Raw genomic sequence first — 72089 nt, 5'->3', positions numbered from 1 at the left:
ATATACACACACACACACACACACACACACACACACACACACACACACACACACACCAATTCTTAGATACTCTCACACTTTAGAAGTGTGACACTGTGAGAATCTAAGAATGCTACATAAGGCTACCTATGTGACATTGACAAGAAAAGCTTACAAACTGTAAATGTATATCAATTCTATAGGGAAATCTAGGCTCACTTATTGGGTGGTCCAGGTCCTTGATGATGAAGACAATTTTACTCCTCAACAACAGATAACATTTTCATAGTCAATGGGTTACAGAAATGGATGAGCCAGACTCGATATTCTAAGGTAAACTTCATTGTGCCACTGGATTAAACTAAACACCACACTTTTTTTTCACTTTTGCTATGGGGTAAGATAAAAAATATGTATATGAAAATACAAAAAGTAATGTAATGCAGAAACCAGCTTCACTGTGTTCTGTTTTGTAGATGATTTGAGATTCATTCTGAATGGAGGTAGACACTGAGTGTCTTCAAAGAACAATCAAGGCAGAGAAAGTATGCCATCTGAGCCATGGTTTGGTTTGGTTTGAAGAGCAGCGGTAGTGTTTAGTTAATCTGGGATTATTACAAAAAAGAAAAAATAAGAGTGGGCAAAAAGAAAATTTTCTATATAATAATTTTGCATGGGCACACATTAATATTTATTTAGATTTATTTAGGGTAATATCTAAGATTTAGAGTAGATCTATATCAGGTGTGCATTCAGTAGAAACCAACTTTCCAAAAAGTTTTATCATTTCATAATCCTGCTAAACTCAGTCCACTGATTGGTGGATTGGTCTCAACCCTAATAGCTCAGAATTTTCTTTTGTAGAGGAAAAAAGTGTTGTTGGATAATATGACCATATTGCTTCCACCTGGTTAAAAATAACTGGAATGGAATATCTACTAACTGTTTTAGATGCTGAAGATACCCTTAGATGTTCCTACCACACCTCTTAAGCTTACTCATTTAGTAGCAATGGATGCCCAGGCCTATATATGACTTTGCATCCTTTCATCACAATTTACTGAAGTTTGGCCACTGTGAATATTTGCATGAGAATCAGAGCTTCCAGATGTAGCATGGATGCTTGTGGATACTTTGTCATTCATGGTGGTTTGGGTTAAAATAATTTTAAAAGCACTTCTGCTTTTGACCACCTCTACTTTCTTATGGACCCAGATAGTGGTGACATCCTTAGCTACAGAGCTGTTGTTAGCGAACAATGTTCTAATGGCAGTGATGGAGAACACAAGGAATGATGGGACAGTCTCAGCATATGCCACCAGCTTATTTACTTGATTTAAAACCAATGATATGAAACACTGCTGTGCCGCCAAAGTGTCTTATCTCTTTCAAGGTGCTTCAAGTCCCCGAGGACAAAAGCAAGCAGATGGAATTTTTCAGGCTGCAAGCTCAGGAGAGCTAAGCTGGAAGGATGCACTTTGTCCTTGACATGCAGAATCTGTCACTTTTAATTCTCCAACTTGTTTACTTTTATACTACACAAGAACTGGGGCTTGTTTGTAGCGGCATTGATTAAGTTGTCATTGATTTTTAAGATAGGAAATAGAACTTTCAAATTTCCCACATGAATTAAAATAAGTCAGATATTAACATCAGGATAAAGCCTTCACCGTCACAATATCTGAAAAGGCTCAAAAAGAGCATGTAAAGTCTAGATGTCAATACATGCACTCAGGTATCAATTTTATAATTTAATTTAAGTACACATATTGACACGGTTATAGCACAAAGAAAAGCTAGTTTATTTGTGCTTATAATGTTTATGTGCATTCAAGTCTTATGTTCTACTCCTCAGCAGTATTCAGTGGTATATTTTTTAATAATATTTTATTTTTTAAATATATGAATGTTTAACATGCAAAACAATTTTAACAAAATCCCTCAGAAAATAGTGCCTGATCTCTCTCAGCACAAACTCAACCATATAATTCCTTGGGGAAGAAACTACCCTATAAATGTAGGATGAGGATCAGTGATTTGGCTTCTTCCCCAGTGGTTCTCCTCTTTCTCCTACACTAAATTTATATCTGTCCTCATCTAAGCTAGCACACACAGATAACAAGATGGAAGTTTTGAGCAGAGGTAGTCTGTGTGGATCAGAAGTTCATTATATTTGCCCTATTTGATAATGCTTCCATGTTATTTCCTAAGTCCCCAGATCTTGGTTACACATGAGGACTTTTAGCTTTCTGTAGAGAATTATACCAAGACCAAAAGTTACAGGACAGTTACTGAAGGTTGTAATCTTTATCCTTGATTAACAGGTGATCAGACTATTTCCAAATGAGGTTAGACATTATCTGTATTAGGATGGATATAAAGGGTGTGTGTGTTGTGTTGTGTTAAAATATTTGTGTTGTTTGCGATGTTGTTTGTGTGTCCGTCCTTTCCTTCTAAGTTTCATGTCAGGTGTTAAACTCAGGTCATCAGGCTTTCAAAGAAAAATGTTTTACCCACCGAGTACAGGGCCACTTTGGAATCATCAATAGTTTTTAAATGCTACCTTGCAAACACTCTGACTATTTAAAGTCTTGGCATCATTGTATATAGCATAGACATGTAAAACTACAACCTATAATCAGTGGAATTGTCTACTTAAACAAAGATTTTATCCATGCAGTACAAAGGTTGTCATGTTTGCTTCACTACATGTTGAATACAGGTTTTGAGATATGAAACTGTTTCTTTGTTTATGCGTTATCCACACTATTTTCAAATGATGATGATAAAGCTAATAGGTAGGATGGAAATCATTGCATAGACAACAGAAAGATTTATTCTTTCATCTAGTACAGAAAATGTTTGCTATTCTTTGACACCACATTTCAAGATGATCAGATTATTTTTTAGATGTATAATGGAAGGTATTCTATTTGTCTGCATTCATATTCTATGCTGTACCTTTAATGTATAATCATCTAGTTTAGGGGATGGTTTTCTCATACATAGAGATGATTCTCCCATTAAGTGTCTAAAATAAATAATAAATGATTCCACATATTTGAAAATTCATTCCATGACATTGAATTTGCCTATGGTTTTACAGGAATCATGCACATTAACTATAGCACTGCGAGGCCACTGATCATACCCCACTATTTGTGATATCTCTGAGGCTTATGGGGACTACATAACTTTCTAAAAGGTCACACAGACTTGCAGCTTAGTTAGTTTAATGTCAAAGTTCTAGCCCTTTACCTGAGTGCTATATAATATATATTTACATGTTTTGAAAACCTAAGAAGATAGAATGTTCATCCAAACATATCCATATTTTCTTACTCTTCTGGTAAAGTAAGAAATCTCATGTCTGCATAAATGAAAATAAGGCAAATTCATTGAATTTTTTCTTTGTCAAATAAATCCTGATAGTTCACCTATTACAAAACATTCTGGTGAGTGTTAAGGGTAAAGAAGGGCTGAAAGGCAGGATGTGCAACTTCACCAACTTATTATAGGAAGCAAAGGAAAGAAAGAAAATAATGACAACTCAAAGTGAGGCCATGATTTCATTTGGAGAAAGGTCCAGGTCTATGGGTACAGACGCTTGTAGCAATGTAAAAAGTTTGCTCTACAATTCCTAAATACACACACTTTTGTTTCAGTCAGGTTAATCCAGGACAGAACATGTAAAATATCTGCTAACACTACATGATACTGTATAAGTAAGTGCTAAATTGTGTGGAACAGCATAAAATTGTAAGAGCCATCAAGAATAAAAGGAAATGAACGGAGTGTGGTGAAGTCGTGGAAGGGGTGGCAAGAAAGTTGAAAGGCCAAAAAAAAGCTGCACTTGGTGAGGAGGGCAGAAGGAAACACTACACCTTCTTACGTTCTGTGCATTTCTGGGGCAGGATCCAAAAGTTCAACATCTCTAAAAAGTGTGATTTCAATATAAACACAGCTAAGTATAATAGACAAGAAAGTCCAACTGGAGCAAAGACATTGATAGGATTTCTAAGTGTGGTGATATGTATAACTCAGAAGTACGGAGGTCAAGGCAGGAAAAACTGAGTTCCATCTTAGTCTGAGCTACATATGGAGATCATACTTCAAAGGAACACACACACACACACACACACACACACACACACACACACACACACGAAGCACATACACACAGAGCCCACAGACATATAGACAGCATTCATGTAGATAGTTTTGGGAAAATATTGGAAAAAATAAATGCAGAGTGGAAAAAGTTGGCAGTGATCTGTGGAGAGCACAGTCACACAATCACAATTGTGCTGTCAACAGCTAATCATTTTTAGTGTTGGCCCTATAGGATCATGATAGTTCTGGAAAAACCCCAATTGAAACCATGTTTATACCCTGTAGCCTGATGCATTAAATGCTTGTCATGAAGCTGTTGAGAATAAACCTACTATAAATCTATAACATAGAATTGTAACAAATTTGTGGCACTTGATAGTAATAGCGCCTATCCTTCTAATTTAGGTATCTTTTATGTTTTTATCATTTTTTAAAATGTATTCCTGCTTATGAAAATAGTTTCCTATAAAAGGTCATAGCAAATAAATGAGACATCAACTTCCAGTAACTCCTGCCTATCTAAAGCCACATAGAGTGATGAACTTTAACCCTCATTGGCTCAAGTTTGCTCTTAGATATTTGCTAAGGGATTAATGACACAAATTTCAGAGTGAATTCTCTTCATTAAATAGTGCATTACTATATGACAGAGCCTAAGGTTTGGAAAAAAGTTAAGAAAAGGCCACATCTATTTTAATAAATGACTCATTATTCCAACATAATTGGAAACTTTCATGGAACTTACATCATATTGAAATTGAGAGCCTGGAGTTCATATATTAAGGTAAATTACACCAATTTGTTATTTAATAAAAAAATAGACATTCTTGCCATGGATTTGACATAGAGAAAATAAAAACACCTATGGTTCATCAATACCTCCATCACTCCCAATCTAATGGTAACAGTAAGATATAAATGAAATTACCATATAAATAACTGCATCTTTAATGGCTCGTTAAGAACTCCAAATCACAATCTTGGATTTAAGAGAGACTATCATAAAGAAGGCTGCAACATGCTTGAAAGAGGTTAAGAAAGATTCATCTCATGCAATAATATTTGAAAGGAAGGTAAAAAGGTGACATGAAGAAGAATGTAGTTAGAAAAAAAGGTAGGTAGAGAACAGAATATTCAAGACTTGAATATGAACTTTATTTACATTGTGTAGATATACCTGAAATAGTTAGAAATCTCAGTTTTGTAATCCTGAGGTAAAATTTCAAATTTAACAACTAAGAACACAGTATTTTTCCTTGTTATTCCACTGCAAAATCAGAAGACTTGAAGTAAATAGGAGACATAATTTGTAAATGTTAGCTCACATTTTAATGCATGTTTGCTTGACTGAAAACATGAACTTTTTTCTTAGTACTTGAAGACAAAGAAGAAAGTTAGCATAGAGTCTGTGTCATGGTGTGCAGTGGAATTGAGATAAAACTGAATACTGTTTATTTGTCCTAAATTCCATCCACTGGGAATGAAAAGTAATGAATAGTATTATCCTGTGATAAATCTTGAATAATTTAATGCAAATGTAGTATACAAGATGTACACAATGATGCAACAGTAGCATACAAGTTTTGGGGGTGACTTCAGATTTGAATTAGCACCTGCTCCACAGACATGTCCTGTAACCCTAGACAGAAGCCCCAAATTCAGGAGGTCATAGACTCTAAGCAATTACCTATTATTGCATTTCCATAGATACATGTTGACAAACTTCTTTCTATATATGTATACTGATACTCACATATTAGTGCTGCTGTTTGGTTTGAGCAGAGGTGTATTCATCTTCTGTAGGTAGCAGTTAATGCAAGAACTCATAGCTAGTTATGTTCTGAGACTAAAGAGATGCTGAGTGTGCACACATAAATGGGACCATATGTAACAATCCTCCAAAGCTAAGAAAATATCTTGCATAAGGAGGTAGAAAGAAGGTAAGATCTGGAATGTGGAGTGGGGAGTATTGTGAAATGCTATCTTCATGCATTGCATGGCTATTGTACTTATGAGATCATAGCAGCTATGGTTATCTGTGCAAATTATGAAGCATATCAAGGCCATAAAGTCAGTTAATATTCCACTGAACAGCACTAACTAAACTCAGTATAAGGAAAAAAAACATGGAGAGATTATGAAAGTAGATAGGGTTGTGTGTGTGTGTGTGTGTGTGTGTGTGTGTGTGTGTGTTTTTATGTGTGTGTTTGTGTTTGTGTGTGTGTGTGAGATTCTGGAGCAGAATGTGTATATGAAGACACATTTTATATATGTATGAAAACTCAAAGACATGTATTACAGATATGCTAAAAATCAAAATAAAATACTATCTTCAATATGCATTAATGTAGAGCTTACATTAAAATCTTCTCATTCCTTTTTCCTTTAAAAATTTTCATCTTTATAGACTTGGTCATTTTTGCCAGTGTTTTAAATACTAATTTTTATGATTGCAACAGTAGTTGAAATTACTTTCATTCAAAATTTGTGTTTTGGTTTCTTCTTTTATACTTACAGGTCACGATTTTAACATCTATCTTGAATTTAAACATCTTCCTCTATCAACTTTAAAAGCAAATATGTACTGATACAAATTTTGCCCAGGATACATCCCAGCATTTATATGATTCATAGTCAGAAAAATGATACATACAGTCCTTGTAGGTAGACTATGAAAATCCACATCATATTCTAAATAAAAATTAGTTGAGAAAAGAGCTTAAGAAAGACTGTGGTATGGGGTGTTTGGTATGAATTGTTTTATAACTAAAAGAACCACTTCAGTTTGATTTGGAATTGAAATTGAAAAAGACAATATAGCTGACAACAATATATGTGTTGTCATTACTTGAGGCCAGATTTTGCAGCTCAAATTTTTTATACTGTGCTGTATATTCTCTCTGATCTTATTTTAGCACTATGATCAAATTCACCAAAATAAATATGTAAAAGAGTATGGTAGCATTAGTTTGTCATGGCTTTTACTTTAAATATTAACTAGTAATGAGGGGCTGAAAACCAGGGCATTGCCAGGAGGGTTAAAGTCATGACAGGGGGGCCCACAGGAACAGCTGACCTGAGCTCATGGGAGCTCTTGGACTCTTCACCAATAGTTAGGGAGTCTGCATAGAGTTAGCCTAGACCCTCTGAATGTGTATGAAAATTGTGTATTTGATCTGTTCATGGAGTTCCTAGCAGTGGGATCAGGACATGTCCATGGTACTTGAGCTGACTATTAGGAACTTATTCCTGATGCTTGGTTGCCTCCCCAACCCTTGATGCAAGGGAGAAGCTTGATCCTGCCTCAAATTGATGAGCCATACTTTGTTAATACACTTAGGAAGTCTAACCTTTTCTGAATGGAGGAAGAATGGGTTGGGAGAGGGCTAGGTGGGATGTGGCAGGTGGGAATTGGAGGACAGAAGAAAGGCAAAACTTGGTTTGTAAAAATAAATGAAAAATATTAACTAATAAAAAAAAAGAAAACCAGGTCATCAGTGAGAGATTTAGGAGCTACAATAATACATATTCTCTGGTGTCTTGCCGTGTTCAGTCTTCTGTTTCTTATTTTCAGTAGAGTGTACTAGGGAACTTTAGTATTTAATTCCAGTCACCAGGCCTTGTTTTCTTGCTTTTATGTGAGGTTTAAAGTGCAAAATGAGTTAAAATCATAGGCTTGACTACTAGTGCAATAATGACATAAATGGCATGGGAGTAAACAACCACTTTCTGATTAGATGTGAAGCTTGCTCTACAAGATGAAACAAATGTTGGGAACCTTTAGTGAGACAAGGACCTACGGCTATCAATGTCATAGATCTGCAGAGAGAACCTACTAGTATTACGCTGCTGAATGGGCATAGCTCTAAATCTACTCATAATAACTCTTATTAGACCCATAGATTAAGGAATCTCTCCACCCTCATTAGAAAAGCTTCTATTTGCATTAGATGATAATCAATACACAGACCCACTCTGGCTAAGGCACAGAAAACAAGAGACTGGAGATGCCCAGCCCTAAACATTATATTTATGCTTCTCTCTTCTCCAAAGCCTAGGGGATCATTTTGGAAAAAGGGTCAGGGAAAGTGTAAAACCAAGAAGTGATAGATGACAGCAAGGAAATGGTGTCTTTTTTATAAAGAAATACAGCTGCATATATCAACTCAGAGGTTGTGACACCATGCATAAGATCTGTGCAAGCCTAAACTAAACCAAATCCCAGCAGGAACAGGAAGTTCCATCTTAGCTCAAAAGCTATTGGCAATTCTTAGCCTCTAGGAAAAGGAAAAGTATTTTTCTCTAAAAGTATTGCCCTCAGTAAGTCACTCAGTCATGCTCCAGTAGAAAGCCACACACTCAAGAACATTGGGCCACATGAGCTGGCCTTTTGAAGGTAAAGAAAAAGACACAAAGTTGGGCAGAAAGGGAAGGGTCATGGATCTGAGAAAAGTTAGAGAAGAGAGGGTAAATATGATTAAAACATGTAAAAAATGCTCAACAAACTATTCAAAAATAATAGAAAGACACATGTGTACTTGAACCTAGAAGTGATTTATACTGAATTTTAACCAATATTAATTTATATGAAATAATGGTGATTTCAGACCTTTTGTATTGTATACAAATATTGTGTAGAAGTATGAAGGTAACCCCCCCCCCTTTTTTCAAATTTATCACCTTCTTATAAAGAGAATTACTTACCTGCAATCTAGTTTCCTGGAGAGTGCAATTAAGAGATAGTGAGAGTTAGGTTGATTTAGGAAAGTAAATTAAGGCCATTATGTGTGTGCTTAATTGATAAGTTAAGGCATCAGGGAATGACAGAGAACTGAATGAGGAATGAAGGATTTGTATGTGTTCACCTTAAACTTGAATTTGGTTTAGAATTTGTAAAAGGACACTGGATATCAATGTTTTAGTACACAATGTACAAAGGACACCAATAGAAAATATAACATTATGCAAAAGTACTTTCTTTGGTGAAATGGGAGGACCTGGCTGGCCTGAAACATGCTATGTAGACCAGACTGGCATCAAACTCATAGAAATATGTGTTCCTCTTCCTCCCAACTTCTAGGATTAAGGGTGTTATTTTTGACCTCCAAAACATTTTGTTGGTATATTCTAAAATATGGGTTACTTTCTTCTTTGTGGTACATTATATATATAGGTCTGATGTGCAGGTGGCTCCACTGAATATTACTCTCTGACCAGCAATTGTTTACTGCTTATATAAAATGAGAAGGGGACTCCTGAGTCCTGTAATTTTTTGAACTTTCTGAGTCTTGTGAGTTTCCTGAGCCCTATCAATTACATTTGCTTCCTATGTATCTCCCTCTGCTCTCTAGGAGGGAACAACACTCCTACAAAGTAACTCACATGTTTGTGAGTTACACTAGTAAAACCACTGATTCAGATGGTTAGATTGGTTCTCATCACTGTTTTATTTGGTATAACTGTCATTGTATTCATATCTCCCTGAGAAAAGTGATACAACAGGGACATTGGATAACAATTTTTATACTGATAATGAATATCACCCTTCTATAACTGCGAGGTTCTAAGATGAGTTCAGACATGTAGTATGAAGAAAGAGAAGAAGAAAGCCTAAATGAATAAAAATTCAACCATCCGTTATCACTTTAGCACTGTACAGATCACCACAAAGAAAAAACTATGATGATCGCAGTTGAATTGTTCACACCAACAAATGATAGTTACAATTACACATTTTGATCTGTTCCTCCAAGTATAATATTACTAGGACTTGGATTTCTGACATGATATTTAAAATGGTGATTGTTTTAAATTCAAACTTCATGCAAATTAGAAAAAACACTTCATGATAGAACAGTTTGAATTTAAGGGACACTTTTTTTTTTCTTCTCTTTTACCTGGGTCTCAATTAATTACTTCCTGAAATTGACTGTTATCATCTAAAAACTTATCTTATGATAATTTTTGAAACTATGCAATAACAAAACCTGAACAAATATTCATTAGACATGAAGAACTTTAAATGAAATCATTATTTCTTTAATCTTCTCAACAGCTTTATATCATCTTTAATATAATCAGCATGATCAGAATATGATAAGTAAGAAATGTAAACCTTAGAGAACATAGAATGTTTTAACTGAGATAGGTATTTATTGAGGTAAAATTTGAGCCAATATCACCCTGATTACAAATCTAAAATAAGTTAAAACCAAGTTAAACTATCATTCAGGGAAGGACCCAATTACTATAGAAATCCAGTAATTTCATTACAGAACATCAGAGAAGTTCAATATCTAGTTTGCTCATTCATTTTGTCTGAAATGCATGCTATTCTTCTTTAATAGGATACTCATGTTAATACCAATAACCTCTTAGAGCTGAGATAATAATTCAGCAAACAATACATGGAAATAGTTTAATAACATAATTTCAATTATATATGGCCCTGAGTAAATGTGCATTAAAAGGTGATTTTAAGAGCTAGATAATGTGGTTTATTGGTAGAGTGTTTGTTGTGCATAAAACTCCCATCCACCCCCAGCACAGTAGGAAAAAATTATCATCAATATCCTTTTTAAAAAATTTATGATTATTGGAGAAAGTTTAGGGAGGTTTAAGAAAAGAATCATGGAGTTGTTTGCTCTCTCTCTCTTTCCTTCCATCTCTACTTGTAGTCCTGGAATTATATTGAAGTCATAGGGTTTGTGTGTGACAAGTACATTACCAACTGAACCATCTAGCCAGTCATCACTGCTTTCCTTACATTCATGTATAATCATGTAAAAGACTGGACATCTTTGATTGATATAAAATTTTTATATACTATGTATTCAAAGTGTATTCATGCATGTTATTTAACATTTGATTTCTTTCAAAACTGAATAAGGTGGACTTAACATTCACCATTTTAAGTATATGGTTACCATATATATATATTTCAGGTGTGGCTTGCCTTTGGAAAAAGAAATGAACCAGAGTATGTTGTTTTTCTTGTTTAAGTCTGGTTTGGAAGAGAGTGATACCATAAAAGAGGGAGTCATTATAGGTTTGAAGAGAAAACTGACTCTAGAGAAATGTCCAGAGACCTACAAGACTGACCCCAACTAACTATTTGAGCAATAGTGGAAAGGCTGCCATAAACGCCCTTCCCTGATAATGAGACTGATGACTGACTTATCCATCATCATAGAGCCCTCATCTAGTAGCTGATGGAAACAGCTGACACACACAGCTAAACATTGAGCTGAACTGGAATCCAGATGCAGAGAGGGAGTACAAGATCAGGTTACAGAAACCCACAAAGACAGCTGACCTGAACAAGGAGAAGCCAATGGACCCCTAGACTGATAACTGAAAAACCAGCATTGGACCAACTCAGATCCCCTGAAAGTGGGTCTCAGTTAGAAGGTCTGGGCAGTCTAAGGGAAATCTGACAGTGAAACCAGGATGTATCCCTGGTGCACAAAAGGACTTTTGGGAGCACATTCCCCATGGAGGAATATTCCCTTAACCTACAGGCAGGAGGGAGGGCCTAGTCACTACTCCAAATGACTTGACAGATTTTATTGACCCCTCTAGGAAGCCCCACCATCCCTGTGGAGTGGGGGGGTATTGTATTGGGAGGGTGGTCAGGGGAGGGAGAGAGAGAGGGAAGGAGGGGGAAGGAGGGAGAGGGAACTGGGATTGATATGTAAATAAGAAAATAAATATGTAAAAAAAAGATTCAGTTCTAACAATTTGCTATATTACAGCATTTTCTCAGTAGGCTTTATTCCTGTGATTCTGCAGAAGTAGCAAATTATTTGTTTTTATATTAATAGCAAAATGTATTTGTCATAAAACTGTGAACACGTTTTTTTGCTGGTGAGAGTTTCTCACAGTTGTAGTAAGTGTGTAACCCTCATAGTGTTATCTACTTCCTCCTTATCTACAGAAGCTCTCTGTGTCACTCAAAGCAAAAACAAGACTTGACGATTTGTGGAGGTCAGGTGTTGTGAATGTCTTCTCAATGTCTGGAAGAGTACATGGCCCACAGTGGGTTCCCAGTGAGATTTTCTTAAGTTTCTAAAGAGAACTGGAGTATCTCTAAGCTTCAGAGCAAACCAGAATGAAGCGTCATGTCATCCTTGTTAGGCTCTTATTGATTTAAATGATTTACTGAAATTGTCTTCTATTTACTTATTGCAGTGACACTTAACCTCATATTGTTGCAACCTATTAATAAAGTTTTTCATGTTGTGGTGACCCCAACCATAAAAATTACTTTGTTGTTACTTTATAACTGTAATTTTGCTATGATCATGAGTATCAATGTAAATATAGGATATTCAGGATATCTGATATGCACCCTCAAAGGGGCCACAACCCATAGGTGGAGAGGCACCGATTTAGAGCACTGCACATACCAACCATACATGCAATATAAGAAGACAATTTGTGGATGTCAGTTAGTTCTTTCCTTCTACTAGATACTGCAGTCTTCCTATAATAACATTTTATAAATGCTTTGGCCTCAATCCCTGAGTAAATCTAAGAGAATTTAGGAAAATTCAAAGAAATACAGAATAACTGGTGCATAGAAACTCTTTTCCATTTTATTTATTTTTAAAAATCTATTACTCCATGAATTTTTCACATCATGCCAATTCAAGTTGTTTCTTTGCTTCCTAAGTCATATGTATATATATTCAATATGCAGTATTGTACTGCATGCTATATTATATATATGTATGTACATACATATATATACATATATACATTCATACATATACATATATTCATACATATGTATATTTATATAATTTTACATCACATTTTAATTTCAGTCAATTTCACATGGAGCTCAGCCATGTTAATACACATTGGTACAATTCACAATAATTTTCATATGGTATTGTATGACTTGAATGCATCATCTTTATTTTTTACTTTCCTGTTAATAGAAATAAAGTAATGACAAAAATAATTGGATTATATAGACTTGTACATAACTTCAAGTTATATTTCAAAAGTAAAGGGTATTTTCATTTTGACCATTTTTATGTCAGAAACTCCTTTTGCCTACAAGTTGTACATCAGAAACCTGGAAAGTGATGTACACATGACATCTGGAATTGACCTCTTCTCACCATCTTCCAGATGTCACTGAGATCTAGGTTTCCTTTCTTTTCAGTATCACAACAACCACCTAATTGCTCTGCTGTAGTCATTCTTTCTCCTCTAGACTGTCTACAAAGCAGGCCTGGGGACTTAGATCTTCCAAGTTTCTACCTTAAATCATACAAGGGCCCCACATTTGGACCACATAAGGCACAAGGTTCTGAACTTACAATGTGTTCCAGTTCTCATAATTCTGTTTTTTCTCTCTTTTCCTTTTTTTCTTTTCACCCTTCCCTACAATTCTTATTCTCTCTCCCTTTCCTGTGTGTGTGTGTGTGTGTGTGTGTGTGTGTGTGTGTGTGTGTGTGTGTGTTTCTTTTCTAACATGGTCACATGTAACCCAGGCTGGCCTTGATCTTGCTATGCAGTTGAGTCTGATATTTCACTCCCGATTCTCCTGAAGCACAGCCAGAAGAATTACATTACAGATTACCACCAGCAAGCCCAGCTACTTTACTTGTTTTCTTTCAGTTTTCATCACTGTAGACAACAGATTACCCTTTCCTACTCCTGAATTAGTCACTTCAGGAATGCTCAGGATCATCGGATCTTATAGTGCGTTTTAATACAGGTTTGGTTTCCCATGGGAAACTTAGCCCCAGAAGGCAGACATCCACTGTTTTCCCTATGTCTTCCCATCAGAACAACTAAACTATAAGCTTGGTTTCTTTAGATTAGCAGATGCCTCATGAGAAAAGTCATTACACGCTCCTGTGATCTGTTTCCTCTTTGGGGTCCCCAGCCTCTTTTATTTTACAGTCTTACTGCAACCAATCTTGTCAGCTGGGCCTCTTAAAGTTTTATTTATTTATTTTTGTGTGTGCTTGTGTTTTTTCTTTGAAAAATTATTATTTTTAATTCCATGGGTCTTTGTGTCCTTGGTAACCTAACTTGATTTTAAGGCAGGGAAAACTGCATAAGCCCCTCTGTTATCATTAAAGCAATGTAGTATAGTTACAACATTTAAAAAAAAAAACTATGAAGTCTTTAATGTTGAGAAAATCAAGGCTCTTATTTTTGTCAGGGTGTTGGGGGAAGGTTCTACTTTAACTGAACACAATTACTGGATCAGGTGTTCTGTTTGTTAAATTATTATAATTTTAGTTAATGATATTGATAATATCTAAGGTCTTAGGAGTTTAAGTACTATGAAAATGCTGCATGGCTTTACCATTATCTGTACCCAATCTGAATAAATATGTACTCATTGGGGAAAATTATTCTTCAGAAGTACTTAGGCCAACTGAATAGGTTTGGTTATCATGGCATCAGCTTGTACTTCTGAAAGCTCTGGAAATGGGGCAAGAAACAACAGGATGACCGTAAACATGCATCATCAACTTTGATAAGTTTTCTTCTAGATTTTATTTCCTTTGACTAAAAGCATGTAGCATTCATTCTCAGTCTGCTCTTGCTTGCGAACCTAACTAGCTGCTTCAAGTTCCTGCTGCCTTTGCTCCCTGGCAATGATGGATGGTGACATGGAATTGTGAGATAAAATAAACCCTTTCTTCTCTAAGCTTTTTTTGTCAGGGCGTTTTATCACAGCCACTGAAAAAGAAAAGTAAGACACATAGTAAATGCATAAACTTCAAGGATTTTTAAGAAATCATGAATACAACAGCAATATTTTTTATGTGCTTGGGCATAGAGAAAAATTAACATCCACTCACTGATAGAATTACAATTTCAAAACAGCTTTACCACTTATTTACCTATTTTAACATTAAACTGCTTTTGTATTATTCTCAGAAATATTTATTATGGAAATACAAATAAAATATATTTTCAACTATTAATGCACAAGCTGTGTGTGTATGCTTCTGTGAAGTTATGATAACTTTATTGCACTGTTGTAAAATGAGTGTAATTAATATCACATCATGACTATACTGTTATTTACTTAAGTCCTCTATTGGTAAGGTTTTGAGTTTCTATAACAAATTAGCAGTGCACAGTCATTGAGCTGAAGATTTACTAATCTCTTAAAAGAAAGGTGCTTGTACTAGTCTTCCAGTGAGTAGAGATCATGTTAAGTCTTTCCTTTGATAAAGTCATTCCTACTGTCTTATTTCAAGAAATGACTAAAAGTCAGAATTTATTATCACATTATTCAATAGCTTAGCCACAAGTCCTCTGTGGTTACAGGCAATTGCAGTGGTATTATTACCACCTGAGAACCATTGTAAGATTAAAATACACACTGTGCTTCAATGACTCATTAATACTGTTACATTGATTTTATGTTGACGTTAAGACATTTTGATTCATAAGCCAAGAAAACATATTATTAATATCCATTTAATCTGTTTCTCTTCTGTTTTGTTTGTAGCTTCTAGAAAACTGAATGGCATAACTGTAAACCTTGTTATATTAGTTTTGGATGCCACTAGTAAGGTCTTTGTTTATATTTCTTTCATTTATTTCTAATAATAAAATTTGTCTTCCATAAATAAAAGCAAAATGTGAATAAAAGTGGACCTTCACTGCAGCACTCTACAAAGTCAGCTGTGGCCATTGAGGCCCCCATCCCAGTTTCTCCAAGAGTCCTCTGATGAGGGCATTAATATCTTTTGTGTGAGTAGAGCAGAGTGATCATAATGCCATGTCCCTACTACAACTCCATTTATTATTATGTCTCAACATATGATGTTGGAAAGAACATTCAGAACGCAGGATTCCCCTCTGGCCCCCATTTGTGCTTTCCTAGGAAATAAAATTAAGTTCATTAAATCCCACTACCCCTTAAACTACTCATCCCTATATCACTGTTGAGTTGTCTAAATATCATTTATAATGCTGAGAATCAAGGTTAGTTTTAATTGGGCTCCACTGTTGTTCTCATCAACACTTTCCATCCTTCGTGTCACAGCATTGCTCAGTAATTGGGGTTGTGCTTGCTTGCAGAGGACCTGAGTTGCATTCCCAGAACCTACACAGGCAGTTCACAACTACTTACAACTACAGACAATCCAATGCTTTCATCTGGCCTCTCTGAGTAATAAACACACACACACACACACACACACAAACACACACCCATGCACACACACAGACTTTAAAACAAAAATAAAATATTATTTTTAAAAATTTTATAGTAATTACAAATTTTCATTTTTATTTTGTTTCCTACTTATTAAATCTTCGATACCCTTAAATAGTTCTTCTGTCAAACATCCACTACCACGTTAGTTTTCTTTTCCAAAACATTAGAATTCAATCACAGTCTTCTAATCGACAGCCTTCTTGCAGCTTCCAAGAACATGCACTTCATTGCTCTGTGATGCTCACCAAAATAGCCCTCTCTGTCTATATTTTTACCAACATTCTGATCATGACCATAGCAAACAAAAGTAAGCTGTGACTACTACAGCTACAGCTTTCTTCTCAGTGCCTGTAACATTCTTCTTAGAGTTCCATTTGAGGTAAGGAAGCCCTTTCTTCTACGTGTACCCACAAATGTTTTAAGGCTCTTCTCTATATAAGGACTTTATAACAACTTCACTAACAGTATTCTCCTAATTAATTTGAAAAGCTACTACCAAATGTATGAGACAGGTCATTATAAATGAAATAAATGGATGCCTCACTGAAGGGTGGTAAGCCAGAGTTCAAGGCTTTGGCATATTTGGTATGTAGCAGGGCCACTCTTCATACACAGCACCAGCATACAAGCTTCTTACATGGAAAGGGGATAGTTGTAGAACCAACTCCATCCATTAGCAATAAAGACCCTTAAAGGCCCCATTCTCTAATATTATCACCCAGAAAATTAATTTTAGTTCGTGAATTCTGGGAGACAAGTACTCAGAACAACCAAAGGTATTCAAGAAAGCGGTGGTAGACTTATTTCTAAATCAAGGAATTATTAAAGAGAAGTTTCAATATGCATCATAAGATAGTTTACTGTTTAACCATCTAACCAAAGCATACATAAAAATTCTTAAAGAATATAATATTTAGTAAAGTTGTATTGTTTTCAAAAGTCTGTATTATTCATAATATTTTGAAATTTGGTTTTTTATAAAAGCATCAGAGCTTAACTATCACTAGGAGATCTGCAATCTAAAATTTAGCACTGAATTGTTAAATGACCCTTTCCAACATTCTTAAGCTATAAAAGCCAGGGTTGAACTAGGACAGTGAATATTGGGGTTATGTTTTAAGGTGTTCTCTAGTACAAATTCTTGAAGAAAGTCAACTAGTAATATAAATTGTAGACCCAGATGAAGGTTTAGGTAGCAGTCAAGTATCCCCATCCATAGATGTTTCTGGGGAATTTCTAAGGGTTACAAAGGATTTCATTCTAGCATGTTTTTTGTACTGATCTTATCTTCGTGGCAGAGGAAGCTCTCAGCATCAAATAAAAACTGAGCACTGAATGAAACATATGTCATTTGTCATTCCAAACAGCAAAATGTCTTTGGATGCAGTTTATCACTTTTAAATATGACATCTCTGACTATTTTAAATCTTGTCATTTTAAATATCAAAGAAACTATTCATCCTTTAGATGATCACCATATATTCTGTCACCTAATTATTTGACCACAGTTTCCACTAACTCCTCTCCTCCTGTCCCTTTCCCCCATCTCCTTCTACACTCTTCATCCATTCCTCAAAAAGAGTAAAGCCTCAATGGGAGACAAAAAAGCATGGTATATCAAGTTGAGGCAGGACCAAGCTCCTCCCCACTGTATCAAAACTGAGAGAGGCATCCAGCCATAGGTAATAGGTTCCAAAAAGCCAGCTCATGTACCAGGGACAGATCCTGGTCTCACTGTTAGGGAGACACATAAACAGATCAAGCTACACAACTGTTACCAACTGTTACCCTCATGCAGAGGGCCTACACTGGTCCAATACAAGCTATTTAGCTATTGGTCTGTAGTCTGTTGCTCTGGGTTCTTATTCCAGATGTATATTATCAGACCTGATATAGAAAAAATTCTTATCCTTTTCTCTGTGTGTCTGTGTGTGTACACAGATGCATGGGTATGCACACACACCTGTGTGCATTTGAGGTTATGGCTGATAAGTGTGAGTGCAGGCATGTATGTGTTATAGTGTATGTGTGAAAGTTAGAGGATAACTTTGGAATTGGTCCCCACTTTTCCTCTTTTTTTAAGACAGGATCTCTTGAATGCTACTTTTGTTGGGGATTCTACTCAAACCTCACAGTAGGAAAAACTGCTTTTACAAAGACATGCTGCCATGCATGGCTTTTATGTTGATTCTGGAAATTCAAACTCAAGTCTTCACATTTGAGTAGTGACTGCTATATCCACTGAGTCATCTCACCAGCCCTCAAAGGAATAATTCTGATATAAGAAACTTTGGGCTCTCATACTACATACTTAGCCCAATTCCATTGGACCCAGATTAGATGTGACTCTAAAGCAACTAGATAGTAAACTGAAGAGTTATGTCATTATAAAACATCAACTTTCTCTATTAACCTCTACTTCAACTTCAACTTCAATTGTCTATGTCTGCAAATGAATATTACATATAATGAAATAGTTGACAGCACAGTAAGCAGATTAACAAAGTCTTTCACATTATTGGATTTAGTTCACATTTCAATATATTTACTCAAAAGTACCTTCAAAATTGCTATACTCAGATATTTACTACATACCATGTATAGTTCTTTTTAGCAGCTCTTTTATCAAAATGCATATACTAATAAAGAAATAAAATCAATCTTTTCAGGAACAGTAGCTTACATTTTAACCTGTGTTGACCTCAGTCATGAAATTCATATGTTACCTTCTCTAGAGTGCTGGGATTAATGCTCTAGCCTGCCCAGTTTTACACCAAGATTTTCTGAGAATATCTTACAATAGTTTTCAACTAAAGGCATGAGTCATGATTACAGTCATGATTAGAAGCATCTTTTAAATGCTCCTGTAGAAGACCATCCAAGGAATAAGGTGATACAAAGCTCCAGTTTTGACAACAGCCTTCATCACACAAGGAGTTGGCCTTAGGGATGATACTGTGGTGAATACTAAGAGAGATGAACCAGTCTGTGTGCTCTGTTGAGGACAACATTTTCCAGCTTGTATGTTCTGAAACTACATTATGCCTTTCCTATATGAAAGATGCTGTTTGTCAAGGGAGACTAGGTGTTATTTCATAAAACAATGTATGAATCAATTATATTATTAAAATATGACCTTCATTCACCTGTGGGCTAGGGATGACTTGTGAACAACTCATTTGGATGTTTGCTATCATATCAAAATAAATATGGCTAAAATTAAAAGGTTGCCAATAAAATAGTATAAAAATTGGAAGCAAACTTGAATTTTTTTTTTACAATAATCTATGCAGACAGGTGCAAAGTTAAATAATTTCACTGTTTAGGCTATTATTAGAGAAAAATTAGATAACTGGATTCAATAAGAAATGTAGGAGAAAAGGAGGGGGAGGAAAGGAAAACATGTGTGACCAGGAAGATTGAGCCTGGTTAGGAATAAAAGACAGGAAAGAGAGAGAGTGAGAGAGAAAGAAAAAGAAAGAGAGAGAGAGAACATAAAAGAGAGAGCCAATATTGGTTTGAAGATAAAATTGAACACAAAGAAAGGTCTAAAAAACTACAAGACAGCTGCCAACTAACAATTTGAGCTTCCGTGGAAAGGCTACCATAAATGCCCTTCCGGGATAGTGAGATCAACAAATAACTTATCCATGGAGCCCTCAACTAATGCCTGTTGGAAACAGGAGCAAACACCCATACATAAACACTGAGTCGAAGTAGAACCCAGATGCAGATGGAGAGGACAAGACCAGGCAGCAGAAACACACAGAGACAGATGACCTGAACAAGGAGGAACTAATGAGTCCCCAGACTGATAGCTGGGAAGCCAACATGGGGCTGACTCAGGCCCCCCTGAATATGGGTCTCAGCCAGAAGGACTGAGCAGTCTAAGGGACCTCAGACAGTGGAGCCAGGATGTATCTCTGGTGCACAAAAGGACTTTGCGAACATATCCCCCATGGAGGGATAACTGCCTTAATCTAGAGACAGGAGAGAAGCCTTAGTCCCTATTTCACATGCCCTGTTATATCTACATGACCCCAACTGGATGGCATTCCCCTACATATGGAATTTGGGTGGGGGGATGGGAGGGGAGGGTGGTTAGAGTGCATGTGAGAGGGCAGAGAGTGTAAAAGGGAGGGAAGGAGGGAGGGAGGAAGGGAGGGAGGAAAGGAGAGAGGGAGAGGGAACTGGGATCGACATGTAAAATAATAAATTAAATTAACAAAAATATTTAAGTTCAAGGACTAGTTACTGGGGAAAAGGATTTCTATTTTTGTTTCCACAGAAAATGAAAAGACGTGGATTCCTTCCAGACTACTGTGGTTTGATCAAGCCAGACCACCTGAAACAGAGTACCAGGTGATCCTACATTCAAAACAGCTGGACAAAGCAGCCTTACAGACTACAGCCAGGATTTCTGAATCTTCTTCGAATCCCCCATGACAGCGCCCCTTACCAGCAGGAAGTCGTTTGGAAAGAATAATGCCCAAATTCCCAAATATTGTCTATAAATGTTTGTTTTCATTTAAATGGACTTGGTTATATAAAATAAATAAAAAAGGAAAAAACTTAAAATAATAAAAATAAAATATTAAGAAAAAAAAGAAATGAGAGAAATAATACAGTAGCATACTGAGATACACAACAATTTCTGCAGCTGTGCATAGGTTTACAGCTATAGAGTGTTGTGAAGTGACTTGATACTGCCTGTATGTTCTCATTTACTCTGACCAAAAATAAAATCTAACACATAAATCAAATATCTACTTAATAATAGTGATCTGTCTCAGTCCCTAAAAAAAATAAAACAAATCAAAACAAAAACTGATTGATCAGACTAGTTCCCCATCTTCCTAATGTTAACAGGGGGAGATAGCACTAATATACTTGGTTTTCACTTCCTATGAGCAAGGAAGAATATTTCTGGGATGGCTCAAATCCAAGGTATTCATAGGAATTTTGAGGAAAACCTACCTAGCTTATGTTTAAAGTGTTTGTTCAATTAAGAAACAACAGACAAAAACTAAGTGGTTAAAAATCTAGAAGGCAGAAATAACATTAGGAGAAGGAAGAGTGGAAACATTAAGCTTAAAGGGGCTCCTTTTCCTAAACAGCTCTGTCTTCCAACTTTTCAATCACATTTCAGAATTAGCCCAACATATGTCTGAATAGCTATTTGGGCTTTGCTGAGCGTTCTAGATTGATGGTGAGGGTGTTAAAATTGCATTGTTACAGTATTTTGATTATTTAAGTCAAACCCACAAAGAAAACAGCCGTGGCAAAAATAACAATTTGTTTATTAAATGTAGAATGTAAAAATCTCATGGGATAAACATTCTTCATGTATTACAAAGATATAAGATCCTCATCCTCAAGGACAGAAAATTGAAATGATAAGAATTCTGTATGAAATTTAGTAACATAACTCTTCTACTATATGCACCAAAAGGTCATAAGCCCTTTATTTTCAAACACTGAAAACTATCAATAGGAAAAAAAAATGTGTTCTCACACTTAATTTTGTTGATTCTTTATAATAGTCATTTATTTAGATAATCACTGTTTTTCAGGGAGCTCCCAGTTCATGTAAGCTCAAATTATGTCCTTCTCTCATTTTTCTAAAGTCAGTTTGGATGTAGCAGAGACAAAAAGATAATGATGCTGCAATTTGGTGGTGGGAAACACAGTGGTAATGGAGAAATACCCTCTCAGTAGCTGTTGCATATCATCTAGTTGACATCAATATAAATGTACCATAGATGCAAAGTTCTTTTTTATTTTGTTTTGTTTTGTTTTTCTTTTCACTTTCAGAGAACACCAACTTGGGTATATTAACCTCATGAACATTGAAAACAAGAGGAAAGAGACATGCACTTCTAAGGAAAAGAAAGAACTGGATTATGAAAGTAATGTTTCTATAACCTTCTAACATAGTAACTGTGGGGTGGGGCAACTATTTATCATTCTAATGATACTCTTGAAACTGTCACAAAAGCTCTGTAATTCTTTTATAGTGCAAAGTAAGCCCTTCCCCATGGTGTCTTCTAAACAAACTTAACAATTCTTAAGTCTAACATTGAATGTGTTGGCTCCTTTCCTGTCTATGAATGCTCAGTTAACAAGCATTGTGAAGAATAATGGAATCTTTACGGACAGTATTTTCTTAATCCAAGATGATGTCAGGCACAAGTTACTATAGTTCTTGGGGGATACACACACACACACACACACACACACACACACACACACACACACACACTCTTAGACAAAAACTTTAGAGTGTGTTTAGGTTTATTTATTTATTTTTGACATGACAAAATGATTTAATGTCACTTTAGGGGCATCTAAGTTCTTGTTCACAGGCACTCAGAACTCAGTAAATTCACTATCACAATTCACCATCTCAGGGGAAAAGCATGAAGATTTTCACCCTAAGCAACAAAACTCTTCCATTAAGTAATTGCACATTCTTCTCCCTTTTCTCTTTGATGATACTTTTGTCTTATTTATATCCTATTAGTATTTAGTAATTAGCATTCAGCCTCCACTGGACATAAATGCATTGCTTCAGACTCTGTAGACAACAACAAGAGGCTTGTAATAACTTCGGGCATAAAAAGAGAAGGAGTGATATAACAAACAGGAATGGCTGTAGGAGCTGCATCCATTTGGTACTCTACTTTCTTCAAAGTATCACATTGTAACAAGTCCCTGGGAGTAAGCTGAAATTCAGAACAGGTGGATATGGGTGTCTTCTGCTATAACTTTCTTTATTCATATTCAAATAACAATTGAGCTGGCCGTCTCGGTTATGGTATAAAAGAGGTGAGTGAATGCAAAATAACTTTGAACATATTTTTGAAGTAGATTAATGAAGGATGCCCCACAGGTTGTCTTTGAGGGGAATGAAAGTCACCAAATAGCTGATAACTCTGAATAAAAGGAAGCAGGGAGCCTTGGTTTGGGATTCTGAATGAGATTTTGTCCATATTAAATGGGATTCCAAGAAGGGATGGCTAACATTATTTCATCTTTGGAGCTATATTTATTTGGCTTGAAAGTATTTTCCAAAAGGAAAATATTTGATATACTATAGCCAAAGTGAAATACTTCTGCATCATTACCATGCCTGAAATGCGGATTTTGTTGGACTGTTTTTATTTATAGAGCTGAGTACAAAGGAAAAGTTTAAGGAACTCGGTCATAATAAGTTTCACAATTCTGACAGTAAGAACTCCAATTAAGTATGAGGGGCACTGCTGTAAAAGGAGGAAGCCCTTAGTAGTTATTGGCAGATACAATTAGAAGTACTGTGACTATGAATGTGGCCATGGTTCTAAAGACAGTTGAGGATCTGTCTGGGATTGGTTAAGCTAGCAGCAAGCAGGAAAAGAAGTCTGAGACAGAATGGAAGTAATCTTGATTATAACCTAACTCCATGCTAATAGTAAGTGTAGCTTTGGGCAGGTGACTCATCTTGATGCTTCAGTCTCCTCATCCCTACAGCAGAAACTGAAATAATAGGTAGCACGTTAAGTTATGGTATGAATGCAGAAGATGTTTTTCTCACTTCAGAACCAGAATTCATTGAGTGGGAATAAACCAGAAAAGAATTTACATGGCAGTATAATTTTTTTGAGAATATACGAAAAATGAAGTGAGCTTGGGCATTAGACCTGTTTCTCATTACAAATGTTAGTGCTGTTGCCCATTACAATTAGCAATAATCATGCTTGTAGCTAGAATTATAACCTGACACTGACCGTCAATACACAGAAAATGCCCACACTACCTCAATGTTAATAAAACATCAATTATAATGAAGGCCATAAATGGATTATGAGCCTTTACATGGAGAGAAAATAATTAAAGCATCATCACAACATATATTTATATAAATAAATGCTTTTTAAGATGCTGTCTTATTTCAATTTATTAACAACTTTTATATGCAGGCTAATGCTAAGCACATATATTAGAAGACTTCAGGAAACATGTGATCCTGTTAAAGTCATCATGCTCACTAATGAGACTGATGACTAACTTATCCACCATCATAGAGCCCTCATCTAGTAGCTGATGGAAAGAGAAGTAGACACCCACAGCTAAACATTGAGCCAAACTGGAATCCAGATGCAGAGAGGGAGGACAAGATCAGGTTACAGAAACCCACAGAGACAGCTGACCTGAACAAGGAGGAGCTAATGATCCCCCAGACTGAAAGCTGGAAACCAGCATTGGACTGACTCAGACCCCCTGAACATGGGTCTCAGTCTAAGGGACCTCTGACAGTGGAACCGGGATGTATCCCTGGTGCACAAAAGGAATTTTGGAGCACATTCCCCATGGAGGGATACTCCCTTAACCTAGAGATAGGAGGGAGGGCCTAGTCCCTACTCCAAATGACTTGACAGATAGTGTTGATCCCTCCTGGAAGGCATCACCCTCCCTGTGAAGTGGGGTTCGGTCAGGTGCATGGGAGGGAGGGAAGGAGGAAGAGGGAACTGGAATTGATATGTAAAATAAGAAAACATAAATGAAAAATTATAAAAAGAAAACAAATATGATAGCAAATGAAAACAATTTCTTCATTTATAGGTAAATAAATGCTTATGTTTACATTATTCATATATTTCCTATATGTCATGCAAACTGCATTGATTCTTTTGAAGTCTAATCATTCTGTCTTTCATTATGTGAATATCTATCTCATACTTTTATGGACCCGGCACTGCTTTAGTCATGTGAGATTTCCAAATAAAAACAAGTCATTAAGAAGAGGAGTACATGCCTCTAATCACAGAGCATTCCATTCCTATTAAATAATTATGTTAAAAAATCCATATTTCTATTGAGCTTCCAATCTATTGGGGAAAGTTTTGGTAAAAGAAATGAATATATAAACTATTTGGTAATGATAAACAATGTGTGTGAATGTTTTTAAAGGTAGAGAAAAAATCAGAAAAGTTATTTTAAAGTAACAGACAATCAAAAGTTACATGATTTAGGTTCTGTACCTTGATGCTTGTACCAGGAAGCACAATTCAGTTGTGTGTTATGACCTGGATTGGATGCAGTCATGACTTTTCATTTATTTGGTGATTCGTATCTTCTCTGAGTGAGTCCCTCATTGCACTCTGCTTTTTGAGTGTATAACAATACTAACAGATCATAGTTTCACATTACACAATATGCATTGATCTGGGTTGGGAACTGAGAACAATAGACATAAACACATTGGACAATATATTCTTGTAAGGGTTACACAGTAGTATACAGACAAAGGTATAAACTGTAGTTGGGAAGACAGGTGGAATCCAAGGGACTCATCTCTTCTATTGTTAACAATAGAGACTTCCTTCGCTTATGTGTGTGTCTGACTAACCTAATAAACACTGGAGCCTCCCAGGATTGCTTATCTTTGATTGCCAACACCCCATCTGGGACATAGGAACATAGAAGATAATCAACAAAGAATTATAGGATGAGAGTGTGACTCATCCCTCCCATCCACCGTTCATGGAGTAGAAAGAACCTTCATAGAGGAGTGTTTCTTACTTTTAAGCATATTATAATTATTCCTGAAAATCTTTTCATGTCTATAAGAATCTGTTCATATACTGACAATCTGTGTCTACATTCTTCCAGATTACTGGGGATGTTTTACAAATTCTTCTTTAATAAAAGGAGATTTTTCTATAAGGTTTTATTGGAGACTTTATTGTTTTCTGTTGAAATATGGTCCAATGACTCTATCATAGAGGAATAGACCTATACTTTCACCTGGGTGAAAAATAGTTTCTGGGAGGGACATGAAGTGACTCTGTTTAGTACTGATTAAATAAGGGGCAACACAGAGTAATGGTTCTAATACCCATAGCTCAAAGTTGCAGTACAGAACAAATTTCATTTCATTTTAGTAGCTTGCTATCAGAACTGTTTTCAGTTCTCCATGCTGTATTGACATGTTTGGTTACTATGATATAATTATTTGCATGAAATCTGGCAGTGTTAAATCAAACATGAATTCCATTTTTTTTTGTTTCTCTTGAAATTCTGATTAAAATTCGGCCAAACTAAGAAGATATACTAACCAAAAACAATTGAAATTCTCATAACTGTAAAATCTTCTAAAAGTCTCCAGTTAGCAGCAAAATACTGTTTTAGTAAGAGGACTATCACTGACTTTTACCTACATTATAGGTCAAACCTTTGGTGAATGAACAGCATGACCTTGGAATTGTGCAAATTAGTCACAGCTATTAATATTCCCTTCAATAGCTTTTTAGTCTTACTTGACAAAATACATATTTTATAGTGTGAGCTTATTCATTAGTATTATTTGCATGATTAAATAGCAAATTAGGACGAACAGTGCAAGTGTTATTTCCTTCAAAGCTAGAGCAAGGTAACCATACAACTTTTCTAAACTAGTAAGTATTGTATTTGATATCATCTGCATGTAAGTGGTGAATATGTGTTGTTAGTGTAGGGCAGATGACCCTGGAATCTATTATTTTTGTCTACCTACTTTGTTGAAGTCATTTCTAGTCCCTGCATGTCACAGACCATATTTTCATTGTCTCTTGCAGTACATGTGGTCAAGGTATTGTTTCCATCAAGATGCTGTTGAGAATTGGCAACATCTTCAATAAATCGGACCTAGTTGGAAGTTCTTAAGTCTCTAGACATAGGATCTTGAGGGAATGTGTGTGGTGGTATCCTGTCTCTTCCTCTTCTTGTCTTACCCCCTTGAGTATGTGTGACTTCAGCTTGCTCCTACAATATCGGCTGAATTGCCACAGATCTGAAAGGAATTAAGCCAATCAATCACATATGGATTCTTAAACTATGAAACAAAAGCCAGCTTTTGTTTCTTTATAAGTTTATTGCATGAGTTATTTGTTCTAGTAATAGAAACCTTGCAGAGATGCTGTTCTGTAATTTTTTCTGTGGAAATACACCCATAAATAAGATAGTGAAGTCCTTGCTATCCTAGGGAGCAGAGGCATGCAACAGGTGAATAAATGAACATATTGTTAAAATTACAAGTATTAGCAAATATCACAAAAAGAGGCAGGATATGGGGAGATTGGAAAGAAGCATCAGGGATACTATAAGAAGAGTAGTTGAGAAAAGCCATACAACACAGATTTTTGTTTTCAGGGACTAGAAGAAATGGCTTTGCAAAGCAAGTGATGGCCTGAGAAAGAGAAAAAGCAAAAGCCTTCTAGAAGGAACAGCAATAGAAACTTCTAGATTAGACAGTAACATAATATGTTATGAAGTGAATATCAGTCTGAATGGAACGTTTATTCAAGGAACAACAAGAAACAATAGCAGAGGGAAAAAGGCAGGTGTTGGTTGTGTCCAAGTAAAGAAAGCTGTTGAGTAGCATAATGTCAGGGATTCATTTATAGGTTAAGAATCACTAGTTTATCAGGATGCAATCCAGTCCTGACGTTACTGATGATTAGGAGTCATGTATGCTTGTGCCATGTATACATATTGGTATCTTTTAGTATTGGAGAAGAGACAGATTTTTTTAGTGCCTTTTTACAAAAGATCATTGAGTATATGAAAGTTAAGAACGTACTTCATGGTTATTTCTGACCTATTTTAGCAATTAAAAATTTAACAATTTTTTAATATAGCCTCTATCTCAGGTCCCAGGAAGAAAAACATATTTAAAAGAGAACGTGTTTTAACTGGAAATTATTTCTGCACTTTGAAAAAGAGTATTTCATAAACCACACACAGACACTCACTCACACACACACACACACACACACACACACACACACACACACCTATGAAAATGTTTGCATTTGTCAGTAGAGAGGTTATGTGTTCATGCTTCCCTTGAAAAGTTGTACAGTTATATAACAATAGCACAGCTATGATGGACACATTTTAGAGGCCAGTCACGAGACTATAAACCATTTGCCAATCTTAAGCCCCAGAGCAGATAACCAATAATGTGGGACTCAAATACAGGTGATTTCATTTTGAATAAGTGTGCCCCAGCGGCTAATTTCGTGAATAACACACCGACTCATATTCTCTTAAATAGTTAAAATAAAATCCAGCTGATGAAGCCTTTCTGCTAGTCATATTGAAGCACAGAAAAAGCACCTGTTCACTTGCAATATGCAGTGTAGATGCAGCTTGTAAAACAAATATGTGTTTCTGCTGCAGGATGTATACTGGCCATTTTAGAGTCAGCAAGCCAATATAACTACCAAGGACATAAATACACTATGTGACAGCATAATTAATCTGCTGTTACACAATCAATGTGGAATAGTAATGTTTCTTGGGAAATAGAACATAGTAGAATGAGCCTGCATTTTCCCTGAGCACAGATGTTGAGCCTTCATTCGATGAATCCTCCCTGGAGGTGACTGTAACAAATACACGGAGCCTCTCAAGGACAGCGAGGATTGTAAATTGTAGGCTATAAAAGTAATAATATAAATATTGTTCCAAGATTTATAATTTATTTGCTGGACTCATAAGTGAGAACTAGGGGTTAGCTGGAAGGTCTAATTTGAACTACTGTTGGCAAATCCAGGCTGCATACTAAATCATGGCTTCCTGTATTTCATTTAGCTTCATAACATGTAATAAAGCTCAAATGACGAATCTCCTTTGAGCAGATAGAGTTATGGAGCCAGACTTCTCTAATGTAGTATTACAAACGTATTGTTTTTGTTTGTTTGTTTGTTTATAATTCACATTTCCAATTGCAATGTGTAAATTGAAGTACATAGAACACTGGAGCAAGTCATAAAATCAGAAGATATTTTAACATATGCAGATACCAGTCTGTTTTTCTGAAACTTACTGGGAAACCAAAGTCATCAAGTGAGGAAGGCCATCTGTGTTAGTCAAATTTCCATTACTGTAACAAATTCCTGAGACAAACCAACTTATGAGGATAAATGCATCGTTTTGACTCACAATATTGGAAGCTTGAGCTGTCATTGTATGACCTCTTTACTTTGGACACATGGTAAAACAACAGATCATGCATAAGACATAAAATAGAGCAAAAAGGATTCCTCTCACGGCTAGGAGAAACAAAACTTGCTAGTGTTCAATGTATTATACAGTTGCTCAAAGATGGCAAGCTTGTTGTAACATTTTGAATAAAACAATGTAAATATGGCCATAACTTCTACTGCATTCTGCTTGCTTTCCTAAATTTGATGTAGTTTAAGAACTCATAAGCCCTGATGATATTGTGAATAAAGCATAGAAAGGCATGCATGTACATCTACCTGACAATGTCATACAAGCATACATGGAAGTATTTGATTACTATCCTGTCTGAAAAATGCTACATAACAACAAAGAACAAAGTGGTGGTGTTATGGCATGTATTTGGAGAACTAAAAGATTTGGTGTGTGTGTGTGTGTGTGTGTGTGTGTGTGTGTGTGTGTGTGTGTGTGTGTGTAAATAATAGTGGTCAAGAAAAAGATGCCATCAATTAGACAGTGGGGGCACCTAGTGGGCATGGAAGGGGTTGCAATGAAAGCACCTGGAAGAAACTGGAGGGAGAATGTAAAGGGAGAAAGCCATGTGATTCTACCTTTAAAAGACCAGGTACATGGCCCGAAGTAAATACTAAACAGAGAGGGGATGGATAAAATTTAAGCAATAATAAATATAAATAAATGATCAACAAAAGCTTTCTTGAAATACGATCCTTGAAATAAGTAGGTCTAGGTTAGGTTTTGTTGTTGTTGTTCTTGTTTATTTATTTATTTATTTACCTAGCATGAGCATACCCCAGATTTGTGCCTAGAAAAGAAAAAAAAATATTTTTCAGGTTTGAAGAAGAAATTCAGTAAGTTTTCATTATATAGATGGTCAAAAGAAAAGATTCTCCCCCTTGTGTTATGAACAAAAAACTCTGTAATACTTCAATCCAAAGTGGCTTAGTTCCTTATTTGTCATTTAGAAAATACATTTATGACTTCTAAATTGTAGAGATAAAGCTCACATCAGGCAACCTTGCCACTTTTTCAATAGCCCAATGGAAGAAGATTAAAGAATGCCACTGTAGATGAGACAGTTGAAGAAGTGTAATTGCTGGAAGGAAAAGAAGGGACCCACATGGAAGCAATATCACCAGCCTACTGTTTGGGTGGAAACACCTCAGCAAACCTTAGGGACTCACTAGAATTTAAACAAATGATGCCATATGTATGTTGGGGAGACAAAGCTACATGGTTGTCATGTGTAACATGAAGATATTTCAATTATTCTGTTGCCAACATAAATGATAGAAGCTTGGCATTTTTCTTAACTATTCTCATTATTTTTCAATTGCTGTGATAAGACATTCTGACCAAGGGCTACTTAATGTGGTGGGTATTAATGTTAGTATTACTATTCTTTACTTACACTTCCAGGTCATTATCATCAATGAAGGAAATCAGGGCAGGAGCTCAAACCTGGAGGAAGAATCCATGGCTGAATGGTGCTGCTAGTTCACTCTCTGGCTCATTGTTAGTTTGTTTATTTTTTATAGCCCAGGACAATGTGTTTAGGAATAATAGCTAGCGCTCACAGTAGACTGGATTCTCCCACATTTGTGAGCAATCAAGGCAATGACCCACAGAGACGCCCACAGGCCTATGTGACCTGGGTAATTCCTCAACCAGAGTTAATTCTTCACTGGTTATGTCAAATTGACAACTGAGTTTTATCAGGATATTTTGATATGATGATAGCTCAATTATCACAGATATGTTTGCTAAATGGCTGAATCTCTTCCAAGGTGAGTACCCCAAATTTGTCTTATAAACTTCATATACAAGATATCTTTCAGTAATTAAATATCACTTTTTTTATTTGGGAAAAAATGTACTAAAGTTTTCCCATAATATATACCTTCATCCTCAAACCTCAGCCCAATAAAGGTAGTATATCCCTCTTTCGTATATTTTAAAATAAAAAAAATCCCTTAAATATTTGATACTTAAACATATACAAACTAACACACAATTTGTGATAGTCTTCTGTTCGCAAATGACTATAATTTCAACTTTAGAACATATATTTTGTGAATATTTGTTTCCAGATCTGTACAGCCTCTGAGCAAACAAGCTTGCTGGCAAATTAATGAAAGAATTTTAGAGAAGGTTACAAAAGTTTAAACATCAGTTTGTCTATGTTTATCCAACTCTGCAATCTCTCTTGTGGATATATTAGATTTGTTTGCATTTTTTAAATCTCATTACAAGTTTTTGAAAACAGGAAATTGCTTCTGCCATGAGAGATCAATGTGCTCTTGACTCCAGCATTCAACAATGGCTTATCTATGCCAAATGACAATGGAGGTGGGAGGGGGAAATAGGGGAAGGATTTTGGTTCCCTAACAGGCTTTGCACAAAGGAAAGTTATTCAGCGTTAAAGAGCAAAGTAATTATGCATTTTTAAAGTTAATGGTGCTTATCCATTTCCCTAAAGAGGCATAACCCTCAGGTTCTCGCCTACTTTGATTCAGGAAGGAAAAGAATTGATGAGGTCTTACAATATCAAAATTAATACATTTAACTTAGTGAAAATTATACTATATCTCCTAGTCAGTAACTTTGAAAAAATAAAACCCAATCCTCTTAAAGTTTTAATGCAATATATAAACTGAACACTAAAAAACAGAATAATTCCAGAAACTGAAGCCAAGGATACATCTTTTTATGTCACCTTAATCGGGAGCAGCAGCATGCAATGAAATGGATAGTCTTATCACTGGTCAGCAAGATCATGCTTTTTTTTAAAAAAAATAGATCCACATTGTGGCCAAACTACATGAAGCTACTTATGTCCCTATCATGTTTCCTAGATTAGTATCCAAACTTCAACTTTCCCTCCTTTTTGGACAATTTTATCCATTTCCAGGATTCAATAGTAAAAGTCGAAGTTTTTTTTTAAAGCTGTCTACCAGAATCATCCTAGCAATTCCACAGGCAGTCTGAATGGTACATGTTTAAATTCTAACAAAGCATGTTCCTGCCTTCCAATAAGGATTTTTCATTAATTTATAGCTTGATGAGCAACATAACTTTTCATAAATCACAATTATATTAGAATCCCTCGTCGAAAATGCAACTAATAAGAAAATCCTCAATAATTCTTTGTGTAGTAATATGCTGCAGAGAGTCTCCCCCTGCTTCTCCCACACACACAATTAGATGCCAACACTGCCTGCATACCACCTTTGCTTTCAATGTTATTCAGGTAAAACATATGGTACCAAAATTCCTATAGTTTATTATTGCTGGGACTATACCACCCTCCTGTCACAGTACTCTTGAAAAATCCCATATTTTTCTCCTCAGTAATTCAACCCCTATGATCCTTCAGTGAGTCCTTTCACCATCAAAAAAGATAGCAATAGAATGACCATGCTGTGCTTTGGTCAGATCTCATTTGAAGCTGCCGCTCTCCCAGGTTTCTCCTTCTGACCTACTTCTCAGCTTGCAAAAAGATGTGTGCCTCTTCTCTTCATAATTGTATTCTAATACTTCAAGTTACTCACCATTACCTCAACATAAAAGAAACATAAATATCCTCCGTTTTCTTCTACCACATAAGTTAAAACAGTAACTTCTATTCATCAAGACAAATTATGTCTGGTTCATAAGACATAGAGTCTTTCTTAAACCAAAGCAGCGATATGAAACCACAATAATGAGAAATTCACTTAGTCATTTGACATGAGTTTAGAATAGAGCCTTGCTCTGAGTCCATCTTCAGCGTCTTACATACACATGTACACATGTCCTAATTTTTCATGTATTCCCAAATCCCACTTTTATACCTCTTATTCAGTGAAGAAGAAAAAACAAAATACACTCTTTTAAACATTATTAGAGGTGTAAATGGTGAAATTAAACAAAATTTAATGATGCACATATATTTTACTCTCAAATTTCTTTCTGAATTTATTTTGTTAAATTTATAATTGCTTCTTAAAAGTCTTAATTCTCTTGTCTGTGACATGAAGTGTGAAGGATTCCTTGTGTGTGAATAAAGGATGAAATTTTCCATTTCTTCTTAGAAATTTATGGGAAAGCAATCAGAAAAATCATCACATATTAAAATCATTAAAAAAAACAGAGCAAGAAAAGAGACAACTTAATAGAGGGAGCCATTATAAGTTTAGAGAGAAATCTGGCACTAGGGAAATGTCCAGAGATCTACTAGAATGACTGCAACAGAGAATCTAAGCAATAGTGTAGAGGCTATATTAAATGTCCTTCCCCTATAATGAGATTGATGACTACCTTATATGCTGTCATAGAGCCTTCATCCTGTGCTGATGCAAACAGAGGTAGAGACCCACAGATAATCACTGAGCCAAATTCCTGGAATGTAGTTGTAGAGAGAGAGGCATGATGAGCAAAGAGGTTAAAACCATGCTGGGGAAATTCAAACAAACAGCTTTCCTGGACAAGGGGGAGCTCATGGAACCTAGAGTGACAGCTTGGAAACCAGCATAGAATGGAACCAGGCCCTCTGAATATGGGTGACAGCTAGGAGGCCTGGACAGTCTATGGGGCCTCTGGTAATAGAACATCATGTATACCTAGTGTATGATTGCACATTGGGAGCCCACTCCCCATAGAAGGATACTCTCTGTGCCTAGACACACAGTGTGGAGCCTGGGCCCTGTCCTAAATGATGTGACAGTTTTGATGATCCCTCCATAAAAGGCCTCACTCTTTCTGTGAAGCAGAAAAGGAGTGGGATGGGGGGGTCTGGGGGGGGGGCTTGGGAGGCAGAGGGAACTGGGAAGGATATAAAATAAGATTGTTTCTAATTTAAATGAAAACTTGGAATTATCAACCATCTAAAACAATACTTCAACAATATAGAGATTATTTTCATGTATGAACAGAATATTTATTTAGATAAATCAAATTATGGCTTGTAAAATAGTACTTCCTGCATTAAAGAAAGTTTAAATAATAATAATTAATAACAACAATAATAAATAATATTACATTTGCTTTTAAATACCATGGAGTGAAAGTAGGATAACAGACATGTGTAATATTCTCCAAATATTTTACAATTCAGTAATACAAAAGAGTTTATGAACAAAAATAAGTAAAAAGAAATATTAGAAAATATTTTTAAAGGAACGAAAATGAAGATATAACATGGCAGAATTTGTAAATACAGGAAAATCAGTTTTCAGCAGGAATGGGTATCATGCAGTCATCTTGTTAGAAAAGATAAAAAGCTTAATCGATGGAAGTCACCGAGGACAGAACTTAAGACAAGGTGGGAAATTAAACCACGGTGAAGGAGCAAAGCAAACTCAGGAAGCTATAAAATGCAATAAGAACAAAGCTTCAAGCATATGTCAGAAATAAAAGAAACAAAATAATGCTCTGGACAACTGTGAAAATCCAGGAGACCAAAATCTTAAAGAAACCAAATATCTCATTGAAAGAACAACAAAATGTGCAAATAGCTCAAATGATAAAAAGATGATAAGGTACAGATTTTGTTCAAGAAAGAAACTGAGACAGAGGGTTATATTCTACAGCTACTTAAGAGTTAACTAGGGAGTAACTACACAATCTTATGTCAATGAAGTCAACAACCTCAGACTACAAATTATACATGCTTTCCAAGTACATGTTCAGTCACAGAATTGCATTCATAGTTTTAAAAAGTCTTCACACAAATATGGTAATAATATCAATTAGTCACAGACTTTCTAATCTACATATCTTCAAGCTGGAAATAAAAATGGAATCTCAAAAACATCATCATAGTACATTGCTCTTTTCATACTATCAAGGAAACGCAGTCACTCTAGATTTCCATCAACTTAGGAGTGCATAATGAAAATGTGGTTTATATAATTGGGATTTTATTCAGACATAAATTACAAGATTTTCAAGTAAACAAATGGCACTGGAAAAAGGTAACTCAGGATCAGAACAACAAATAAGTTTGTTCTCTGTCATATGCAGATTCTAGCCACTAATTGATTATTGTGTTTATTCAGCTGGGAGTAACTATGGGTAAAGGCCAGAAAACCAGAAAGGGAACTGTGAGATGCTCTAAGGGTCAGAGATGACAAAAACAATTGAAAAAACAGGCGGGGTAATTTTGGATGTGTGAGTGCATAGCAGAAAAAATATTGATAGAATGATGGACTCATGTCAATCAACCAAAATGATGCATGAAAATGTCATGTGGAAGTGAAAACGTCATGTTACATTGTAAACTAATTTAAATCATAAAGATAAAATATTTAAAAATTTGTCAGCAGAAAACCACAACTGAATACAATGCATATACATATATTTACAATATATATTTATGATTGGACCATCGGGAGCCCGACCACAGTGGATGCATCTACATCACAGCTTCTTCATCTCCAGGTCAGGAAACATCATGAGAGAGTGTATGATGTCTGGTGTGAAACAGTCCTTCCTCAAAATGGCCGCACAAACAAGACTGGAACAATAGCGATATCAGTGGGCATATTACTGTTGGAGAAAAAATTACTCAGGGTCCCAACCAAAAGCAAAGACCTGCAAGCAATTAACAATGATGGTCGGGAGAAGGAGATTTAGTTTCTCCCAGAGATGAGTCCCAATTTCTATGGCAGAGTGGTCAACCCTGAAACCTTACACACACAATCAACAAAACCAAAATATGTGTGCCTACACCATGCCTATGTGTGTGTAAAAGTAATAACTAAGGAAAAGAGACTATCAATTTGAAAACAGGAGGAAAACATGGGAGATATTAGTTAAAAGGGGATATCCAGAAGTTGGTAGGAGGAAAATTAAAAGGAAAAGTGATACAATTCTATTTCTTAAATTAAAATATATACACTACTAAAACTCAAAGCTCATATAAAACCTCACACACTTATAGTGGGAGACTTCAATACACCACTCTCAACACTAGACAGGACCACCAATCAGAAACTCAACAAAGAAACAAAAGAATTAACAGAAGTTATGTCTCAACTGGGGCTAACAGACATCTATAGAACATTCCATCCAAAGACAAAAGAATATACCTTCTTCTCTGCTCCACATGGAACCTTCTCTAAAATCGACCACATACTAGGAGACATAACAAACCTCAACAGATACAAGAGAATAGAAATAGTCCCCTGTATCTTATCGGACCACCATGCTTTAAAATTGGAATTCAACAACAATACAAATAGCAGAAAACCTGCAAACTCATGGAAACTTAACAATGTGCAATTGCACCACTCCTGGGTCAAAGAAGAAATAAAGAAAGAAATTAAAGACTTTCTAATATTCAACGAGAATGAGGATACAACATACCCGAACTTATGGGACACCTTGAAAGCAGTGCTACGAGGGAAGTTCATTGCACTAAGTGCCCATATGAAGAAAACAGAGGATAGTTACATAAATGAATTAACAGCGCAACTGAAAACCTTAGAACAGAGAGAAGCGAATTCACCCCGCAGGAGCAGACGCCAGGAAATAATCAACTTGAGGGCTGAAATCAACAAAATAGAAACCAGGAAAACAATACAAAAAATCAATGCAACAAAGAGTTGGTTTTTTGAGAAAATCAACAAGATTGATAAACCTTTATCCAAATTAACGAAAAAGCAGAGACAGAACATGCAAATTAACAAAATCAGAAACGAAATGGGGAACATAACAACAGACACAGAGGAAATCCAGACAATTTTCAGGTCATACTTCGAAAATCTGTATTCCACAAAAATTGAAAATTCAAAGGAAATGGACAAGTTTCTGGATAACTATCACTTACCAAAATTAAATCAAGAACAGACAAACAACTTAAATAGACCTATAACCCGAAATGAAATAGAAGCAGTCATCGAAAGCCTTCCAACGAAAAAAGTCCAGGGCCAGATGGATTCAGTGCAGAATTCTACCAGACATTCAAGGAAGAACTAATACCACTACTCCTCAAACTGTTCCACAAGATAGAAACAGAAGGTTTATTGCAAATCTCTTTTTATGAGGCCACAATAACTTTGGTACCCAAACCTCACAAAGACACAACTAAGAAAGAAAACTACAGACCAATATCCCTGATGAACATCGATGCAAAAATACTCAATTAAATAATGGCAAACCGAATTCAAAAATACATCAGAGAAATCATCCACCATGATCAAGTAGGCTTCATACCTGGATTGCAGGAATGGTTTAACATACGAAAATCTATCAACGTGATCCACCATATAAACAAACTGAAAAAGAAAAACCATATGATTATCTCCCTAGATGCAGAAAAAGCCTTCGATAAAATTCAACACCCTTTCATGATAAAGGTATTAGAGAGGTCAGGGATAACAGGAACATACCTAAACATAATAAGAGCAATATACAGCAAACCAACTGCCAACATCAAACTGAATGGAGAGAAACTTAAGCCAATTCCTCTAAAATCAGGAACAAGACAAGGCTGTCCTCTCTCTCCATATCTCTTCAATATCGTAGTAGAAGTTCTAGCTAATGCTATAAGACAACAAAAGGAGATCAAGGGCATCCAAATTGGAAAGGAAGAAGTCAAACTGTCTCTATTTGCAGATGATATGATAGTTTACATAAGCGACCCAATAAACTCTACCAGGGAACTCCTACAGCTGATAAACACCTTCAGCAAACTAGCAGGATACAAGATAAACTCAAAAAAATCAGTAGCCCTATTTTTTTCAGACGACAAAGAGGCAGAGAAAGAAATCAGAGAAACATCACCCTTTACAATAGCCACAAGCAACATAAAGTATCTTGGTGTAACGCTTACCAAACAAGTAAAAGATCTATATAATAAGAACTTTGTGACTCTAAAGAAAGAAATTAAAGAAGATACCAGAAAATGGAAAGACCTCCCATGCTCTTGGATAGGTAGGTTAAACATAGTAAAAATGGCAATCTTACCAAAAGCAATCTACAGATTCAATGCAATCCCCATTTAAATCCCACCACAATTCTTCACCGACCTTGAAAGGATAATAATCAACTTTATATGGAAAAACAAAAGACCCAGGATAGCCAAAACAACCCTATACAATAAAAAGAACATCAGGAGGCATCACCATTCCTGACTTTAAGCTCTACTACAGAGCTATAGTTCTGAAAACAGCCTGGTATTGGCATAAAAATAGACAGGTAGACCAATGGAATCGAATTGAAAATCCTGATATTAATCCACGCACCTATGAACACCTGATTTTCGACAAAACAGCTAAAATTATACAATGGGGCAAAGACAGCATCTTCAACAAATGGTGCTGGCACAATTGGATGAGGGTGTGTAGAAGACTGCAGATAGACCCATGTCTGTCGCCATGCACAAAACTCAAGTCCAAATGGATCAAAGACGTCAACATCAATCCAGCCACATTGAACCTCTTAGAAGAGAAAGTAGGAGGTACCCTTGAACAAATTGGTATAGGAGACCGCTTCTTGAACATAACTCCAGGGGCACAGACACTGAAAGAAACAATTAATAAATGGGACCTCTTCAAACTTAGAAGCTTCTGTAAGGCAAAGGACACAGTTGACAAGACCAAACGGCAGCCCACTGACTGGGAAAAGATTTTCACTAATCCTATATCCGACAAAGGGCTGATCTCCAAAATATACAAAGAACTCAAGAAACTAGTCAACAAAACACCAAATAACCCTATTAAAAAATGGGGTACAGAACTGAAGAAAGAATTCTCAATGGAGGAAATCAAAAAGGCTGAAAGACACTTAAGAAAATGCTCCACATCCTTAGCTATCAGGGAAATGCAAATCAAAACAACTTTGAGATACCATCTTACCCCTGCCAGAATGGCTAAAATTAGAAACACCAGTGATGACTTATGTTGGAGAGGATGTGGAGAAAGTGGAACACTCCTCCACTGCTGGTGGGAGTGCAAACTCATACAGCCACTTTGGAGATCAGTATGGCGGTTCCTCAGGAAAATGGGAATTAGTTTACCACAGGACCCGGCAATCCCCCTCTTAGGCATATACCCAAAGGATTCATATCAATGCAACAAAGACATCTGTTCAACTATGTTCATAGCAGCACTATTTGTGATAGCAAGAACCTGGAAGCAACCTAGATGCCCTTCAATTGAAGAATGGTTAATGAAGATGTGGCACATCTACACAATGGAATACTACTCTGCAGAAAAAAAATAATGATATCTTGAAATTCACAGGCAAGTGGATGGCACTTGAAGAAACCATCCTGAATGAGGTAACCCAGTCACAAAAAGAGGAACACAGTATGTACTCACTCATATATGGATTTTAGACCTAGATCAAATGATCACCAGCCTATAATTCACATCACCAGAGGAACTAGGATACAAGTTGTATTCTAAGAGATTCATATAAAGTCCCTCACAGAACTGGGAAGGGACAAGTCCCCCAGACCTCAAGTATAGTGGGGGAGGACAGCTAATGGAGAGAGAAGTAGGAGAAAATGAGAGGGAGGAGAGGAAGGCATGTGCGACCAGGAGGATTGAGCCTGGTTAGGAATGGAAAATAGGAAAGAGAGAGAGAGACAGAGACAGAGAGAGAGAACATAAAAGAGGGAGCCAATATTGGTTTCAAGATAAAGTTGAACACAAAGAAAGGTCGAGGGAACTACAAGACTGCTCCCAACTAACAATCTCAGCTTCCGTGGAAAGGCTATCATAAATGCCCTTCCCGGAGAGTGAGATCAACAACTAACTTCTCCACGGAGTCCTCAACTAATGCCTGTTGAAAACAGGAGCAAACACCCATACATAAACACTGAGTCAAACTAGAACCCAGAAGCAGATGGAGAGGACAAGACCATGCGGTAGAAGTACATAGAGACAGCTTACCTGAACAAGGAGGAGCTAAGGGCCACTAGACTGATAGCTGGGAAGCCAACAGGGGTCTGACTCGGACCCCCCTGAATATGGGTCTCAGCCAGAAGGTCTGAGCAGTCTAAGAGACCTCAGATAGTGGAGCCAGGATGTATCCCTGGTGCACAAAAGGACTTTGCAAACATATCCCCCATGGAGGGATAACTGCCTTATTCTAGAGATAGGAGAGAAGCCCTAGTCCCTACTTCACAGGACCTGTCAGATCTACATGACCCCAACTGGATGGCATTCCCCTACATATTGTATTGTGGTGGGGGGTTGGGAGGGGAGGGTGTTTAGAGTGCATGGGAGAGGGCAGAGAGGGCAAAAGGGAGGGAAGGAGGGAGGGAGGGCTTGGGGGGGAGGGAGGGAGGGAGGGAGAGGGAACTGGGATCGACATGTAAAATAATAATAATAATAAAAAAAAAAAAAAAAAAAAAAAAAAACGCTTTGACTCCAAAATTTAAGTTGAAGAACAAGTTACTGGGGAAAAGTATTTCTATTTTTGTTTCCACAGAAAATGAAAAGATGTGGATTCCTTCCAGACTAATGTGGTTTGATCACACCAGACCGCCTGAAACAGAGTACAAGCTGATCCTACATTCCAAACAGCTGGACAAAACAGCCCTACAGACTACAGCTAGGATATCTGAATCTTCTTCGAATCCCCCAAGACAGCGCCCCTTACCAGCAGGAAGTAGTTTGGAAAGAACGACGCCCAAATTCCCAAATATTGTGTATAAATGTTTGTTTTCATTTAATTGGACTTTGTTATATAAAATTAAATAAAAAATACTCTATATGCATAAAAAAATTAAAATATATCTAAAAATAGCATTTATCTTTAACTTCATTATAATATATAGAGTCAAAATGACATGGTAAGGTAGAGCTCATCATTGCTATTACAATATCTAGTAAGAATGGAAAATTGTTTAAGGTGGTAGGAACAAATTGAGAGAGAGAGAGAGAGAGAGAGAGAGAGAGAGACTGTTCCCACCTTCACTTAGCATGGAACTGAAAACTCAGAAGAAAAAAGCAAAAGAACAATTCACTAGTCCATACAGGAACACCAAAAGTCAAGAAAAAAAGATTTCATTTTGTGATGCTATTTAAATATGTCACTTTAAGAATTGTAAATTTCTAGTAGTTCTGAAAATGACTGCTAGGGTGAAGGAATGAGGATGAAGTACTACTGTTAAAAGTTCTGTGAAGATAACCAGAGAAGACTGAATTCTTGCACTACCACCAACAGAAACACAAACAAAAATGGAGAGATTTGTGCTAAGTCCACACAATCACAATGATAATTCACCTAAAAAAAAAAAAAAAATCAATACCTACCTAAATTGTTTTTCGAAATCAAAAGATGGAGATCTACCTGAATCGATATTAGATAGTATACTTTGCTTCAATAAAAATATCTTGGAATAATCAATCAGTTTTACAACTTTTTTTTTTTCTGCAGTCCCATCTTGACCCTTAATAAAACTTACTGTGTGTCATTGAGCACTGGGAAATCCTACTTGAATTGAAGTATGGAGTTGTCTCAATTTGTGAACCAAATAGCCAAGATATAATGAAGAGGCTGTTCTATCAGAAGCCTGAAACCTGAGTTCAATCCTGAGATTCCCACAATGCAGCAGAAGAGAATTGACACCTGACATTCATCTTGTGACCTCTGCAAGCATGCTAGGTCAATTAAGCTCCTACACACACACACACACACACACACACACACACACACACACACACACACACACAAATTCATAAGTAAATAAAAGCATTGAGTTTTATAAATAAATATGTAATGATTTTGTCTTTATATCAACATGACTATGAAAGACCATAAGGATATGTTTGAGGTAATAAAAATGTTTCATGCCATAACTTTGAGTTATAGCACTGCAGATACATCTATTAAATTATATGAAATTGTTCCCTTAAACCTTTTTAATCATTATGTAAATAATGTATCAAAACTTTACTTCAAGGGTGAGATATTTTCTAAAGGTAATTAGTTGGATTCATTTACAAAATGACAAGTACTGTGGAGCAGTGTTAACGTAGTATTGTGAGGGAAGTTCTGAGACACAGACTTTGCTTTATTTAATTCAGATAATTTGGATTTTTGGACCTAAAATATTATATATGTATATATATATATACATATATATACACACATATATATATACATATATATGTACATGTATATGTATATATACAATTTTAAATTTCTAATATATATCATACAGTTATTTAATCTATAATATATATTATATCTTATGTATAATTACATTATGTATTATATAGCATACATTTATATATTGATCTTTTTTACATATTATATATTAAAACTATAAATATATATAAATCTATTATTAATGTTATTGATTAAAAATCCATATAGGCTCTTATAATAGTGAAATAATCCTCATGTTTAATACAAATATTTACTTAATAGATAGTGATCAAAGACATAATTTTAGATGTCAAAGTTCATTAAGTTTGGATGACAGACTTTATCAAGTGATGCATGGCTCTACTAACTTTTATCTTGGGAACACAGACTGGTTAGATAAGCCTATAAGACATTCTCTCACACAGGTTGTGTATGTGGTGTTAAAAGGGAACGTCTGGAATAGACTCTGTTTCATATTGTTTTTGATGAGGTCATATGCATTCCCAAGACTGTGGTGAAATACTTTATTGGTTGCTGCAGTGAAGCACAATAGATCTCAACTTATCTTTCTACTGACCTTAAGTATAAATGAAAAACAATAAATTTGTTTCAAGGTTTCACAGAGAGTAAGCAAGGCCAACTGGAATAGAGGTTTAAAACCCTTTCTGATTCACATTCAGATCCAAGGCAAAGTCAGAAAAGAAAGGAATCAGAATTTTCCTTCCTGCTTTTAAATTACATTTATAGTAGTGGCCATTTGTATTGCTTATCTGATTTTATTTTGGGTTTTGAGGAATGAAAAAAAGAAGGGACAGCATTGAAAATAGAGGTCCATCCCTTAACAATAAAAGCAGTGGATTGAAACAGAAAGGAAACCCATTTGAGATACCCTAACTCTTTATTGAACCTTTTCAGCATCTCTCTCTCTTTCTCTTTTTTTTCTCTTATTTTAATATTGATCCAAGTTCCCTCTCCATCCCATCTTCCCATCCCCCTACCCCCCATCCCCATTCACTCCCCAGGAAGGGTGAGACCTTCCAAGAGGGCTCATCAAAATCTGTCAAGTCATTTGTGGTAGGGCCAAAGCTCTCCCTCATGTCTCTAAGCTAAGGGAGTATCACTCCATGGGTAATGTGCTCCCGAAGTCTTTTCGTGCACCAGGGATACAACCTGGTTCCACTGTCAGAGGTCCTGTAGACTACCCAGGCCTTCTAACTGAGACCCACATTCAGGGGGTCTGGTTCAGTCCTTTGCTGTTTTCTCAGCTGTCAGTCTGGGGTCCATGAGATTCTCCTTGTTCAGGTCAGCTGTCTCTGACGGTTTCTGCAGCCTGGTCTTGACCTCTTTGCTCATTAATTCTCTTCTGTATCTGGATTCCAGGAGTTTGGTTCAGTGTTTAGCTGTGGATGTCTGCTTCTGTTTCCATCAGCTACTGGATGAAGGCTCATGTTCGTCTTTTTTGTGACTGAGTTACCTCACTCAGGATGGTTTCTAATGGCTGAAAAAGTGTGCAACATCTGTACCATCAGGGAAATCCAAATTAATGCAACTCTCAGATACCATCTTACTCCTGTCAGAATGGCTAAAATCGGAAACACCAATGACTGTTTATGCTGGAGAGGATGTAGAGAGAGGGGAACACTCCTCCACTGCTGGTGCTAGTGCAAACTTTTACAGTCATTTTGGAGATTTGTATGGTGGTTTCTCAGGAAAATGGGAATCAGTCTACCACAGGCTCTACCAGTTCCACTCCAGCATATACCCAAAAGTTGCACAACCGTGCAGCAAAGACATCTGTTCAACTATGCTCATAGCAGCATTATTTGTAATAGCTAGAACCTGAAAACAACCTAGAAGCCCCTCAACTGAAGAATGCATAAAGAAAATGTGTTATATTTACACAATGTAGTATTACTACTCATTGGGGGTGGGGGCTACGGAACCTTCAAATTCAACATCTCTTCTTACAGGTGTCCCACAAACAGAAAAAAAAAATGCATGGAACATTCATGTAACTTGACTAAGTTTATTTTTTAAAAGAGCATTGTATTGTTAATTTTTAAGTTCTTAAAATTACAAATGGAAAATTTCAAGCTTGGAATAAGGTATATGTCAACAGAGGTCAAATAAAAGACACAGAAGCAGAGCTGTAGTTAAGCTGAAATGAGATACAATGTACATATCCCAACATCTTGGCCCACAAACCTTGCAGGGCAGTGACCTGTCATAACTATTCACAGACCAAACTTGGGGGAACTTCTCTGTAGTTTCCTCTCAGTAAAATCTGCATCCCCAAATTGCATGGCACAGAGTGTTGCATTTTATCAGTGTGTAGTGACTACTCACATAGATCTCTCTAAGGAAACCTGGAAACCTGACCATTATAAGTTCTCTTACTGAAGATTGGCACTCTACTTTCAAAACAGAGTGATGACACACGATTAAAAGTTCAAAGCAGCCTTACAGACTACAGCCAGGATTTCTGAATCTTCTTCGAATCCCCCATGACAGCGCCCCTTACCAGCAGGAAGTAGTTTGGAAAGAACATCGCCCAAATTCCCAAATATTGTGTATACATGTTTGTTTTCATTTAATTGGACTTTGTTATATAAAATAAATTAAAAATAAAATAAAAAATTTCTTTTTTTAAAAAAAAAAGTGCTGTTAAAATGAAACAGTCTGAATTCTAATTGCTGTAATCAGCAGAGTAAATGTGAGACAGCCAAGCAAGAAAGCAAAATCATTTTTCTACCTATTATCACTGGTTTTGATCCACTTAAATCTCTAAAACACACCCCACCATTTGAACAGCGCATAGAAAATGACTAATGTGCAGTCTAGACCATTCTGGAGTTACATGAGGACAAAGCCTTATTGAAATTGTATCTGTTTATTTGCTGAAAGTGAAGGCAAATAATGGCAGTGGTCTCAAAACTTCTTTCTTCACATATTGATATTTACTTTCAAGTTTTCTTATTTAATTAGTTGAAGCTTCTCATCTCAAAGTAACTGAGCCTTTCAAATTTTCTTTAAAATGTGACCAAAAAGCTCACAAATTTTTGTCAGTTCCTGCACTTTATTTTTCAGGCAGCTTTCCCAAGAATTGGTAACATATTGCTTAATTTCCCACTACTCTTTGTTCTTCCTCCTCTTTCTCCTCCTCGTCCTTCTGCTCCTCCTCCACTTCTTCATGTATGTATGTATGGAGGGAATGTTACCTCTGTCATAATAATGTAACCTTCATAATTTGCTTTAAAAAAATGGGATTCTTGCAATTTTAATTCCATTGCATATTTAAATGCATCATTTTATTTCATATATTTAACAATATGCTAATCTATTAAATTAACTTTACTGTGAGTTTTTGGCCTTTTATCAAAAGAAGTTTTATATATCTTCCAGTAAGCATGGCATAAATAAGAAATATTGAAAGTGTGAAATGATGGTAAATATTTGTCTTTCTATGCCTTCATTTCTTTGTTCCTTCTCCCTACTTAGTGTAGTGGTGTCAATGTGCTGTCTGATAGTGACATTTCTCTTATTTGTGGCTTCTAGAGTGTTTTTATTTCATTAAAGCCAAATTTCCACAACACTCTCACTTGCTTTATCCTTTTAATCATTGAAGTCTATATGAGTTTTAATTAGACATAGGCAAATAGTCATGTGGTATACACAATGGAGGTTAGACTCTGACACATAGAAATAATAATTCTCAATATCTAAATGTGCATTCACAGTAACATGTGCTAAAGTAAAGAATGAAATCTACCTCTGGGTGGAAACATGACTCTGTCTCTTCCCTTAAAAGTGAATCAAGTTGGCCCATTAAATCAATTGGTTAAGAGATTTCCCTCTGGAAGGTGACACCACATTAAGTGAGATAAACATCTGGGTGGAATAATTATCCCTATACTAGGATAATGCACATCTCCTTCCCAGAATTCACTTTACCAGTTTAAACTCTCATAGGGCTAAGGTCATGCAGAATTGACCTGCTTTTCTGAATAATTCACAAATTCACTTTTCTTCTTATGTCTTAAGCATACTTCCCCTAACAAGTTGGGACTCCATCTTTTCTCTAAAACCTCACTCCATGACCGTGGCTGCTGGTCCACCATGGGTCTGATTTTTAGGGTCGTTTTTCTCTTCCCTATGTTGCTCCTGTGAGTGGCAGCCAAGATTACCAGTTTTCCCAACACTGGGTTTATTTCTTTTAAATTCAAATAAAGTTGCCATCAAGTTTCTTTGAGTCTCTTTACAAGGTCTTTCATTAATAAGACTAAGGAACCCAAGAGAGGACTTGATTTTCCTGGTAACATGTGGCAACTCCACCAGGATGCCCCTAAAATTTCCAATAAAATTTTGATTCAGCTCTTCTTCTGACAACCCTTGCCCAGTCAACATTATCATTGAAGGAATGAACGTTTCCTACATCATATGCCTGGTGTGTTGTAGTAGTTTGAATGTAATTGGCGCCACTATAAGGCTATAGGGAGTGGTATTACTAGGAAGGTGGCTTTGTGAGAATGGGTGTGGTTTTAGTGGAAGAAGTGTGTTTCTGTGGAGGAAAGCTTTGACATTTTCTATGCTCAAGACACCATCCGGTGTCACAGTGTGTTTCCTGTGACTTGTAAGATGTAGAACTACCTCTTCAGCACACTGCCTACACAGTGCCATGTCCTACCATGATGATAATGAACTGAACCTCTGAAACTATAAACATCCACCTCAATGAGTTATTCTCCTTTGTAAGTGTTACTGTGGTCATGGTGTCTCTTCGCAGAAATAAAAGCCCCAACTAAGACACCCGACTATGGGCCAGGGTTGATTTGTAAACTTCACGTGACATGAAGCAGAGACAAATTTTTAGTTCGTCCCTTGGAAATTTTTGTTTGTTTGTTTGTTTGTTTATTCTATGTATTTTTTACATCATGGTTCATGATCCCATTTTTTTCTCCATCTCTTCAATTCTGCACTTTATCCCTAAACCAGACTCCCCAAATAAAACAAAAAAGAAAACATTTAAAAAGGGAAAAATTTTAAAATCTCATTATGGATGCTGTAATGAATCATACCATAAACCCCTTTGTCCAGATATATTTACTTGCAATTGCAAAGAGTCATTAAAACCAGCATGTTTCCAATAGCTATGTATGTAACATACTGAGTTACAGTATGTAACTGTAAACTCAGTGATTCCCAGGCATCACTTCTAGATTCCCAACAACAGTTCATTCATTCAGCCCTATTTACCTTTCTAGCTTCCTTCTGGCAGGCTTTCTTAGACTGCTAAAGCTGAAGGAGTTAAAGTTACCTACTGCATTCCACCTTTCAGTTTGAGTTCTAAGTGAGCTTTGGATTCTGCCAATCAAACATAATTGGAAAAAACAAGAATTCAGAAATGAACTTTGGAGAAGGAAGGTGGAAGTTTTACTAGTGCAAAGTGAGGCAGGGGTGGAGGGTCTGTAATCAACTTTGGTAGTGTTGGCCTCTTAGTTTGATGGCATTTTTAAATTCAAGGCAGAGACAACAGCTTTGTTGGTAGCGCAGTTCTGAAATTTAACTTTGAAAACCACTCTTGTAAACCGAGCCTAGGTTGTATGTTTCCATCTTCCCAGTAAAGTATAGATTACTTAATAAATATAATAAATCTCTTTCTCATGAAATTGGCTAAGGGGATTGTTTCTAACTTAAGCCTTTGGTCAAAGCTGACCTGTGGTGAGAGAGGCTGAAAGAAGATCAATGCCTTCCTGGTTTCCTGGATACAGCCTGTCCTGCACCCAGAAATTTCCTTAATTGGTTGGTTGTTTCATTTCTTCATAAACTGTGCTAGCCAACCAACTTTACTTGTAGCTTTTAAATTAGTTTTGGTTTGGTTTCTATCATTTTGACTACTACTACTACTACTACTACTAATAATAATAATAATAATAAAATTTTTGTTATTAATAATAAGACTGATACTGATAAAATATTCCATAAAATTATTCAATTATAAATGAAATATATAACAATAAACATTTAAATATTTATATTAAAGTTTTTATCTCTTAAAGAAAATGCAATTTTACAAACCTTTATTCTATTCAGCAATACTCAAAGAATACCCTGCTAAGCAAAATGATTACCTCCTTAGTTGAAAGGGCAATAATGAAAAGTTTAAGCATATTTCTCATAGGCCACAGAGGTTTCCTTTCATTGATGAGGAATATTAGTTAACCAAAGACATATACAGAATTTTCAGGTCTTCAAAGAATAACAAATATTGGAAGAATCCTTTGCTGAATCAAGTACTGACTTGTGAACAATACTCCTTCCTTCTGTGTCCTACTTTCTTTAGGGACTTGAAGAGGTTCCTACAGCAGCAGCATCTGGAGAATAAAGATGACTTAACATGTACAGGGACATAGAGGGACACTCTGAAACTTCATCTCATTTGGACAGTCTGGAATTGGTATGGAGCAAAAAGAAATTTAATCAAAAATTTCAGAAATAAGCAATTAATTAGGTAAAACTCAAATGTCTTTACTAACATGAGTCACTTCTATGGAATGGCAAGGAAGAGGTTAAAATGAAATACTCAAACTCTGTGTCTTTGTATACCAGTATGTATTTCTCTCTTTATGTGTATCTAGGTTTGTGTGTGCATGTATTTTTATTTATCTGTTTATGTGTATATGTGTGTGTGCTTGTATACCTATGTGTCTATATGTGGTTATTTTTACTTTGGTCAAAGAACTTAATCTTAAATTCATGTCAAACAAGAAAGCTTTCTCTAGCTTAAATTTAACTTTGGAAAAAAAAATCAATGGAAAAGAAATGATTGTTTATCTTCTCCAGCATATAACCACAGCATTTGTAATCTCATACAGCAAAAGATGCTTCTTGTCAGTTGGTGAGCTTCTGTCTAGAACAAACCAAATCTAGCATGTCCATTTTGTATTTTTTTTGTTCTGTTACTAATGCATTGATTTTGAAATCTCAGTGAGCCTACATCTAAACCATGAATTTTCAAGAAAGAAAGAAATATGACTCATCTTTCACAATGTGTTTTGTCCTTTTATTTCTTTTTCTTCTGGAAAAAAATCTGTAAAGACTTTTTGATATGAGTGACACCATCAGAATTGTTTAGCGATTTTGTGTTAGGACCTATCTTACTGTTAAACAGAGGAGTACCAATCTGAGAAAAGTTGTAGTAGTCTATATCATTTTAGAATCTCTTTTTCCTTATACTAGAAAATTCATACAATCCTTCTGTAATCATTGATAGTGTTAAATCTATAGAAAACTTCTTATGAAATAGCTATTTTTAGAAACAGCTTTAAACATATGGAAAAATGAAAAGCAAAACATTTAGCTATCAATAGATGTCTATTATTTATTTATTATGTACTTGTTTATACTATGCATCTCTGTTACTGTGATAAAGTACTGTCTAATCCCTTCTAGTGGAGAAAGGGGCTTATTTAGCTTAGAACTTACTCTTCCTAATCTAGAGAATAGACTTAATGGAAGCTCTAGGACTTTTTGTTTGTTTGTTATGTTTAAAAGAAATGCCTAAGCTGAGAAAGTATCCCTTTAAGTGGAATGGGCTCCCAAAGTCCATTCTTATACTAGGGATAAATACTGATCCACTGCCAGAGGCCCTGTAGACTGCCCAGTCCTCTTAACACCCACATTCAGGAGGTCTTGGTTTGTCCTATACTGATTTTCCAGCTATCAGTCTGGGGTCCATAACATAAGCTCCCCCTTGTTCAGGTCAGCTGTCTCTGTGGGTTTCTGTAGCCTGGTCTTAACCCCTTTGCTTATCAATCCTCCCTGTCTGCAACTGGATTCCTGGATTCCAGGAGTTTGGCTCAGTGTTTAGCTGTGGGTGTCTGCTCCAAATGATATGACAGACTTTGAAGATTCCCCATGGAAGGTCTCACCCTACCTAGGAAGCAGAAATGGGATGGGAATGGGGCTTGGGAGGGGAACAGGGGTGGGGGCAGGGAGGAGGAGAGGATGAAGGAACTGGAGATGAAATGTAAAAATTCTTTCAAATTTAAATGAAAATTATCATTAAAAAAGAAAAAGAAAGAAAGAAAGAAAAAGAGAAAGGCAGAAAGAAAGAAAGAAAGAAAGGAAGGAAGGAAGGAAGAAAGAAAGAAAGAAAGAAAGGAAGGAAGGAAGAAAGGAAGGAAGGTAGGTCAAGGGACAATCAAGCTGTAACTCCGTAGAGGATGCCCAGAAAAAAATGGAGGTGAGAAGGGAACATCTGTGCCATTTGAGGCTAGCATGGAGCCAGTTGCCTGGCAAACAAGCAGTCATATGATATGAAGTGGGAATTTAGAGATAGTGAGGGGAAGCCTAAAATGCTGGGCTAGGGTAACAGGGGTGTGGTCGAGGGATGACAGAATGCAGTTTTAACGTGAAAAGCTTAGAATGAGGAAGGATGAAGGTAAGCAGTTACACCTTCTGACATTTGAAAGTGGGCAGTCTTAAAATTTTTACATGACAGCACCCCCTATCAGCAGGAAGTAGTTTGGAAAGAACGACGCCCAAATTCCCAAATATTGTTTATAAATGTTTGTTTTCATTTAAATGGACTTGGTTATAAATGGTTAATGATCACAACCAATCTCTTTTTAAAGATAAAAATGGGATTATGGTATAGATATGAATACTTTGTTTTGGAAAATGGATTTTCATTTATTGATACAATTTAAAGTCAATTTTGTGATGTTTATATTTCTCCTTTTGTTTAGGTATTGTGTTTATATATCTCAGAAATGTAGTGTATAACTTAGTACAGACTATAGATAATTACCTATGATAGTCAAAGCTTAGAGTTAAATTAGGTTTTTCGGTTTTTCAAGATACAGAGATGTATTTAAGATAGATAGGAATTCAAACCTTTCAAAGACCTACAGAATATGGCATTTAAAATGGTTTAGGGTTTTTCTTGACAGTGATACATAAATGCTCCTGGCAACACCACCTGCACCAGAAAGGAAGATGGAAGATGGACATCCAAGAAACACGTTATGAAGTTACTTCCAATATGGCAAGACTAGCCATTTGGACAAGGTATTAGTCTTGTCTGGACTGTTTGACTTTAGGCTGTATAAACTGGACATGGAGGACCCACAGAAAAGTGATAGCTGATTCAAGATGGACATTGCTACAGAGTTCCTGCTTCATGGAAGAATCTGCGAGACAGTATGCAGGACACAGAAAAAAGTGACTGACAAACTGCCAATGCAAGAAGACAGTTTAAAGTTTCCTGCTTTGCTGAAGAGTCTGCCAGACTGAAGATGGAAGATTACAAAAGAACTTCAGGTGACCAGGCAGTGAGATGTCTCTGTCATTTCTAGAGTTTATATTCTATCCTTCTATGGTCTTTGAGAGAGTTGAAGACAAATAGTTATGGTTATAGTTTTCCTTAGTTAAGCTTAAAGATAAGTTACAGATAGGACTTTAGACTCACAAATATAGGATAGATGATGGAATAGTTTCTTTTAATCTTGCTAAATGTTAATGGACTAAATATTGTTAACTGTGATTCTTACTGGATAACTGTTGTGTTATATATTTTGCTATGATAAGGTTAAAACCTTTGTTTTTATTTAGACAGAAAAGAGGAGATGATGGGAGATGTCATTCTGTATATGTTTCTCATACTGGTTAATGAATAAAGCACTTTTGGCCAATAGGAAAGCAAGATAGGTGAGACTAGGAGACAAGGGGGAAAGAGTAGTAGGGAGAGTCAGGATGGAGAGTCTGGAGAGAACAGAACCACCATTCCTCCGCTCTCAGTAAGACCACGTGGAAATACATAGAAATGGGTTAATAATTAAGACAGAGCTAGCCGATAAGAAATTAGTACCTGGCCAACAGCATAATATCAAATACAGAGTCTCGCTGTGTTATTTGGGGCTGGCGCGGTGGAGGGCAAGACCAGCGGTGGCAGGCCGAAAAACCATTCTCCTTTACACGGTGGCCCTTAAGATTCTGTGTAAAGGCAGGATTTCTGGGGAGGACACCTCAAGTACATTACAGAATGAAATATTCAGTCTCTCTCTGTCATGGCTAAAGGTGAGCCCACCCTCCTAGGGGTGGTCCCTCAACCAGAGTCATCAGACCAACATGACTAGAGTGCTAGGTCTCCACCCTGGGCCTGAAATGTTATTTTCATGCCCAGGAGATTTCCCTGTTCTAACAATGTGAGCCCCAAAAGGCAAACAGAGAAGAATGTGGAGATACTGTACAGATCTACCTGCACACACTATCTACCATAGATCGGAAGGGCTGCTGTGGAAGGGCAGGTCTTTCTTCCTCCTTGATATGGTTGCGGCCTTGAGGAACTGTGAAGAGCTAAGGGAGTGTAAATGACTGAAGAGCAGGGCCACAGAGCAGTGGGTTCCACCACCTCAGTTAGTCTCATAAAAACCACATCTCGAATACACTGAGAAGTTGAACTGTGTGGCCCTTGCCTACCATTTGGTATGAGAAAGTTTCTGATGAGGACTTAATATTCTGTAGGTCTACCTTTAGGGGAATGCAGCTGGTCAGGAGGCTCTGAATAGTCTACATCCTAATGTCTATCACTTTTTCTAAATGACAAAAAAGGGAGTTTGCATTTCTAACTCACTCTCTGAGGAGCCATTGTCCTCACCTTCATTTTCTAGGCCTAAAGGCAAGTTGTTAGTTGGGAAAATGAGGCCTCTTCTAAAGTTTTCTGTATCCCATTTTCTCCTAAGTAACTTTCTGAATCGGAGTGTGAGCATCAAAAACATTACTACCACATTCAGTGAAATTTTTCTTTTCTTTTCTTTCTCTATATTGAAAACAGTTTCCCCTCCACACATATAATACATCATGATTACTGTTTTCCATCCCCCCTACTCCTCCCACCTTCCTTCCCATCCTTAGCTGCTCTATTTCTGATTCCCATTAGAAAACAAACAGGCTTTTGAGGGATTATAATAAAATATAAGACAATAAGATTTAAAAATGCCAAAAAATACATCATAATATAATACAACAAAGGAAAGGAAAAGAGCCAAAGAAAAGGCCTAAGAAGCAGATAGACAGAGACCCATTTACTTGTAGATTCACAAATCCCATGAAAAGACTAAACTGGAAGCCATTACCTACGTATAATCAAAGGACCTGTAGTTTATATAGAAATATATATATATATATATATATGTATGTATGTATATATATATATGTGTGTGTGTGTGTGTGTGTAATTAAAATTAATATAAATTTAAAAAACAAAGAGACAAGTAAAATACCTAATACAACGCTATGAGACAAAGAACCTACACTGAAAGCCTTGAGTTCATTTTCTGTTGGCTAACAACTACAGGGCACACATTTTACCCTTAAGAGTCGCTTCATTACCTAGTGAGATTCCCTCGGAGAAAACTAAATTTTCATTTACAAGTGGTCATCAATTGTAGGTAGCTTATGGCCTAGGGATGGGAACATGTTTCTACTTCTCCTTTCCACTCTAGAACCAATCTGGTGAAGATGCATGTGGGCCATGTACATGCTGCCTCGGTCGCTGTGAACACCTACGTGCATCCATCTATCATGGCTATTTTTCCTTGCACGATTGTTCTCACAAACCTCAGTTGTTCTGGGATTCCCATTATTTGATGGTTTCATTTAGATCTTCTTGGCATATGAATATGCTTTATGATGCTACTACTGTGTTAGATTTTCATGTAACCTTTGAAATGGCCTCTTAATTTTAGTTCTCTCTCTCTCTCTCTCTCTCTCTCTCTCTTTCTCTCTCTCTAGATAATTGGGAAGACAGAGCCCTAACTTGACTTGTCATCAAATGAAGCATCCAATACTGGGAATATGCTGTATCTGTTTTAGTTGTTGGCCAATGGGGTCCCAAAGGAATCCCAAAACGATCAAAGCTGTTGCCACAACTATAGTTTGTTCTCCACCAACTGATGACAAGGCGTTAAAGATGAAGACACCTACACAATACATTGAACATGGCTAAATCAAACTGGTGCCTGCTAGAGCCTTCAACACCACATGCAGCCTTCTTTGCTATAGAAAGGTTCTTTGCATGCTACCAAAGAAAAGATATAAACATCCAGGCTCAAACTCTTTGATCAACAAATGTGTCCTACCAGCAAGATAGGTTAGTTCAATGGTAGCACAAAGCTTGTGAGAATAACCTACCAATATCTGATTTGACTTAAGGCCCACTCCATGAGATGGAACCAATGCCTGATTACCCTTGGGCGACTAAAATCCTTAAACTGGATAGTCCGAGGGGAACTAAAAGAACTGAGAAAGAAAATGATTTCTAATGATTCTGTTCACTCATCAAATAGTGCCCCAGTCAGCCATCATCAGAAAAGCTTTCCTCCTGCAACATATGGGAAAAAATGCAAAGACCCACAGTCTAGTGTCTAGTTGGAGGGGGAGACCTTGGGATACTCAGCCATAAACAGGTTATCTCCATCAGATCCCTCCAATCAGGGATCAGGGAACTCTGCATAAGAGAAGTCAGAAAGAGTATAAGAGCCAGAGCTGTAACTTCCTGAGCTTATTTCCAGAGGAAAGTTACCTGATATAGCCAGTGATAAATTAAACCAGACTTGGCTAGGAAGAGCCAAATCAGTACTGAGGCTGTAGCAATTTTTATAGAGAGCAATCAGACCTTTTATACCTTTATCAGAGGCAGAATATAATAACAATTGCCAGGATGAGTACAGTACTAGTATTAGTTGCCAGGATACAGTGATGTTTGCAAACTTTACAGGGTACACAAGATTAATGTCTAAGACCAATTGTCCTGTCAAGTTTCCTTGCTTCCTTGACTACTAAGGGAACATACAGAGAAACACAAAGTAGCCTGAAGACTTCAAGGCCTGAAGGAATACCCTGGATTCTCAGTAACTAAAAGACACACAGTGCTCTCGGAGCCATGGACTCTAACCTGTAAAATCTATGATGCATGACTCTCACAGCAAGAGGAGATGGAGGACACCAAGGATACAAGATCCTTGATCAACAAGATCAATGCACACAGAAACTCACAGAGATTAAGCATGCACAGGGCCTGCATGCTTCTGCACAAGATGGAGTCCTAGAACAGAAAAGAGAAGTTGACACATGCCTCTATCCCTAAGCCAAAAGCTATCTCTAATAGATAACCACTTGTAAATGAATATTTAGTTTTCTCCCAGGGAGTCTCACTAGGGTAGGTTGCATGCTCTGCAGTAGTTGGCCAGCAGAAAATTAACTCAAGGTTATCAGTATAGCTTCTTTCTCTCATAGTGTTGTATCAGAACTTTAGTTTGTTTATATGTTTAAGTTTATATTAATTTTAATTTTTATTTCTCTCTCTATATATATATATATACATATATATACACACACACACACACACACACACACACATATATATATATATATATATATATATATATATATATATATTCTCTCTAGTTAACCAACAAGTCATTTGGTATAGGTTATAGCTTCCTGTTTAGTGTTTTATGGGATCCCTGAGTGTAAGAAAAAGTGGCTCTCTTTCTGTGCCTTTTCTTGGGCTTTTCTGCTTCTGTTTGTTTTGGTTCCCTCTGATGTATTATTTTGCGTTTTTTTTTTTTATTATCCTACTATGCCATATTTTAATCTTACCACTTAGATACCTTTTTGTTTTGTAATGAGAGACCAAAAGGAGGTTGATCTGGATGGGAAGGGAAGTATTAGAGGGAATGGAAATCGTAATCAGGATAAGTTACAATAGAAAAATATATTTTTACAATAAAAGGAAGAAACCCACAAAAACAGTTAAAGTAAGATTAACATAAGGCAAAGCCAAGTAAATGCAGGAATAAGTAAAGATCACTTATCTATAGATACAATGGTTTATTTTCCTTTCATAGCAAGTCATTAGTCAGTTTTTTCACTCCCACTTACTGTGTCAATCATTACTGTGTCAATCTACTAGAGTGTGTGTTGCACGAATAGCACTCAAAAAACTTATTTAAAGTTACTGCAAACTCTCTGAAATCATCTAAACTTAAAAGTTAGCTCTTGCTAGCCTGTGGATTTTTGCCTAAGTGAGCAATAGCGTTCCCTTTCTTTATATGGATAGTACCTATGTCTGTTTACTGTTCGAAGTTTGTGTAAGATACTTAACAGTAGAATATAGCTGACTACGCATATTCCTACAATTGTATTTCTGACTACTGATGTTCCTAATGAGACTTGTTTGATAACATAAAAGACATTAGCTAGGAAAAGCAAAATGTCAAAATGCTGCTTGGCTAGCACACAACAGTAGAAAGCTACAGCATGTAATCAAGGCAAGAGACTAAGGCCTTGTTAAAGTCTCTTTCTCTTCCTGAGTCACTTGATTTCATTTGCATAACTAGCTCTTGATGAAGTGAATTCTGAGTTTTCAAGATATTATCATCTCAGCATTGATCAGTTGGAGTAAATCAGAACCCAGTAATTAAAATGCATACGGAGAAGTAGATGCAGATGTTAAAAACTGCCATTTCATATATTCAGTATCATTTTAAAAGTCCAGGGTTAGCAGCTGAAAGGACAGGTGACAGAAGAAAGTGAAGAGTTAAGTCACACCATGATCCTGGGGTTCTAATAAGGCAAAGACTTCTTGCTATGCTATAAACCTTTCACTCTGATTAAAACAAAAAAACAAAACAAAAAAAAAAAAAAAAAAAAAAAAAAAAAGGAACCTAGCATCTAATAGTGTTTTCCTTGTGTTGACTTCTGGTGATCTTCACCATAATTATCTATTTCCAAATAGCATAATAATGCAAAAATTAAAGTCTGGGCATGGCTGCTTGGGCACTATTAAAAATTTGGCAATGAAAACAAAGTAGTAAGAAAGTAGTAGGGTGGACTATGTGTAGCTATATAGCACTGTGTACTGACAATACCCTAGATTATATAACCTATACTTGCATCTCTCCACTAAGTATTCCTACCTCTTGCTGTGATGTCCCCTGCATTTCATTATATTATATATCCTGCTTTCATATATTCCACTGCCTTTATCTTTTATAGCTCACACTGGAATATTGGCTTACTTACACTCAGAATTTAAAGTTTTAGGAGCTTGTGGTCTTTTATTTGAAGTGGATATTGACAATATTGTTATCCTATTTATAAGACAAAACAATGTTATAGTAAAACTGTTTGCCTAATTTTTAAGGTCTACAATTTTGTATTTTCACTAAGTCATTTAAAAATATGAAATAATTTTAATTTTTTTCAAAGGAAGATTTATGCCGCAAAGATGCCTATTAGTAAGCTGTGCATATATTTATTTATATTTCTTGACAACATTTTGTTTACAAAACTGTCACTTTCTGTAACACTTTTACTTTTTCAACAAATATTTGTTAAGTCCATTTTAGCTACAAAAGGAACATGCCATTCAGCAACAAAGAAGCAGGAATGACCTCTGCCTTTGGAACACTTATTTTTTTTTAAATAAGAGAATTGAACAAAGCTGTTAAGTAAAATCCTGGGACAGAAGCAACAAATAATGGGGGTACAGAGTCTAGAGAAATCTCTATTGCATAAATAATACTTAGTTGTCTCAATGGGCTGGCTATGAAACCTAAGATGAGGCACAGGTCCAAACCCTCAATATTATACAAAATGAAATGTTGATCAAATGAAATATTATCCAAAATGAAATGATTGCACAAAACTCTTCAACGAATCATTCCCCATCCCATAAAAAAAGCCAACTTCATCTTTTCCAGTCACTGACTACAAAGACCTTAGAGCTACACTTGAATTTTCTATTTCTCACAGATCACACCCAATGTTAAGAAACCTACTAGGGTTTAATTTGAAAATATAGCTTGTTATCCAATAAGAAAATGGAAAAGAAGAACAGATACTTCACAAAAGCCAAACAGCTAATAGCTTCAATGGATAAGGTGTTCGATTTTATTCATAAGAAGATAAATGAAAATTAAAATTGCCCTGATATACTATTCCTCATAGTTCATGTTGGCAAAATTTCAAAATCTTGACAGCACAGTCTGTTGGCAAGGCTTTAGAAAAAAACTGCATGTGCGCATATTTGACATTGGTATTGCAATACTATATTGCAAACTTTGCAATATTGATCATATTCACTTTATAAGTGCACCTTTTCTTTGGGACAATGTATTACATTAGGAGTCTTACAATAAGGAACCTACCACTGTATATAAATATTTAAAACACAAACTTATTAACAAAATACATGTGAAATACTACTTTCCAACCCTATATTATTTATAAAACTATAACTTTCTGGTTAGTCTTTGAGTGTGTGTGTGGGAAAGAGAGAGACAGAGACAGAGAGAGAAACAGAAACAGAGACAGAGACACAGAAAGAGAGAGAATCTGTGTGCTTTAAATATATATGTGTATGTGTGTGTTCATATATTCTCTTATCTTCATTTTTGTCAGCAGACTTTAATGTATGAGCAATCATTCTAGCTTTTGTGTATTTCCATATGCCAATCTTATTCAATTATTTGAAGAAGACAAATCAAATGCCTATACATCAGAGATTGGTTAGCAAAATTATAGCTTATCTACACGCAAGGTATGATATAATTGTGACATGCAGTTGTAACATATAATGCATGGATATTGCTTTAATGAACATGTGTTGATATGCTGACTGAAAGCAAATGAACAAAGTGAAAATGTATATATTTCATTTTATATTCATTTTCTTTTTTCCTCTTTTGCAATAGTGTCTCATTATGTGCCCCTGAATGGCCTGGAACTTAGAACACTTTCCTTTTTATTTCAAGTGGTATAATTAAAGCCATACACCATTATACCAGAGTGTCATTTTGTTTTTAAATCCAAAAAGTAATTTGCAAAAGGACAGGGAACATGAAGCATCTACTTTTTAAAAGTCTGCTTCAAATGCTAAAAACAGTTTGTTACATACAGCCACATATTATTTATTTATGTACTGTATATGCTATTGTCTATGGCTGCTTTGTCATTATTACACCACAGTAGAGTGGTTGTCATAGAGACCATATATATGACTTTATGAAGTTTAAGAATTTTTTCTATGGACTTTTACAACTACAGAGATCTTTTACTCTCTCCACAGCAGAATGTGTATAGGGGTGCTTATATAGTATCTTAGAAATCGTAGCAAGGATACTCTGCAGTATTTTCACTGTACTATACAATGCCTTGTCAGCAAATATATCCCTCAAACTACCTCAGTTACTCAGCCTTCCACATCTGCTGGTGATTCATGTAAGTGGTGACTAAAAGTATCTCTAAATGTATTTAAAGATTCAAAGACTTTTTCTTACCATCATATCTAAACACTAAAGAATAATAACTGTGCATTAAATGTTTAGATGCTCTAAAAATGAATCAGTATATGCACAGGTGTTATACAAACATTTTGCTTCTCTACATGAGTGAATTAAGCATTTGAATGTTTTGGCACACAGGAGAACTTGAGGCTCCAACCTGCTGAGGAGGCTGAGGAATGAATGGATCTCTCCAATTCCTTCTTTCCTCCAGCTCATTCCACTATAGGTACAGGTGTCTTCTTTGTCTTTCTTAAATATTTAGCTTGCTTCCCCATTAGATTTTGCACGTGCTGTTCTTTTTTGCCACACATGCAGCATTTTTGATTGTTTATTCTATTGAGTATATAACCCAAGGCCTTGCACATGCTTAGCAAATGTCCTGCCACTGAGCTACATCCCTATTTTCTTCATCTTTTGAATCAAATCTAATATACTTTAGTGGGTTCTGTCTTAATCAATTTAGTTACTTTGCAGATGGTTCCGTTTCTCCTACCTTCACCCTTTCTTGCTCTGTTGTGATGTTAGTTTTTTATGACTTTTTACATGTGATTCTTTTTCGTCTTTTTGTATCTGTTACCTGTTATCATGGCATGCAGCCAATTTGGAGTATATGTTTATAATTTGATTTGCATATCATGTGTGTGTGCTGTATGTGTGTTTATGTTTGTGTGTGTGTCTGCGTGTGCGCATGTGTCTGGGTGTATTCATCCACGTATGTATCTGTGGATATGGAGGCCAGAGGTTAGGCTCCAGTGTCTATATCTTTTGCCCTCCACCTCATGGTATTTTGAGTAAAAGTCTTTTATTGAACCTTTAGCAATCCTGAGGAAGTCTCCTAGTTCTGCCTCTGTAACACTAGGGTCATAGGTACATGCCATTGCACCCAGCTTTTTTATGGGTGCTTCAGATCTGAAGTCAGAATGTCATACTTGAGTAGCCATGTTCCCTACCTCTCAGGCCTATTTTTATTGTCTCTCTGTACTCATCAGAAGATAATCTGTAAGAACACATTTCTTAATTATTTGTTGATATATCCCAAATATCTAATGGCTTTTTAAAAACTGACATACAGTAGTCTTTCCTGACAAATGAACATTTTAATAGATCAAAGAGATTAAAATAGATTTAATAGATTAAAGAGAGTAGAACAAGTGAAACTTTTTTTTGTATGAAATAGTGGTATTTCCTTTGCAACTAAGCACAGCAGGTTAGTGACCATAAAATATGTTTTATGCTAGAAAGCAGATGGATACAGGACAAATCTCTGCTAAGGAACATTTAAATATGCCACGCTTCTAGATATGGCAATAACACTTAAGAAAACAACTGTATTTCATTAAGAAGACATCTGTTCCAAAACAATAAAAATATATTTTATAAAGGATATCAAATAATTCTGTATTAAGCAATTTTATTATCTCCAAAGGTCAAAAGATATAAAAATATAATACAAATATTCTTTGGACTAAGAATGCACTCTTTTTAAGTGATGATACAGTTTATGTGCAATGTGAAAAATCATTACCTCCTATTGAAGGGATGCTCAGGAATGTAGCCATACTTTTCTAAAATGACCTATACTGAACCATGTTCTCAAATTCCAGGATGCTGTATTTAGGACAGTATTTTTCATTCATTAAGCAAACTGGAATGTATATTTCAGAACTGAAAATCTCTGTGGACAGGAATTCCACTGTAGTAATTTGGAAAATAGTTCCTGAATAAAGCATGCAGGGAAGATTATGGACATTTAAACTGAACTTCAAGTACCACTGAGGGATGGAAATAATGGGTAATGGGAGCTGACTGAACACCAGAGGCACAGGAGGGAAACATTTGTGTGAGTGGAAAGGATAACGCGAAACTCAGAGAAGTTCTGAACTGTAAGTAGAGAAAGAGGATATGTAAATTAACACAGAAGTAAATAACTTGAAGATCATTAGGATCAGAAATAAATGAACAAGATAGTGGAAATTTATGGGGAGTTGCTAATTTTTCTTTTCTTTATTTTTTTCCTTTGTGTACATAGTTCCTTTGTGTACATAGTGCATCTATGATGGTATGTGCACATGTGTAATACTTGTGCTTCTTTATCAGCCTCTACCTTGTTGTTCTGAGACAAGTTATCTCATGTAAAGTGAAGCTTAGCTTGATGATTCAGCTAGCCTGGCTGGAATAAGGCTCCACGATCTATCCTCCATTTTTCTTTTCTCTAGTCTTTGCATCTAGGCACATACAATCACACCCAGTTTTCTATTGTGAGTTCTGGGGATCTGAACTCAGGACCTCATACCTACAATAAATAATATATGATGTTGAGCCTTAAAATGCAATGATTTATGTTCAAATATCAGACTACAAGCAATTCTGAGTACCTACACTAACTTGCATTAAATGAACACATGAATAGCACCTACTTAGTTAACCATGCCAATAATGTCATGTGCATCAAATGTTGCTTACAGGCACCTAATTGTATATATGTCCTCAAAGTAACCAAAAATATTTTAAAAACATACATAAATAGTCAAGAGGAATAGATATTTGTTTAAATATATAAAATAAAAGATAATCTTAATTATATTCAACCTGTCACATTAAAGAAATGAAGTTTTTCAAAAAAGAGTTTACTTATTACATGTGTTTGAGTGTTTTGTCTGTACATATGCATGTGCATCATGTTAGTATGTCTGGTGTTCATAGAGGCCAGAAGATGGCATTTGATCACCTCAAACTAGAGTTACAGATGCTTGTGAGTAGCCATGATGATGCTGGAACCAAACCTTTGTCCTCTGGAAGAGAAGCAAACGCCCTAAACTGCTAAACCATCTCCCCCCCCCCCCAAAAAAAAATCCTTACTTTTAATGTTAAGTTTATTTCTTTAACTCTAATCCCAAAGTTCTAATGCATAATAATGAGAATTTTTATTCATGAAGATCTAAAAGTGCATGTCTGCATATATACAATACTCAATTTCTGTATTTCTTTTCATTTCAATCATTCCTTTTTCGGTGAGGCTGTAAATATGGTTAGATAATTATTTCAATCACACAGCTTATGTCAATTTCAAAGTATTTGAAAATTGATGAAAAATATAAGTGTTTATATTTTAAATGTAGGAAGCAAATAATCCATTAAAGATGTTACATAAAATAATAATTTAGAGTTCAAATAACTGTGTTTAGAAGATTCCGACAGTACTATTACAGAATTTACTGAATTTTTGTAATAGTCGGCTTGAGCTACCTTAACAGAGCATCACAGACTGGGTGGCCAATTAAAAGTTTATTCATTCAAGTTTTAAAGGCTTTTAGTCCAGGTCAAACATGTCAGCAGCCTTAATTTCCTCCAAACCATCTCTCCCCAGCTTGTACAAGGCTCCTCTCTTCACTGCTTGAGGTCCTTTCTGCGTGCATTCTAATTTCCTAGTCTTATAAGGACAACAGTGGGTTGGCTTAGAGCCTATTCTATCAGTCTCATTTTAATTTAATTACCCCTTTCTTTAAAACCTAACTTCAGATATGGTCGCATTGTGTAGCAAAGGGTTTAGAGTTCGAACATGTGAATTTTAAAGAAATACAATTCTTCTCATAAGCATCTTCTTTAAAATTATTGTAAGCCATAAAATGTCACATATATTAATAATTTACCACAATGTGACACTGGCAATCCTTCTCTCTTCCTCTTTACTCTTCCTGCCCTTTAAAAAATATGACTTTGCTTGGAAAGATGAACTGGTAAAATCTATTCAATTGAAGTCCTTTAAATAACCAGAAAGAACCTTTGGAACATGCTCATGAATCATGTTCTCAACTTTACTTGTGTCAAAATCCATTTGGGGACACTTTCTTCCTGAAAATGGTTAATGATCCATGTACTGTCTGACAGTTCGAAATTACTTCAGTATCTAGTCCACGTTTGTGGCCACATTTCAAGGGTACATTTTAATACTACTGTTGAAACTTGAAAACTTGTCATGCTATTAAAAAGGAAGAGCAGAAAAGATGTCAAATCATAGCAAGACTGTATATAATTTAATCTGAGTTTTAACTTTTCTAGCTTTAATGGGTTTTTACCACTTCTGTATTTCATATGCAGCTCTTTTATGAAATACCGTTGAGTTTTCATTTATTACATTCCTATTTTCCTTAGAGAGAGACTGAGGATACATTGAGGGATTGCCAAGGAGACATTTACATGTAATGCATTTTTCAGAGGATTTCCTTATATTTTCTTTATTTTATCATTTATGAGCTCATATAACATGGTCCTTACTTTAGGAATGCTCTATCAATGTGATATGCATGTAAACCAATGTCCATTAAAAAATCAGAAGTCTGCCAAGAATTTTATCATATTACATGCTATGACAGTGCAGTAAATTCTCACAGTATTGAGAAATTAGACACCAAGCCATTCAAAGGTCACTCATGTAGAAGAGAACTTAGGGAAAACTTCTATAGGTAGATGAAAGTTGTGTGTGCATAAGTTTGGTGATTGGATTCTCTTGGAACTTATTGCAGTTTTGGAAGTTGCTAGTAGATAGGAACTAGGGGATGTTTAAAGTAATGGTGTCTGAAATAACAGGTCACATACACAGCAACTTACCATTGCTTGTGCATTGGCACTGTACTTTGAAAAGAGAAGTAAATACCATCTTTGGGTCCCTAACCCTATGCAGTAGATTCTGGTTTTGCTTTCCACAAGTCGTGGTTTGATCATGCCTGTAGGATGCAATTAAATGACAGAGCTCAATGAGTATACTGGTGTGAATGTAGAGAAACTCAGTGAAGCAAAACAATAATAACAACTGGTCCAGAAAGAACAACCGATAGATATGTAAGCTGAATGCTTTTTAGTAGTAACTATGAGGAGCAGTCCTCACAGTGCCTCTCAAGGTATTGAAACAACTTAAGTGTACTTTAAAGGAAGCTGAGGGTTCACTTTGCCTCTCTACTGTGTCTGCTCCAAAACCTAAACCCCAATGGCACACTGGGGTTCTAATTCCCAGCATGTTCTACAGGGAGATATTCACTTTCAGTTAATAAGTCCCTTCAGTACCTCACAATATAGAGATAATAATAACATGTCTCTCACAGATTACTGTGTGGGGCTGTTGAAAGAAATAAATGAGGTAACATGTGGTACAGCAAGATGATGACGGTGTTCAATGCTATTGTTATTCTATTCCTAGTGCTGGTGCTTCAGGAAGGATGGTAGCCTAGAAATGCAGTGGGAAAGGGTAATACAGTGTTTCTAAGTACAGTGCTTATTACTAGGACCTAGGAAACCGCAAGTTCAAATGGTCTCTCTGCTTCCTCACTAAATGATGAATACAAGGGTATTATGCCACTTGTGAACATAACTGAGGACTGCAGTTTCTTAATGTAGAACTGAGAAAATAAAATTAACTGGAAATTTTAAGACCATTTATTACCATCTTACTCCTATTATAGTAATGCTTTTTGTGTTATCTCTGAGGAATAACCATGCAATCTTTTATTCATCCATCAGACACTGGTGCTTTCCTCCATCCATCCAGGATTGCTACCTCTTCAAGTTAAAGTAGGTATGAGAATGTGCTTAAAAGTGCCTAGCAGGTTACCTGGCTAAGTCCAGACTTCAATGGACAGCTGCTAATTATTCTATTCTACCTAGTAGAGAGATTTGTGTATTATTTTCTTCCTTCTAAAAAGATAGTATGTTTAATCCCATGGGAATAGAATGTGTTATATTAGATTATTTTAGGGGGGAAAGATTCTTATTTTTGAGAAAATGTAAATTGCTTGTAAGACCTGTTCCTAATTTTTTTAGGCTCTGTGCCAATTAGACTTCATAGGGATACAGGGCTGAAACTCCAAACATGTGGATAGTGCTATGATATCACCCTCTGAACCTTCTAAGTGTCATCCCCTTTGCTCTGAACTTGAGTTGTTTGAAATTCTCTAAGAAAGCATGCCATAGCATTTCCTACAGAATTTCTGTTAGATTTCAACTCATCTCCCAACAGGACTGGAATACTGTAAACAAACACAAAGTTGCTCGGTTGCTACCATCAGCAATCCCTTGATACGCCTATGTCTCATCCAGGCTGTGTGCCACAGTTTAGTATATAAAATCAACCACTGGGTATTTAAAGCAACATTTTTTTTATCCTCACAGGGCATTATTTCTCAATCTTTTTTTCCTAGTTACCCCTCGAAGGAGCTATTATCCTGGATACCAGCTGCTTCAGTGCAATAGAGACAATGTAGAGATACTGTATATTTAACTGTGGGTTGTATGTATGTTAACGATTTATTCACAAAAACACAAAAGTACACTGCTCTCATCACCACCAAATACTGACCATTAGGTAGGACATTGCCCAAAAGGATGAGTTCCTCAGAGGACTACTAATGTTATGTCGTATGTTATTGGGGGTGGGCTTGGGCAGAAACGAAGTCTGGCTCTCTTAATATGTTGAGACAGTCTTCCACTTAGGAAGCCAATTGGCCAGGATAACCTCAAAGGACATCCTCAACTAAGGCATTTTTAAAACTGGAATGGGAATTGTTACCTAGATGTGTGACTACTTCTTTCTCAATGAAACAGGGTGGTCACAAACTCACAGACCTCCCACATTAAATTCTGGAATGCAGAATTTATAGATGCACAGCATCATTCCTAAATTGCATTATAAAGATTTTTTTCTTAGTCTAGGTTAACTGCACATGTTAGAATAAAAAATAATGGATAGCAAAGCACATCTAAAGTAATATTTTACTAACTGTATCATTTTATGTGATACAATTTTAAATTTAATGTTCAAGGTTCATGCAAAAAAATAATAGGTGCCTTTAAAATTGAAGTATTTGCTTATGAAACAAAAGATTAGAACATGACAAGTAAGCTAAAATGTCCTTTTACATTATTGTATATTTCAGTAAACCTTTTGAGATGGATCCTTTAATTAGATAATTTATTTATATACATTTTATTTTAGAAATGAATAGAGAATATACAAATATACAGCTCACAATACAGGTTTCATATATTGTTTAAACTACTGTTTTGTTGTTGATAATGTTCTGTTTGTTTGTTTTTAATGTGTGGAATGAACTACCAGAGTTTTATTCAGGCCTTTGTCATTCAGTTAGAGGGTAAAGTTTACCAACCACAGTCCAAGGTATCATACATAACATAGCAATGACTGACAAGCATCTCCATTCTGGCTTTGTGCAAAACTTGATTACATTTATATAGTCTTCACATAATAGACTCATCGTCTTATGATGTTCCAAACAACATTCTAGTTCTCTTGCAAATACAAATTCTAAAGCCAAAGTAACTTTTATGTACATTCAGAAACTAAAGTGTGACACTGACACATTGAATAGCTTCTAAGAGAGACAGAATTAGGAAGCCAGATGTGAAAAAGTTTTGTGAGAATAGAGAATGTGGTAATATTCACTTGTCAGGTTACATACTGTCTTCCTCTTTTATGAAGAAATTAATGAGGATTAGAGAGATGGCTCAGTAGGTAAAAGAGTTGGCTGTACAAATATGGACATCAGAGTTCATATTTCAGCACAAGGCTTAAGAAACAAAACAAGGGAAAAAGAAAGCCAGGCATATCTATATCATAAAAACATGTAAACCAAGAGATATTGCAGGGTTGAGATAGGATTGCAGGGGATGCTGGCAGTTACTGACTGTGAATCTTGTTCCAGGTTCAGTGAGAAATTTTCCCTCAAGTTATTGAGACAGACAGACAGACACACACACACACACACACACACACACACACACACACACAGAGAGAGAGAGAGAGAGAGAGAGAGAGAAGAGAAACAGAACATCTGATATCCTCCCTGTCCTCAACCTGCATGCATGGTCCCCATCTGCACACATAAATGAGCCAGCAGCACAGGCAGGCACACCAAGTACACATGCAGCTAGAGGAAGGAATGATGAACACCACTAGTCATGAGAAAGTATGTGACCTAGTATATGCTTCATGCTTTTCATTTTTCTGTTAAGTTTACAGATGTAAAAATCTAAGTTAACAGTTATCGGGTATTTTATTTCTTTTGAGCCTTAATCACATTTTTTAAATTTCCTTTTTAAATTTAAATTTGAAACAAGCTTGTATTTTATGTTAATCCCAGTTTCCTCTCCTTCCCCTCCTTCTCCTCCTCCCCTGTCCCACTCCAACCCCCATCCCAACCCCTTTCCTGCTCCCCAGGGAGGGTGAGGCCTTCCATGGGGAATCTTCAAAGTCTGTCATATCATTTGGAGCAGGGTCTAGACCCTTCCCCATGTGTCTAGGCTGAGAGAGTATCCCTCTGTGTGGAATGCGTTCCCAAAGTCCATTTATAAACTAGGGATAAATACCGATCCACTACCAGAGGCCCCATAGACTGCCCAGTCCTCCTAGCTAACACTGACATTCAGAGGGTCTGAGTCAGTCCTATACTGATTTCCCAGCTATCAGACCGGAGTCTATAAGTTCCCCTTTGTTCAGGTCAGCAGTTTCTGTGGGTTTCTCCAGCCTGTATTGAGCCCTTTGATCATCACTCCTCCATGTCTGCAACTGGATTCCAGGAGTTCTGATCAGTGTTTAGCTGTGGGTGTCTGCTTCTGCTTCCATCAGCTACTAGATGAAGATTCTGGGATGGCATATAAGGTAGTCATCAATCTCATTATTGGGATGGGCATTAAAGGTAGCCTCTCCCCTATTGATTAGATTGTTAGTTGGGGTCATCCTTGTGGATCTCTGGATATTTCCCTAGTGTCATATTTTTCTTTACCTATAATGGCTCCCTCTATTATGGTATTTCTTTTCTTGCTCTACACTATTCTTTCACTGACTCAATTATCCTTCTCCCTTATGTCCTAATGAAACAGTCATTGAGCTAATATACATTAAAGGAAAATTGTCAACAAGTTCTTTTATTTGAGATGGAAACTGGCCAAAAATATGAGCAGACACTCCCCAGTGGAATCAGTGAAAGAAGAAAATCATATACTAATACAAATATGTAATATTCCTTAACTTCAATTTCAAAGAGTCTTATATACATAAATACCACTTGTTTCTATCAAAGATACATTTTATTTCTGTGAGCTGAGATTTATTTTATCGCCTTACTAATGGCAAACACTATGTGTAAAAACTTTCAGACACATTTTGAAATGGTTCAGCTCTATGGTATATTGTAATGAATGTTCCACATAACACTTAATTGAAACATATATATTAATACTAAAAATCATAAATCACATGTGCAGAAAAAGAACATGGAATCATAAATTTGACACACTGTACATTAAAATAGATACATCAACTATTAAAATAAATGTAATTCTTACTGAGAAATAGATCAAAATCAAATCTAGTAGTTGACTTATGAAATCACACATCGACTCTTGAATCATTACTTATTGAATACTGAATAAGATACCTCATCCATCAAATCAAATGCCATCTCTAGTAAATCAGTCCTCCCATCTGATTCAAAACTGCTTTCCACTAAATCAGAAAACTACCTAATAAATCAAAGCAATATTGCATCAAAGAATTTCATTTAAAATAAATGTAGTCAGTTACCATACAGCATATTTCATACTAAAGGTATCATTTATTAAGAGAAATATATGCCTATTACCATCTAATTCATTCAAGGATGCTCTTTTGAGATATAAAATAATCATTTTAACATCTTTTTACAGAGCATAAAAACATTTCTACAAAACTAATTACCAAAAAAAGAGAAAACATATTTAGCATTAAAATAAATCCATCTTCTTAAATATTTCTAACACCTTAGCTGGATGTTACTTATGCCTTAGTTTTTAAATTATCTTTTAAACATTTCACCTTAATTTTTGCTAATTTATTGTAGCTGTATTTGTATCATTGACTCATGCATAGCAATATTATGTGTTACATCATGGTGTATTGATATATGTGTACAGTGTGAATGATGAAAACCAGATAATTAATATACATGTGAGTGAAAACATTGATCACATGATTTAAAATCTTCTCCCATAAACACTTGAAAATATACAATTATCACTAATAAATGTCACCCAATTGTGAAATAGAACAATTGAATTATTCATATTGCTTAAAGGTAGTTTTCTACCCATGGACCAACCTCATATCTACTCTCTGGTGTTTCTATTCCAATCTCTGGTACCAACTTTTCTGCACAAGGATGCTAGAGCAACTGCATATACCACATATAAGCAAAGTCACATGGCCTTTGTATTTTTCCCTGCCTGGCTTATTTCACTATCAAATTCCCAAAAGATTCATCTATGTCATTAAAAATGACAGGAGTTCTTCCTTTGAGTAGCTACAAAATAGTCCATACTGAATGCCTATCACTTTCAGGATCCATTCATCCACTGATGGACAATTTGTTGGCTATTTTGAATGTGATGCAATCAGCACAGAATGCAGACAACTTTCTGAAAGTCTGATTTCAATTCTTTAGGAAGAAACAATGATGGGATTGTTGAGTCTCATGGTTGAACTTTATCTACCCGTATGAGTTTCCTCAGTAAAAACACCAATTTACAGTCCATAGTGAACACATATTCTATTTTCTCTATATCCTTGCCAACTATTTCAATGTTTCACCTTTTTGATATTCTTACCAGAAAAAAGGTTTGAAATGAAATTTTTGTTTGTTTGTTTGTTTTGTTACAGGCTAATTATTAATGATAAAACATTGACAAGCTGGAAGTCCTAGTCATAGTTCCCAGTTCACATTCTCACCCTTTTCCTTTACAATCACAGACAACTTTAATGTCTCCTGTCATTTTATAACACTCAATCAATTATGATAAGGGCCAGATAAGGACAGCTTTTTTGTTCCCTAGGTAACTTAGGCAAGAATGGACTCCATGCTCACATCTGAAAATGTTTTTATTTGCTTAGTTCTTCATAGGCCCTTTAAGATAATCGAATATCCATTTTAAAAGTTAGAAAGCATTCCAGATAAAAGAGATGTTTTTTTTAAATAATGCTATGTGATATCTAAATAGCTTTGACTAAGATCTTTACATCTGTGTTTGAAAATTCTAAGCACACACAATTATTTGGTTTTGGCTAAGAAACTGGCATATTTAATCAATTAGCTATCATACATATGCACACAGAGACTTTTGTAAGGTAAATGAAGTAATAATGACAGAATAGTAGGTTAATTTTCAATAAAAGTGGGTGTCACAGTATGCTTTAGCTGTCAATTTGAAATAAATCCAAGGTCACATACCAAGGGGTGAGTGTTACTTAAAGAATTATCTCCATCAGATTGGACTGTGGACATGTCTGTAATGTATTTTCATAATTTTATGTTGATTTATAGTGGCTCAGCTCAATGTTGGCTTTTCCATTCTCAGACAGGTGGACCGGAGATATATAAAATTGTAGATGAGCAATCTAGGTAGAGCAAGCCATTAAAGAGGATGCTCTTTGCTTTAGTTCCTGCCTCCAGGTTCATGCCTTTATTTCCTGACAGTGATAAACTGTCTTTTGGAAGTATATGGCCAAATAAACCCTTTCTTCTTCCAAGTTTTTTTTTTTGTTCAGTGTTTTATTATAGGAACAGAAAGAAAACTAGTGAGATTCATAATTGACAGAGGTAACACAGAATATGGACTTATTCATTTACTGCTTTGTGGGTTAAAATTGAAATAATTGGTAGCATTCAACATTTATTCATTTAAAATTAAGTCCTAGTAGAATTATGACAGTAACTACTGTGAAGAAACTATAATTAGTGATGATTTTTCTAATTTTTTTCTCTAGTAGTAAAGAGATCAAGTTGAACAACATCTGGGACTCCTGTATGGTATCTGCCTTTCCCAAATAATGTAGACTTCATTCCCAAGAGTCTTCCCAGATTTGAAGAGGAGTTACCTTGCTATCAAGCAAAATTAGTCTGCTTGGCATGGAAGTCTGAGATCAGAAAACATTCAGTAAATATTTCTGAATCATCACAATGTGTTCTGCTAGTATTTTGAGACTATGGATATGAGTGGGTTTAAAGCTTACTTTCTGTCACCAGTATTTTTGTCTTCCTGAAGATATTAAAATACTCACAGGCAGTGTGGAGAGTAAACACACATGTTATAAAATATTAATTATGCAATACACATAGTAAATTCATCCCCTAAATAGACACCATGGATATATTACATTGATAAAAAGGGGCAAGAATACATCAAGGAAGAAATTTGCATATTAAAAGCATGTGAACTTTAAGAATAAATTAGTTGGGGGGAGTAAAAGTTAGCAAGCTACTTACACAAAACTTGGGGAAAACAAGAGGAATAATTACTAGAAAACT

This window comes from Phodopus roborovskii, unplaced genomic scaffold, assembly GCF_943737965.1.
Source record: "Phodopus roborovskii unplaced genomic scaffold, PHOROB, whole genome shotgun sequence".
Taxonomy (NCBI): Eukaryota; Metazoa; Chordata; class Mammalia; order Rodentia; family Cricetidae; genus Phodopus; species Phodopus roborovskii.
The sequence above is the reverse complement of the archived record's forward strand: the minus strand, read 5'-3'. Positions refer to the sequence as shown.